The sequence below is a fragment of the Podarcis muralis genome, chromosome 8, assembly GCF_964188315.1.
Source record: "Podarcis muralis chromosome 8, rPodMur119.hap1.1, whole genome shotgun sequence".
Classification (NCBI taxonomy): Eukaryota; Metazoa; Chordata; class Lepidosauria; order Squamata; family Lacertidae; genus Podarcis; species Podarcis muralis.
In genome coordinates, this window is record NC_135662.1 from 26,095,380 (window position 1) to 26,167,468 (window position 72,089).

General features: G+C 43.4%; 1 protein-coding gene across 4 annotated transcripts; it reads left to right on the top strand.

Annotated features, from left to right (window-relative positions):
* Nucleotides 1-2,259: 2,259 nt before the first annotated feature.
* On the top strand, nt 2,260-48,393 carry TRIQK (triple QxxK/R motif containing). Of its 4 annotated transcripts, none has more exons than XM_028736532.2 (4): nt 2,260-2,361; nt 19,278-19,358; nt 36,717-36,802; nt 45,573-48,393. In XM_028736532.2, exons 2-4 carry the CDS (start codon nt 19,298-19,300, stop codon nt 45,684-45,686), a joined length of 261 nt encoding a protein of 86 aa, XP_028592365.1. In that variant the 5' UTR covers nt 2,260-2,361; nt 19,278-19,297; the 3' UTR covers nt 45,687-48,393. The 4 variants fall into 4 exon arrangements, with proteins under 4 accessions (XP_028592365.1, XP_028592366.1, XP_077788979.1 ...); XM_028736533.2 differs by lacking the exon at nt 2,260-2,361 and adding an exon at nt 2,455-2,660; XM_077932853.1 differs by lacking the exon at nt 2,260-2,361 and adding an exon at nt 2,756-2,821.
* Nucleotides 48,394-72,089: the final 23,696 nt, after the last annotated feature.

Below are 72,089 nucleotides of genomic sequence, written 5' to 3' on the forward strand. Positions count from 1 at the left end.
TGCTGCTCCCCCCTGGGAAAACCTGCTCTTTACCACTGAATCAGAGCAAACGTCAGTCAGTCGGGTTTTCCATGGACTGATGTTTGCTCTGATTCAGCTGCAGATAGGAGGTTTTCCTGGAGAAGCAAGCAGAAAACTTATCGGACCCATGCTTTCTAGGCATCAGGCAACAGAAGTGTGAATGAGCCCCCAAAACCTAGACAGCATCTTAAAAAGCAGAGACATCACCTTGCCGACAAAGGTCTGTATAGCTATGGTTTTCCCAGTAGTGATGTATGGAAGTGAGAGCTGGACCATAAAGAAGGCTGATCGCCAAAGAATTGATGCTTTTGAATTATGGTGCTGGAGGAGACTCTTGAGAGTCCCATGGACTGCAAGAAGAATAAACCTATCCATTCTTAAGGAAATCAGCCCTGAGTGCTCACTGGAAGGACAGATCCTGAAGCTGAGGCTCCAATACTTTGGCCACCTCATGAGAAGAGAAGACTCCCTGGAAAAGACCCTGATGTTGGGAAAGATGGAGGGCACAAGGAGAAGGGGACGACAGAGGACGAGATGGTTGGACAGTGTTCTCGAAGCTACGAATATGAGTGTGACCAAACTGCGGGAGGCAGTGGAAGACAGGAGTGCCTGGCGTGCTCTGGTCCGTGGGGTCACGAACAGTTGGACACAACTAAACGACTAAACAACAACAACAGGAATAATCTTGTATGGTGTTAAAAAAGAAAATTTTTGTTTCATGTATGCGTACTAATCAGCCATTGGAGAGTGCCTGTCTCCTAGTAATCACAAGTGAGCCCTCCAACAGAATGTGCATTGCATTCTCCCTTCTAAAAGGATCGTTCCTGTTCAGGGTTCCGCCTATTTCCTACAAACACAGTCATTCTCTTCCATTTTCCTTTTCCAATTATTACTCATTTCTTGTTTTCGTCTTCCCCCTCCATCCTTTTTGCATTGTGTTTATCAAGTCTGCAAACCCATGGGTAGCGACTGTGTTGCTTTTCATCTCTCAACAGTACAAAGAAAATTTTAGGTATACTCTGTATAATAATTATGATGATGCAGCCATCATTATATAGACAGCTGTGTGTGGAGATATTGCACAAAAACATACCATTTGTATCTCTACACAAAGATGCACTGTGTACCCCCTCATCGACATCTGTATCGGCAAGGACCAGACCACCCAGTGTCAGGGCTGGAGAACCATTTTTGCACCAAGGCATTTCCCCCCCTAGGAATGAGACGTAAATATTCACTGATATATGAGGGGAAATACATGGGGCACTTTGGGAAGGCTTCTGCGTGGTGGCTTCGGTCATCTGGTGAGGTTTTCCCGATGGTGCCACATGCTCCTGCAATTCAGTTTGTGGCTGCCCAGAGCAGGGTCTTTAGTGTAGTGGCACCTGCTACCTGGAATACCATATCCAATATACAATAATTAAAACTATACATTTAAAAATAATAATAAAAATTATTAAGTGGTTTTATTAATTACATGTTTATGATATTACATTGTTTCTAAATTACTATGTGCTGTGCAATATTTATTTTCATACCATATTGGCATCTTTTATATTAAGTAATTGATACATTTTTTAAAATAAACAGAACAAAAGCTCCCCCCACCCCGGGACTGTAGTGATCATAAAAACTCCAAAACACTGCTGGACACCACTTTATATTATAACGTTGATCATTATAACTTCCGAGGGTTAATGAAGGCTTAGCCCTGATTCTGGGCCAGGCTGTTTTCTACGCCCGTCAGCCTGCTCTCCCCCCCAAATTAATTTTTGCCGACTTCAATTTTTAAAAACAGATGTCTGGCAGATATAATAAAATTCTTCAAAATGTACAACAGAAGTGAAATCTTACTAGATATTTATGGGACATGACCCAAGCTGATCTATGTGAACGCCCCCCACCCCCCCGCAGCTTGAGCCCTGGGCAACTGCCTAACGATAGCCCGGGACCCTTTTCTGGCGCCGGCGAAGTGCCTCTGAGCATGAGCTGAGGGCCGTTTTTCTTACAACGCCGCCCACATATTTGGGGAAGGTTTCTCCAGGTCTTTGGACAAGAAATTAAGTTCTGTTGGGAGGCGAGGGGGTGCTTAGAAGAAAACGGTTCGCAGTTGAGCTGGAGTTGCATGTTTTATTTCTGTCCTCGTGATTTTATTTCTGTCCTCAACCTGCCCCGTTTCAGAGCAAAAGTCTGCCGTCTCCTCCATTGGGCTGGGTTGACACGGACGGGAGGGAGAGGCGGACCCGTCCCCGCCCGACGAGGAGGGGGGGGCGTCCCTCGGACACGGAGAACCCGCCATTAGAGGAGGAGGAGGAGGCGGAGCCGACACGTTCAGTGAAGGTATTGAGGCGCTGGCCGGTGTTTGGCGGGATCCGCGCGGGGTGGGGGGTGGGGAGGAGGGGACAGAACGGAGGGAGACTTGACGGCCGCGGCGCAGCCGGCCCCTCCCACACTCGAGCGCACGCGCCTGGCCAGCCCCCAGCTAACGGCCGACCTAGCAGGAATTCGCGCGCCCGCCAGGCTGGCGAAGGCCGGGGCTTGCTCAAGGGACGCTTTGCCCAGCTCGATTTCCTTGCCTACCATTGGCCACCGCGGAAGGGCTCGGCTTCGCGATTGGCTAGGCCCTGCTGCCAATCTTGGTTTGTTTCGAAGTCCACGCGTCCTTTTGTCTTCGGAGGGGAGGGCGTTGAAATGCGCCGCGGTGGCCATATTGCTTTAGGGTGGTGAGGTACCACGGGGGGGGGGGGGAGGTTAGAGTGGAGAGGAAGAAATCTCAGCTGAGGAGGAAGAGCGACTAGCTGTAAGCCAGGGAAACAAAAAGGGGAAAGATGAGGGGATGTGTGTTGTTAAACCTTGCCCTTCAGCATCATTTGTTAGGGTGCGCTTGTCGTCCCCACCCCCGCCGTTTAAAGTCATTACAGGTCCACTTAGCTGCTTCTTGGACACCTAGCGCAGGTCTCTTTTGTGAGATCCCGTGGCCCATCATGGACCTGCTTAAATCATCCCTGTTTAGTTGCAGGCTTGCATTTGACTCCAAGATTGTGGAGAGGGGAGGAAATGGGGACTGTATTTGGAGTGGAGGTTCTGGATCATAACTGTCAACGTTTTCCCTTTTTAAAGGGAAATTCCCTTATTCCGAATAGGATTCCTCGCAACAAAAGGGAAAAGCTATGCTCTGGATGACAGAGACGTGGGTGGCGCTGTGGGTCAAACCACAGAGCCTAGGACTTGCCAATCAGAAGGTTGGCGGTTCAAATCTCCGCGACAGGGTGAGCTCCCGTTGTTGGGTCCCTGCTCCTGCCAACCTAGCAGTTCGAAAGCACGTCAAAGTGCAAGTAGATAAATAGGTACCACTCCGGCAGGCAGGTAAACAGCGTTTCCGTGCGCTGCTCTGGTTCGCCAGAAGCGGCTTAGTCATGCTGGCCACATGACCTGGAAGCTGTATGCCAGCTCCCTCGGCCAATAAAGCGAGATGAGCGCCGCAACCCCAGAGTCGGTCACGAATGGACCTAATGGTCAGGGGTCCCTTTACCTTTATGCTCTGGATGATGATGGCTCCCTCCCTCCTGACCTAGAACCAGTGCTCCCCCCCCCCCCCAAAAAAAAGAATGTTTATGGGTACTCTCATTTTCCTACTCATATTGAAATACTGCCCCTCAATGAGGCCAAACTTAGATTCGCAAAATGTTTATGTGGATCCCATGAGTCCCCCCAGAAAAAAAGCACTGCCTAGAACCAGTTGGATCTTCCAGCCACGCTCATGTCACTCTGACAATGCAATTGACCTTCTGTAGACCTGCCAAGTCTTTTGGCATAGTTAGTGCTCATCTACCTCTCACAATTTGAGGGAATACTAAAAAAAAAAAATACAGCTGAGCTGGAGTGGGCTAATCTCTTCTGATTTGCCGCAGGGATGCACAGAGGTTCCACATACTTGCAGAAGATGCACATTGTCCACCCCACCTGATGGATCCCTGGAACCTAAGAGTGCTTTGCATTTATGTCCTCCTAAAAACTGTGGTTGGTGGTGTATAAAAAAGAAAGGCCAAGTTCCTCTCGGTGAATGACACTGACTAACCTTGTTTGTTTGTGTGTGTGTGTTTGGCAGCTTTTTCTCACTGCAGGGAAATTATTAGATTTCCTGAGGCTAAAAGGCTTCTTTCAGCCACAAGATTGTCATGGACCAAACTGGTCAAGCAAGTATCAGTGGTGAACCACAAGAAATAAACTATATCCTAGTGACTATTGTGCAGTATCATAGTCCATACAAGGTGCCACATCCCCCCCCCCCAACCTATCAACATGATGCCTCACAAAGTGGCACATTCACACTTCTCACCCACAACACTCAGTCCTCTGCCATCTCCGTTGCTTTCCTACCAAGTCAGACCACTGATCCATGTAGCTCAGTATTGCCAACACTAACTGGCAGTGACTGCAGGATTGTTGTTTTTAAGGCAGGAGTCCTTTGCAGCCATACCTGGAGATGGCATGAGTTGAATATGGAACTCTTTGCATGCAAAACATGTGTTTCACCACTGAGCCTTGCCCTGTGGCCTTTCTTCCTCATCCACTGGTACTAGCCAGTGCTGCTGCTGTCAGTCTGCATGGTGTTGGCTTGGCAAAACCTCCACACTCCTATTGTTGGGTGGTAGCCCTTGATGTTGGGACGTGGGTGGCGCTGTGGGTAAAACCTCAGCGCCTAGGACTTGCGGATCGTCAGGTCGCCGGTTCGAATCCCCGCGGCGGGGTGCGCTCCTGTTGCTCGGTCCCAGCGCCTGCCAACCTAGCAGTTTGAAAGCACCCCTGGGTGCAAGTAGATAAATAGGGACCGCTTACTAGCGGGAAGGTAAATGGCGTTTTCGTGTGCTGCTCTGGCTTGCCAGATGCAGCTTGTCATGCTGGCCACGTGACCCGGAAGTGTCTTCGGACAGCGCTGGCCCCCAGCCTCTTAAGCGAGGTGGGTGCACAACCCCAGAGTCGGACACGACTGGCCCGTATGGGCAGGGGTACCTTTACCTTTACCTAGCCCTTGATGTTGCTCCTGGGCCAAGCTGGTGGTTAGGTTGGTGGGCTGGGCAATGCATGGCTAAGGATGGAGCAGTGTGCAAGTTGGCTGCTAGAAGCAAAGTTCTAATGTGTGATAAGTAGTGCCACACCCATTCCTTCCCTAAGACATTTGTCCATGCACCTGGAAATGAATTTTTCATTGGATTAAAGTTAAAGTTTAATATTGTGCTGGTAGCTGGTCTGGCCATTAGAAAAACATGCAAACTTGTTTTTTTAAAAAAGCCAGCCTGCTGGTAGTCCTAGAAGATGCTGCTCCCACTCTGTGCAAATTGTGAACGTTCAGCTAGAAGTCAATGAAAATAAGAATTTAAAACCAAGAAGGCTTAACTTTATTACTCAGGATTAACACATGCAAAGGTAAAAAAAGATTGTGTAGTGTGATCCTAAGTAGGTTTACGTTCCATTGATTTCAGTGAAACTTACTGAATCAAACAATCCTCAGTATACTGTAAATAAGACTGCAGGCAGCTGTAGTGGGTTGCTTTTTAAAAACAACAACAGAGAATGAAGTCAAATATTAATATGCCTAAGCTGGTTTTGTTAACGTTACTTAAAATATAGGTCATAGGAAGCTGCCTTATACTGAGTCTCTCCATTGGTCCATCTAGTTGAGTGTTTTCTACACTGATTGGCGTGGCTCCCCAAGATACCAGGTGGGACATTCCCGGCCTTAACTGGAGATGCCGGGGATTGAACATGGGACTTTATGCATGCAAAGTAGATGCTCTACTGCTGAACTATAGCTTTACCCTGGGTTAAGGGCTGAGCATCATAGTGGCAATGAATTTCTAGGTTAAGGCAGCAATTTCTAAGAGGAGCCTTTCTCCACTTCTTTTCAGGTATGGGCATAAGCATACCACTCTGCATCCACCCCGATTTGTTTGTTTTAAGAAATACCTGGTTTGACCACACAAAGCATTTAGTTCGGCAGTATTATTATTGGCCAAGTTTATTTGCTCTTGTGCTCATTCTGTATGATCTGCCTACGTGGAACTCTCTGAGATTAACATTGCACAGAAAACTCAGGTCAGTAACTTCAAATATAAAAACAGTTAAAAATGAAGAGTAAGGCAATGGTGCAGATACAGTATACAGTCCATCTCTTGTTCAGTGGCAAAATATAATCTTTTTATTTTGAGATTTTTTTACTTTGACATTAATGAGAACGTGCAGTACTAAAAGCACTTTGAGTGAATTTTTAGGGGTGGATATTTTTCAGAATCTGTGAATGAATGCCCATTCAAATTGAACATACTATAAGAGTATCAAGCTGTACTGTTTTGAAATGCTTTTGTAGCTGTGGAGGTAAAATATGTTGTGTTAGCTGGATTCCATGTAGTGCTGTAGAGAATGTCATTGGAACTGATAACCATAGATTATGATAAATATGTGTCTATTCATTTCTGGGTTGTATGATGGAAATGCCCCAGGAGTCCGATGGTGGATTCAGTTACCAAACATTTAGTGTAGTGTTTTGGCTGTTCCTTGTTTCTCTTTACAAAGCCGATGATCTTGGCAAATTGTAAATAGAAACCTGAGCTGAAGCAATTTTTCAGCACATTAGCAGCAAATTTAGTGCTTATGAAGATGTGATAGCGAAAGCATTAGCTTTGACAAGGAAGGGGGATTGGTATGAAGTTTAGAAGTTTTGCATGAAGCTTTGCTATTTCATTTTAGCTCCAAGCAGTAACATTTGCCATTTTGCTCCTGGGTGTCCCAAGGAAAATATGCCAAGCTGTATGTGAGGTGGACCGGGAGGAGGCAATCATTAACTTTTACTGTTCTAGCTGCATCAGGATTTGAATACCTGCTTGTGCAATTTGTAGTACAGTAGATAGTTTCAACAGGGATCTTGGGTATGGTGATTGGTATAGGTGTTTGTTTGAGTTTAGATTTTATAAACAATGAATGAGACAATAACATTCATTGAACCAACTAGCCCTTAATGTTAGTGAGTTCTTTGGTGTTCAGAAGTAAAAGAAGCCACATCTCTATTCCTCACCTTTCTGTCTAGAATTATCTAGCGGAATAGGAAGAAGAAACATTGATACAAATCAGACCTTGCTTGAAGGAAAGCATTCTGTGAGGTCCCAGAAAAAAAGAGTGCAAACATTTAATAAATGCAAAGCATTTCTTCAGTATCATCTTGCCTCACTGGGGTCTTGCAGGATAAACAGAGAAGACAAAACAAAACAAATTACACCCTAGAACGACAACATAGAATTGTCGCTGATCTAAATGTTGTCATTCAGGACCAAACAATGCACTACATAGAAACACATGCAATGGTATGGGGGTTTTTTGGCCTAGAAGTTGCTTTGAGATGTGTGTCAATCTAAGAAGAGTCTTATTGAATCAGCCAAAGGCCTATCTAACCTAGCTTCCTATTTCCTACAGTAGAAAACCAGATACCTATGGAAAACCCACAGGCAGGACATGAGCACAGTAGTGATTATAAGCAGGGAAGTGAGGGCCTGTACTTGATTATTTCTGTACCCAATAGTGCCTTACTAAACAGCTCCCCCCTACCAAACTGGTACTCCCAGCAGGTGTTTGAAAACTTCAAGAATGGAGGGCTTTTGGGGTGGGGAAAGGGTTAATCATGCCCTGTTTTTCAGTCTCCAGTGCTTCCCTCGTGAAATGGCTTTTACAGCAAAATAAGAGCAATAGCTATTAGGCGATCATCACACACGTTTTCAGGCAGCATGTAGTTTGGCTATCATACATAAAATTAAAATGCTGTGTTTCTGCATCACTCTGGAGTGCAAACCAGTTTGTCTATAGTTAGGTTTGGCAGATCACAGTTTTAGTAACAAAACACTCTTGAGCTGTTGTGCCTGGAGTAAAGGATGTGTGTTGTTTTCTATAGGATTGTGATGTTTTGGAATAAGAGATAATCCTTCAGAATAAGGCACATCTGGCAGCCCAGTCTGTCGTCTGCAGCAAATCTATCAGCCTTGACTTGGAGAGCTGCCATGAGACTGTTGTGAACTGAAAAAGCATTCTGTGTACAGCTGTATTGGCACACCTGAGCTTCATCACCCCCCCCTTCACATCAGAATGATTTTCCCCAAACACAGCAGTGCGCAGGCTTCCACTAATTGACTCACAAGTGGCAAGTGCCTTTTCTTGTGACTCCCCCAACACCCACACCTGGCGCAAAGGTGCCCTCTACTAAGTTCTCCATGATGCGTTCTGAAGTTGATGGAAGGAGTTCTTTCTGGCATCTGCAAGAGCCCAACGATATAAGTACCCCTGCTCTAATTCCCTCTGAATTCTAATCAGTTTATAGAACAGTCAGGAATGGGTTGATGTCAGTTTCAGACTCCTGTATTGATTAGGAAGGAAAAAGTATTATAAATTTCACAGGTTCCAAATAGCTAAGTAGATTACTGTTTGGGATTTCCCCCTCTACGTCTTTTTTTAATACACATGTATCTTGGTTTATGATTAAGTTGTCCTGGTCAAAGAGTGCATTTTTTTGTTTTTAAGCAGAGATTGTATGGCCATCTGTCATGTATGATTTAGTTGAGATTCCTGCATTGCTGGTAGTTTGACCCTTGTGGTCCCTTCCAACTCTATAATTCTAAGATTCTTTGTTTCACTTTACTACCAGAAAAGGCATGAGAGCATGGGAACACTAGGAACAGGTTTAAAAGGTAAAGGTACCCCTGCCCGTATGGGCCAGTCTTGACAGACTCTAGGGTTGTGTGCCCATCTCACTCAAGAGGCCAGGGGCCAGCGCTGTCCGCAGACACTTCCAGGTCACGTGGCCAGCGTGACATCGCTGCTCTGGCGAGCCAGAGCCGCACACGGAAACGCCGTTTACCTTCCCGCTAGTAAGCGGTCCCTATTTATCTACTTGCACCCGGGGGTGCTTTCGAACTGCTAGGTTGGCAGGCGCTGGGACCGAACAACGGGAGCGCACCCCGCCGCGGGGATTCGAACCGCCGACCTTTCGATCGGCATGCCCTAGGCGCTAAGGCTTTTACCCACAGCGCCACCCGCGTCCCTTAGGAACAGGTTTATTTCCACGCAATAAAATCACACAGCATTCCTTGAAGGGTATTAGCTTATTAGATCAAGTGTTGGCAGCATAAGATCAGTGCGTCCAACAATGTCCCCACCTGAGCATCCATGATGGGGCTCCACATCTGTAGAATACTACTCATCCGTCATGGATGCTTTAGCTGTGATTCCTGCATTGCTGTGGGTTGGGCAAGCCGACTCTCGGGGTCCCTTCCAACTCTACGATTCTTTGATTCTACACATGGTCCCATTAATTCATGCCTTCAAATGGGCTTGGGGACTTAGGCGGATAATGGTGCTATGACTTTTTAAACTGTTTTATAGTTTAAACTATTTTCATGTTATGCTGGTCTGCTATTGGTGTTGATGATTTTATTGTGGGATTTCAGTGTTGTACAGTGTTTTGATTCTGATATAGGAAGCTGCCTTAAGAAGGAAACAAGCTCATCTTGCAGGGTGGCCATTTGGGTACACAAGTGTGAAAACTGTTCTGGTGCAAAAGCCTGAAGAGGTCAGATGAGGCCTTCTTCTGATTTAAATGGCAATCCATTACAGTGCTCTGCTGTGCTCATGGCAACGCCTACTAAACCACTCTTCTGCAGTTTAGTGAACAGGATGTCATATGAAACCTTGGGGAAAGTTTTATTGAAGTTAACTTCTCAATCCGTAAGGAAATCCCTTATCTGTCAAACACAAGTGGAAATGGATAACCACTTACCATGTGATTGGTGCTTAAAACATGCCACATGCTCTTTTTAGAAAGCTGCATGGGGGAAGGACTAACATGGGGGGCAGTCAGGAAGTCGGGCTTGTATATCTCATGAAGCTGTCGCCAGAACTCAAGCATCGTCTTGCCTATAGTCTAAAGTGGCAAAGTCTCCTGTCCTCGATGTCTTCCACCTCTTTCTGCATATGTAGACCATGCGCAGGGCAGGTGCAAAGTCACCATGAGTGACAAGGAAAGGGCTGTAGCTCATTGGCAGAGCATCTGCTTTGCATACAGAAGGTTCTGAGTTCAATGCTCATTTCCAGGTAGGCCTGGGAATGCCTCTTGTCTGAAATCCTATGTTACGATATAGAAGCAATGCGGCCGTGAGCAGCTGCTAGCATGAAAGCAAAACATAATGGGAATGTTGGGACTGTTCCGTGGGAAACAGAGGGACAGTCTATTCACAGTGCTGAGCACCGGATTTAGCTCAGAGTGTAACATGAGCTGTACAGGAAGTACAGGAGGTGGAGTTTGTCTCTCTGCTGTTGGAGTTTGAAGAGAGCAGACGTGTTTCTCTGTAACGCTGCAAAGACAGAAATAAAAGCATGTAAATACATTTCTGTCTATCTCTTTCCCCTGCCTGGGGAGAGCAGGGAAGAGTGGTGTGTGTGTTCTTCTCACGTTGAGGAGGATCACCGATCGCGACCTAGCCTGTATCCTGCTCGGAAATGCAGACAGGGAAGTCACCAGAGATCAAGCCGGGTGCCTGGAGAGTGGCCAGTTTCTCCTGATAAAGGCTTGATTTCCTAACATCCTAGACTACTGAGCCAATGCTCATTAATTCAGTAAGGAAACAGCTTCCTGTTTCTCTCCATGTAGTTAGAACTGTCACGGGAGGCTTTTAAAAATAACACCTAACTGGTAGTATGACGCCTTTGACTACCAATGGTGGTCAAAGAATGAACTGGATTGTTTTGGGCAACTTAATAATAATAATAATAATAATAATAATAATAATAATAATAATAATGCAAAGTTTTGTTAGCATTCCACAGCATTGGTTAACAAACCATAAATTTCAACACAACCCACCTACCTTCCTCTTTTGACTCATCCCCTGATGTTAAGCAAAACAATAAGCGAAAAAGAAATGAAAACAAAAGAAGGAACACTGAATATTGTGTGAGTGATGATATAATTTTAAAGCTGTGTTTGTTTAATTCATATGTAATTTTCCAACGTGGAATGAATGCCACGTGAAGAAAAAGACAAAGGGGTTGTGTGTGTGTGTATGTGAAGAAAAGTTATGCTGTTCCCAGTGTGTAGTATACAACAAATCACAACTCAAAAGAGCTACAAAAAGTTATCTTCTCTCCATTAAATAACTTGAATGATTACACACTTTCTTTTTGATGTTTTAAACATGGTGCGATGTGTGCACCTTGGCAGCCTTGATGACCCATAGACTGGAACCCTGCAAAAATCATTATGATAACGGAACTGCTTTAGAAGCCTCAGATGATTTCGAAAACATGTGATCGATGACCTTTATTGCTACGGCTTTTATTTCAGTTATTTCCCCTCCTGCATCAAAGGAAATAAAATTCAAAAGGGGTTTGTGAGTGTTAAGGATAAAAGAGGGAATTAAACCGTCTCCATATCATGTTTGCTGCTGATCTCCTTAATCACTAGGGCAGAAGAAATAATTACCTCTAGTAGCTTTTATTTTTTTATGTATATACATGGAAGTGTGCTGTATTTTTATATTGCCTAACAGTGGCAGATTCCTGAACTCTGCCAGTTTAACTTTTAATAATACTCAACATGGCACAGTTTCTGTATTTGTGCTCAGGCTGTTTACATAATATGATCATCCTGCTGGATCTTCTGTCGCCTGGTATTCTTTTCACCAAAGCTGGCTGCATGTACTCCATCCTGTAAAACCCTGAGGGGAGCAGAACATGCAGAAGAGCTGATATCCCTCCTACCCCCACAATAGAAATTTAAGTTGCAGTAAGAGAACATGCAGTCCTTGGGTTGTCCCAAGGTTAAGAGTTCCCACAGCATAGCGATCTTCAAAACTATTTTGTTTAACATGCAGCCTTGCCCAGCAGAAGGGGGAAAACGGCATTGCTAACAAGTGGTGAATAATCATTGCCTTTGTGACTGCTTGTAAGTTTTCCCATTTGGTTGGCCAAGGTGGGAAGCAGGATACCCGACGAGGTGGACCTTTACTTTGATCTAGCAAGACCCTTCCTACATTGCTATGAAAGCCAAAGGAACTGCAGGGTGTCCACAGAGCCCGTCACTCTGATCCTAAACAATTGCAGTGACATGTCTGGCAGCAATGCTGCGAGGCATGTTGTTCACAGATTTATACTGATGAAGCCTAAAGGTACATTCGCGTACACCTCCTGTAAGTCAATGCAAAACAGCAAAAAGAAAAAAGGAAAAAAGATCAATATGTTTGTATTAGCAAATATGCTTGTCACCCATCCTAGTAACCCTTGCAGTTCTTTGCTCCAACACAGGGATTTAGGAGTGGGTTGTTTAATGCCGAACAGTTGGGTAGACTGCTGTTTGCACATTTTTCTTACTTTTTTTGTACAGACAACAATTGGAAAACTAACTTTTTTTGTGAGGAAGGGGAATAAAATGGAATCGTCATAGAAGGAGCTTTTAATATTACTGAAGCCCCTCACAGCTGTCATTGCAATCCAGAATGCAAGGGTGGTAGATGAAGTAATCCACAGTGAGCACATGTGCATGCATAGCAAGTCTTTGGATCAAGCCCTTCCTATTTCAATGTAGCAGATGTTGAAAACTCTAATATTGCTTTGCAAAGAGGAAACGACAGCTAAATAACATTTATGAATGCATCAACCATGCTTTTCCTGTTAATGGAAAAAGCATAATGTTTGTGTTGTTGGCGTGCAAGCTGTGTGTGTATATGTGATTGATATATAATTACACACAAAACACGCACACACACATTCTCCCTATTTATAACATTGTGGATGTTACCAAGGGAAAAAAAATGTTGCTAAAATATTGTTTCTTCATTTTAGGCACTTTGTATCCTATTTTTTATTGATGCACTAGAACCTTATTAATTAAACTGTCTGGAAAAGGTTAGCTTTATTTACAGTCAGGATTATTTGGGAATGCACAGCATCTTGCATATGCTGTGCCTACTTCTCATAGTTAGTTGTTTGTATATGACTGTTTCTCCTCCTTCACAAAAAAGCAATGCTCAGGATGGTAGTCTACTGTGAGGCTTATCGCTGATTTCCACATCATTGAATAATGGGGATTATCTCTGATTCCCACAGCCTAAATGGCATTCACACAGCATTCACATAATGCTCCACGGCTACTGTCTATCTTTTATATGGAGTCGAGGAAGATGTCTTACACCAGGTCAGACTCTTTGTCCATTGTGACCTATATATAGCTTACTTGGATTGGCAGTGGCTCTGCAGGCTCTTGGAAAAACAAAGTCTTTCTCATCATCGGCCCTTTGTTCCTTAAAAGAAAGAAAACCGGAGACATTAAGAATTGAACTTGGTATCTTCTGTGCCCATGCTCTGTATGTAAGACGTGGTAGTTTCCCAGCAATATGTTCAAATTGCAACATGATATGCCTCACATTTCCCATTGTTGAGCTCCCACAGGCAGTCTTTTACCTATCTTACTGGTGTATTTAAATACACAGAGTTGGATACTCTACATGGACCACCAAACCCAACACTTTCCCTTGACAATGAAGTAAAAGCATAATAGTTGTGTCATGTGGTGTCAGGCTAAGACCCAGCTAGTCCAGCACTTGTTTGTTTTGAAAAGTGTCTTTCCAGATGTTTCTGGGGGTTCCACAACCAGGACATGATAATGTTTTCCAACCCCTGCTACCGCTGCTATTGTTGTTCATTATATTTGTATACCGCTCTTCATCCGAAGATCACAGGAGGGTTCACAGCATAAAAATACAAAATGAGAACACAAAATACATGATAAACCAAAACCCATCCAAATAACCCCCATCCCACAAACACATTTAGAAGGCCATAGAATGTTAATCAGCCAAAGATCTGGTTATAGAGAATCATGTTTGCCTGGCGCCTAATGATATGTAATGAAGGAGCCAGGCGAGCCTACCTGGAGAGAGCATTCCACAAACTGGGAGCCAGCACAGAAAAGGCACATTCTTGTGTTGCCATCCTCTGGACTTCTCGTGGTTGTGACACACAAAGAAAGGCCTCTGATTACTGCTGTTCATTTCTAGCACCTGATAATCAACAGGTCACTGCTTCTAAAAACGGATGGTACACTTAGTTAAAATGACCAGTAATCATGGTTAGATTCCCATAAATAGGTCTAATTTTTTTTTAAAGTTTGCTAAGCTATTGGCCACCATAATAGCTTGGAATAAGAATGATCTGGGTATGAATTTCATACATTATTTTTTCTATGCTGTTCTAGAGGTTAATTACACATAGATGATAGCCCAACCTTCTTTTGAAATGATCGGAAGAAAGAAACTCCATAGCTCACCAGGCAATTTATTCCCTTACTGATCTGCCATTGTGGTTAACTAAAATTGATCTTTCTGCAGAAGAGGGAACAATGGCTTGTTCTATTCCATGGGATAAGCTATTGTTCTCACCTTATTTCTGCATTAGCTGCTGGACCATAGTCTAAAAACTTAGCTCATTTGGTTAGCGCAAATTCTTAATTCATTTTCTATATAATGAAGGACTGCCTTCAAGATTTCATTATCTTTATGATCAAAAAATATTTGGTATTAATATTTAAGTATCTTCCACTATTGAGGAACCCAAATCTATTATAAAATATCTAGTCTAATTTTCATGAAATTTTGTGTGCCAGTAGATATTGCTATGTACACTGGAAGTCCCATTGGACCTTATTATTCTTATTAATCATTTATATGGGACCATAAATGTGTAAAGCACAGTGCCATGTAGTTTATAGCTTTTATATTCATTTTTATTATATTACTCATTCACTGTATATATCTATATATATGAATGGGAATGTGTGATCCCTGAGATAGTGAGGAACAAGGTGATAAATTTCCTTAAAATGTAAAAATAATGGGTACTTCATGAGTGGCAAGCTCAAATATATTCTCCTAGAGGCTGTGCATAAATTATATAACTTTTTCTAAAGTGAACCAAACTCTACCATTTACAATGGTAGGGAAAAAACAATCTGCTGTGCAAAATTAAAGGGTCTCATCATTTCTGGACGGACTTGCATCACTCACACCTGATTGGACATTAAGATTTCACCAAGACAGTCCCGGGCTATTGAAATGAGAATCCCAATAAGGTCAGAAATATATACTTGAAAAAGTACATAGGTCATGATTCAATGTATCCATGTCTAAGCTGGTTATAGAATTCACCATCTGACATATAGGTCCTTTAAAATAACCAGAGGGATTGAGCAGTGAATTATGCCCTGCCACATGTTGAGGAAAGCACTTGGCTTTAAAGGAGTGTGTGATGTTTCAGAGCATGATTCATGGGGAGCAAGTAAGAGACAGTGCAGTTTTCCTTTTGTACCTGCTGCAGATTCTGTTGCTACTACCATAGGCAAAATGGCGGGCAGGGGTGGGAGATAAATTACTTGGAAGGTTAAGCCTGGGCTGCGAGTCAGCTGTTACCACTGCTGCTATAGTGTTTAAATGACTATGGTCCAGGTACAGTGGTACCTTGGTTCTCAAATGCCCTGATACTCAAATGCCTTGGTTCCCAAACGCCAAAAACCTGGAAGTAAGTGTTCTGGTTTTCAAACGTTTTTTGGAAGCCAAATGTTTGATGCGGTTGTTGGCTATTGTTTCTGGGACGCCTGCACCAATCAGAAGCTGTGCCTTGGTTTCTGAACATTTTGGAAGTCAAACAAACTTCCGGAATGAATTAAGTTTGGCGCTTTTGTTTTGCTATATGTTTTGCTTTTTTGTTTTTGAGGCTTTTTCAGTTAATTTGTTTTTGTGACTGTGTGGAATTCAGTTCATCTACTGATTGATTGATTGATCCAAACAATGACTATCATCAGTGCAGTTAAGAAAAAGAATTAATTTTAATTTGTATCACCTACAATACTTATTTATTTTATAGTACAGTACATTGATTGTTGCTTTCGTTTTATGGCTCAATGGTCTCGTTAGATAGTAAAATTCATGTTAAATTGCTGTTTTAGAGGTTGTTTTTAAAAGTCTGGAATGGATTAATCCATTTTACATTACTTTCTATGGGAAAGCATGCCTTCATTTTGGAGCAGACTTCTGGAACGGATTAAGTTTGAGAACCAAGGTACCACTGTACTGGATTATAAGGGGAACAGGCTTTCACAGCCATGTGACTCATCTCCAGTTATGTCACCCCAGGAGAAGAAGAAGAGTTTGGATTTGATATCCCGCTTTATCACTACCCGAAGGAGTCTCAAAGCGGCTAACATTCTCCTGTCCCTTCCTCCCCCACAACAAATACTCTGTGAGGTGAGTGAGGCTGAGAGACTTCAAAGAAGTGTGACTAGCCCAAGGTCACCCAGCAGCTGCATGTAGAGGAGCGGGGAATCAAACCCCGTTCACCAGATTATGAGACTACCACTCTTAACCACTACACCACACCCAGGAGAAGCTTTTATGTGGGGAAAGCATTGGCAGGCGAGATTTAGTTATTTGTCATATTTGTAGCCTGCCTTTCTTCCAGTGAGCTCATACAGTGGTACCTCGGGTTACAGACGCTTCAGGTTACAGACTCCGCTAACCCAGAAATAGTACCTCGGGTTAAGAACTTTGCTTCAGGATGAGAACAGAAATCGTGCTGCGGTGGCGGGAGGCCCCCATTAGCTAAAGTGGTACTTCAGTTTAAGAACAGTTTCAGGTTAAAAACGGACTTCCAGAATGAATTAAGTTCTTAACCCAAGTTACCACTGTACATGGTTCCTTCTCTCCATTTTATCCTTGAAAAATAGTGACCTGCTCAAGGTCACCCAACAAGCTTCTTGGTTGAGTAGGGTTTTGATGCTGGGTCTCCCCAATTATAGTCTGACACTAGTGCCCCCGTGCTGATAACAGGACACTCAGGTTCAAGAACAGCACGTGAAGTTTTTCCTACATGACCCCACATCAATGTAAGAAAATCACATGTCTTCATGGGAAGACTGATCTCTGCCAGTCAGGGATCATGTAAGTGAGAGTGATAACAGAACACTATACAGCTAGTCAGATATAGCCATGTGACAACATCACCAAGCCTATTCAGAGGATACTTATGTTTCCTGAACTGACATTGCCATCACTCTGAATGGGCAAGCCTTTTCATTCCCTATACAGACCTTCAGGAAGCTTTTCATACCTGCATAAAGCTTTCACAAATAATGTTCCTATTATATTTTGACTCAGGCCTCCCTAAAGCTGCTTCTCAACTCTCCTTTGCTGGAAAAGAAAAAGAAAGATAATTATTGTTTCGGTTTCAATCACCATCTTTTTATTACTCTTTGGTAATAGTACAGCGGGGAAAGGATTGAACTCATTTCTTGTTTACTTAAAAAAACAACCCTCAGTGGTTTGCATCATTTTACGGAAACCATTTTAGTTTAATGAAAGGCTGACAGTTTTCTTTTCAAAGTATTTCATGAGGTGTAAAAAACTGATACAGTGAAAACCATTCCTGAGCAGGATTCATAAATAATGAATATATTTTCTTATTAATCCATATTTTAGTTTAACTTGGGCTCATAGCAAGTTAGTTCCTCAGGGAATGCAGGTTTTAGTTTTTGGTGTGGTTTTTTTCTACAAGGGAAGGTGATGAGCTATGGTCCCCTGGGAATTAAATTGTGAAAACAATCTCGGTTTCGTACATGCTAATATAGATCTGTTATTCCCTTTCCACATCTATTGCAAGACATTTTAAATTGTGGCTGATCTTTTATGCAAATAGCTGTCTTATTAGACATTGTGGCTGTATGTGCTAATGTCTCTCTGGGTTTCTTGGGAGTTTGCTATCTAACCATCAAAGCAGTCGAAATGAATGATGATTACTGCACAGCTTTGAAGAACAAAGAAAAGTCACAGCAATTTTAGAGGTCTTGGTTACTGCAAAATCAGTGACAGCTTGAACCACACAGACATCCAGGAGGGTCTCTGTGGCTCATATTAACTAGGCCAAACTTTTTTGTTTTGTTTTGTTTTTTTAAGGAACAAAATAGATATTATTTTTTCGCTTCATAGTTTACTGGCAGCTGCAAAAAGTGCAGTCTTTTTTCACTGCTGACATTTTGTTGCAAACCTTCCAAGGGTATTGAATTAGCAAAAGGCAAATAAAAAACCCTATTTCTTCAAGCAAATAAAGTAAGCTGCGAAGTGGATGTTGCACATAAAAGTTTGTGTATCATCAACTTTACTAGCCTTTGTTCCTGTTTTGTGTCATCTGGAATATGGCAGCATTGCAGATTCGACGGGGGAAAAAAAGACAAACACATAGGTCTCTATGTGAGGTGAGGTGTAGGATGGGTGGATGAGGAGGTTATCCTTATTGCCTTCATTTTATTACACGGGTCACATCTACATGATGAACCTGCGTCAGTTTCATACCACTTTAACTATTATAACTTCCCATAAAGAATCCAGGGAATTGTAATTTTGCGGGGATTCTAGCAGTTCTGTAGCCCCCCTCCCCTGACCGAACCACATTCTTAGGTTTTCCTGAGAAAAGGGGGAGGGAGAGACTGTTAAACCCGTTTTCATAGAACCGTAGGGTTGGATCATCTCGCCAAACTCCCTGCTATGCCAGACTCTTTTGCCCAACGTGGGACTCTAACCCACAGCCCTGAGATTAAGAGTCTCTACAATTCTACCAACTGAACTATCTTCCAGTATCCTTTTAAGCCTGTAGTGTGCATTTATAGAGATCTGATGATGAATAGCCACGTAGTCTATAAAGTTATTGCGAAGGACTGTGTCACATTTGTTGATGGGAAACGCGTTGGGTTAGATCAAGAATGGGGAATTTCAGGCACCGTGGGGGGAAATGTCAGCTTCTAAGCCTCTCTGATTGATCCTCTGGACTCTCCCCAGGCCAGATCCTCTCCCCAGCCACACCTACCTGCTGTCTCTCTCACACATCCTTTAGTGTTTTCCTCTAGGTGTGCCCCTGGACTCTGATAATGTCCCTTGCTTGCCTGATGGAGGACTGTGAGGGGTGTGTAGGAGCTAACGTACTGTACAAAGGTGAAATTTACATTAATTGCTCCACCCACCTGGAATCATAGAATTGTGTGTGCATCTGTGTAGTTATTTCTTGAGTCAATTATGAGATGTATTGGTATGCTGCCCTTCTGCTGCAAGGACAGCATTCAGGATGACTCACACCACTTACAACCATAGATATTGATAAACTCTTTCCCTCTTTCCTTACAGAGTTCTGGGACACATATAAAATGGGTAGAAAAGATTCTTCTTCTGCAAGAGCTCCTGTTGAGCAGCACAGAAAACAAATAGGTAAAACATTTCCCTTTTTACTTAATATATTTGTTTCTCTTTTTAGTTTTTGTGAGTGCTACATTCCTGTAGGAAGGATACTGAGTTCTAAAGCTGATTACTTTAACTGCCTTCTAACAACATGTTTTGAACGGATTCAACTTTCTAATGCATGTTGCTGGACTATCATTCTAGACTATTCGCCATTAGTCTCAAGCAGATGAGATTTGGAGACCACCAACATCTGGAGAGCCACAGGTTAACCACCCTTCTGTAATGGCTTCACTGGAGATGATGTACTCTCAGATTAACTCAACGTACTGGAGGCAAAGTGAAACTCAGTGTGATAACATGACTCTTTTGGTTAAAAGAAGAGTAGTTGGATATAGCACGTACCAAATTGATTAATGGTGAGGGTAGCTTGAACTGTGGGTTGTTTGAATATAGAGAATCTGTTGCATTGAGGCTGCATTCACACTAAGTCTGGACCTGTGATGAAGTGAACATGTGATTGCTTCACTGTGCATCCAATTCTCCACTTTCCCGTGTGGGCATTATCCTGCATTGCTACAGCACATTAGCCAGAGAATCATATGCTGCTGCTCTCGGTGGGCTGTACCGCATTAGACTGAAAGCTGTAAATTAGATTATCATATAAAAAATGTACCTGCACATTTAGAAATAGTTGCCGGGAAGAAGACGAGGCATTGTTTTGCATTTGTAGAGAAGCCATTGTATATGATTGAGCATTCACAGTGTGATTCCCCACTTGCAGTCGGAAATGGTGCGACCCAGCATGAGCCGAATCAGCACAGTGAGTTGTTCAGCAAAGGTGTGCTGGGATGTGGACTGGAACTGAAAAACAGAGGTTTGGGTGCAATTAATCACACATGTACTTCACTGCAGGCCCAAACTCTGACACTGTTTTTCCCCCATCTGCATCTGAATGAGAGTTGGCCTTCAGTCTGAAACCAAATAGCTTGCAGGCCATTCCAGAGGGTTGAATCCAGGGAACACAAGTTATTTGCCTTAGTTTGTTGCAGTGACGAGCATCAATTACTAGATATTCTTCTTCTGCCTAACTTGCCCTCACTTAAGGCAAGTCAAACTGAAAAAAGAAATAAGAATGAATGTTCTGATTCAGATGGGGGAAGACTTCTAGATCAGGGTAGATTTCATGTGGCTCATTGCTTTTCCTTCTCCTGTATGGACTGTAGAGCTTTGCTTCAATTTTCTATCAGGAGAATTAAAGTCTTTTTTTTAAAAAAAAATGGACACAAAACCTTCCTTTGTTCTCACATTATCTCTTTAGGTACCTCAGTTACCATAGGTTTCATCAGCTAGAGTTTATATGGCATGCACACACCACCACCTTGGCATTTTATGTGTGTGGATAGTAGACAGAAAGGCTTTCTGCACAACTACTCCAAATATCCAAACAGTATTTAGTCTCTGTGTATTAACTCCTGCAGGTACCTCTTCAGTTACAATAGTGGAATTAGGGATATGGTAGAGACTGCAGAGTTTTCATTCCCATTGCATCACCTCCAATTTGGAAGCTTTGTAGGGTGTTTCAGATTTCCGTGGAATTTACCAACAACTTCAGGTACTTTTCCTCCCACTTGGTTGTGCAACGGTTTGCACAATCAGCAGTCAGTTCTGGAAAATTCAACCCTGATTGCTCCTTATCGGGTTTGCATACAATACTTGCTTCCTGCCTCTGCAATGAATGCAAGGGGTTGCCAAATTAGCTCAAGCTAGTTAATTTCACCTGTGAAATGACTTCTCCGAACTCAAGCATGTCAGTTTCAAACTGTCTCTTTGCAGCCCTTGTAGAACTTTCCTGGGTTGTTACCTAGCCAGCTGCATCTATTTTTTCCTCTGTCTGAGCTGCATGCTCCAGAGCTTGCACACCAGCCACTGATTATTTTTATTTCCTTGTGGGAATTATATTGAATAGAATTAGACACCACAAAGCATTAGGATACTTTCCCGTGCTAACAGAACAGCAGTACTTGCAATGGAGATTGAATCAGGAGAATTCATGTGTCATCCCTAAGTAGAATATCGTGTTTGCACACAGTAGATTGGGGACAACCTGAAGCCCAAAATTCCCATGAGCATCAAGCCCTAGTTTTCTGGGCATCTGATGGCCGAGCTAAGGACTCAGATACCTTGTGGGGGGCATTTCTTAAGCTGAAATGCTGCTGTTGCAGTATTCATTACAATCTGAAATGGAGAAGAAATTTTTAGGGAAATAGGTGCTTGAATTGTCATTCTACGAAACATTACGAACAGTCCAGGTTCATATTCTGAAACAGGTAATTATAATGATAATTTATTTAATCATGAACTTCACTGACATAACTAACAGCAACACAAAAAAAGGTTAACACAATAGTAAGGTATTGCTGTGGAGCACAGTAAGGCAGACTTGCTGGTTCTTAGTAAAGATGGCTGAATAAGTACTTTTGCATTGGAGTTGTACAGCAGAGGGATTTGCAGCCATTAATAATTTGAATTCAGAAAACATAAAAAAGGCTTACCAAATTAGTTTAGACTTTGGGGGGTGTAAAGTTGTGAATCATCACAAAACACCACAAAAATAGTCTGTTAATTGCACAACACTTAAATGCACCACAAGGCATTCAGAATGGAACTGGTTGCCTGCTCTTACATTTTTGCACATATTAGATAATATCAAGGCATATTGTATGCTTGGGGAAAACCTTTGGATCAAAAGGGGGGATATATAGTATTAGTATCTCAATTTATCATTAATTGATGGGTTTTAGTAGTCACACCAAAGCAGAAAAACTATGTAAAGCCTATGCTGTCAGGTATTTATGTTAGGTAGCACAAATTCATATTCATTAACTACTGAGAATCAATTTACAGACAGCCAAGGCTTGTCTTTAATCCATTGTTTAAAGTCAGGGAAGTTCTCTCCATGAACTCTTCTTCATTACAACTGTTCTAGTTAAGCAAGTGTGTTATTTACTGGGATGCTGATTACGTTCTATGATATATTATTATTAATCTGAAAACCACCACCACCGTCACCACCAGTGTAATGGGGATGCAAAATGTGGACTGCAACTGCTCTGAATACATAAATAGCTTCCTTTCTTTAAAAAAGACCTTCTCCTGTTTAATTTAGAACACATATCCTCCTGAACAATCACTGTCATGTGGACTTTCTGCTTCTACCTTAGAAGAAGGAGAGAGGGATTGTGTCGACAGTGTTTTCTCCTCCCATTGGAGGTGGGCTGTCACATATTCCAACCAGCAGTAACTCCATGCTCCACTGGTAACATTCAGCTTCTCCAGAAAGATTAGATAAGAGCAGTGTGTACTTGGTCCCAACACCAATTAAGAGCATGACCCATGTAGGAAGCTGCCTTATACCAAATCAGATCATTGGTCCTACTAGCGCAGTATTGTTGACACTGATAGTCAGCGGTTCTCCAGAGTTTCAGAGAGGAGTCATTCTCAGCCCTTCCTTGAGAGGCAAGGGGTTGAACTTGATGCATTCTGCATGCAAGGCAACTGGTTTACCATTAATCTACATCCATTCCTTGTAGACATACATTACCAACATGTGGAAGAATTAGCCATGGAGCTCCTGCTCCCTCCCTTCCTTTGTGTACAGTTGTGCATGGAAGCAGCACACTGGGGCATTGTGAGGATTGGGGTGACATGAAAAAGAGGGTGCTTACTGCCCCTTCCTGATTCCTTCTGCTACCTCTGTGTTCAGTTTTGAAAAGTCGTAAAAGAGAAGAAGGGGCATGTCTTCCACAAACCTGGACTATATTCCTTGCATTGCAAATGAACACATCCGAAGTTCCGAGGTATTTCTGCCATGTGTGTTATTCTAGTTTATTTTAAAGAGAATGGATGCTATTTCCATCACAGCCAACTGTACAATTCAAAAGAATGGAAGAATACGATCATGAATTAAACAGGTTGTTTCCTTTTGTTGAAGTGAATAGGAAATTCATGCTGAGTGACTGTAGTAACTATTAACCTTTGTCATGCATCCCTTGAGCTCCCAGCACAAAACAGTAAAACCATCAAAGTGACACAGGTTAAAGAAGCAGAAATGTGCTTGTTTCCAGCACGGCACTTTTTAACAGTACAGTATTTTTAACCTGTCAAATAAATACCTGATTGTCACTGATGTATCTTACAGTCATATAAAACTTATGAACCACAATATATATACTTTCAGGGTTTTTTTTTGTTTTTTGTTTGTTTTTTAAGTGCCTGATGCCTCTTGCCAGTTTCCCACTCTCACATTGGCTGAAGCTGCTGTGATGTCACAAATGATCCCAACTGCTGTGGGGGAAGGACTAGTTTATAGAATGCTGGAAATCAGTAAAATTTGGAGAGAAAATGGAGCATTAGTTTGGCTTGGCATGTGTGCATCCTTCACGCATGTAATACAGACTTTGTACTGCATGGGGGTTAGAGAGATGGATTAGGGGCTTGAGGGATGATGTGGGACATTAAGAAGGCAGGGATATATAATCCTCACAAAAAGGTTATAGACAAATGGGGTGTGTTGTTGCTGGGAAGAAGTACTGAGTATGCACTACCTGCACCTTGCGGCTAGTAGTCGTACGACAAAACAATAAGAAAGTCAACATGTGACATTCATAGAGCACAATTCCAGTCTCAACACTGTAATAATAGATTCTTTATTGTGCCTTGGGATGAACAGCTAGGTGGAGGGTCTGTTTTCTCTATCTTGACTGTCATGATCACAAGCCTATTCTCCATGAATTCATCTGACTGGCTTTGAAGATTTTGAAAGCTGACCATTTTTTATTTTTTATTAATAAGGCTTTTGTGCATGTGCCCTGCCATGGCCTGTGTTTAATTCCAGAAAGTGAAATCGTTATGCATTTGTCTATAAATATTTAATACTAATTTTTTATAAATGAGAAATTGATTTTGAAGTCCGGTAATAGCAAGAGTCAATTTGAAAGAGGTTCTTTTGCAATTGTTTTCCATACTAGTAGTAAATATAATTTATGAGCCTTTTTATAACATGCCATCAGGGAGATGGCTCTTGCAATACATTATGATATTGAACCAATAATTACACTTAATACTTTTTCATATGTGTAGCACCTTGTATCCAACAAAGTCCAAATGCTTTACAAGGACTACTTGACTGTTTGATTACCTGGTTACATTTCAGAAAGTAGACAGTTGATGCAACTTGGATTAATTTTAATTGGGCGAGTCAGCTGGACTACTTTTGTCCTGGTTTTTTTTTCTTTTTAAAGACGGTGAGCCTGGTCCACCTAAATTGGGAGTTGCGAAGAGTAGGTATATACTCAGAAGTGTTCTCCCCAACTCTGAATTGGTTAGTTGTCACATGATGGTTTGAAGAAAGGTTTCTGGAATCACTGGTCTGAAAAGGCAAAGGAAGAACAGGCGGCCTTAAAGGAGTCTCCTCTCTTTCAGTTTCTGGCTTGTGCACTGCATGCAGTGGCATTCAGGAACTGGTTCCTTGGGGGATCTGGCTCAGGGGGTGCTGTCTCCAGGTTTTTTTTTAATTTAGGCTTCTCTGGCCCAAGGGATCCTGACTGACAGGCTCTGGATTGCCCCCACAGTTTGCACTGTCTCCTCAATTCAGCTGATTCCTTATTTGTCAAGAGTCTGGGCTGCTGAGGGACGTGGGTGGTGCTGTGGGTTAAACCACAGAGCCTAGGACTTGCTGATCAGAAGGTTGGCGGTTTGAATCCCTGTGACGGGGTGAGCTCCCGTTGCTCGGTCCCTGCTCCTGCCAACCTAGCAGTTTGAAAGCACGTCAAAGTGCAAGTAGATAAATAGGTACTTCTCTGGTGGGAAGGTAAACGCCGTTTCCGTGTGCTGCTCTGGTTCGCCAGAAGCGGCTTAGTCATGCTGGCCACATGACCCGGAAGTTGGTCACGACTGGACCTAATGGTCAGGGGTCCCTTTACCTTTACCTTTACCTTTACCAGGCTGCTGATCAGGGTTGGAGGTCATGGCAGCCTCTTTTCTGCGTTTTACGGCCGAGAAGAATTCTAGTGGATCTTTTACTCCTGCATTTATTATTTATTTCTAGAGCAACACAGTAGCTATCGGTGCTGCACGTGGTTCCAAAGAAAAGCTACAGATCCTAACCTCAAGCTTATGCTCTAGAAATGATAATAATCAACAAACACAGCAAATCAACAGAAAGGTAGAGGGGGGAGATGAGTTTGAGAATGCCAGAGTTGAAAAAGGTGAGTTTTTAATTGGTGTTTCTACACACATGAGTTAAAGGAGCCAGATGGCAGGAAGAAGTTCCAAATGTCAGGAAATAGCAGGAAAAAATGTATTTTGGGGGTTCATGGAAGAGGAAGAAAAGAGAGAAGGGATATGGAGAGAGGGAGGAGTTGGCAGAAGAGGAAGAAAGAGACTGAAGACCTCTGGAAGGCAATAGAAGTCTTAAAAGAATGCAAGAGGAGGGAAGAAGGGAGCCCAGTGTAGAGGAGTAACGTAACAATGAGCAGAATAGACAGAGACAAAACTCAAGACTGAAGATTTGAATGAAGAGGCAAAAAGAGGGTTGTAGCAGTCAATGCAAAAAAATCACGGAGAATGAACATGAGTTCATCATTCTGTTTTAAAACTCCAGTGTGGTACATGTAGAAACTGCAAAGAAGAGAGCCACAAGGCCCAGCAGTTGAGGGAAGGCGTGGGGAGCGGAGATGGAGAGGAAACAAAGACCAAACCAACAGCCTCCGAGTAAGATTGTCCTGAAACCAGCCTGCTTCAGAGTTGTCTCCCCAGCTCATTGACGCTGTGTCCTCTACACTCATATGGTGACATAGGTGCCCTAAGAGAGCACCCAAGGCTTAAAAACCTCTATCCCAGTGTGTGGTTGGGAAGGATCTCCCGATTACTTCTCAAAGTCACCGAGCACTTGATTGAAAAAGCCACAAATTCCACAAACTGCATGTTGATTTCTGCTTTTGTGGCCCACTGCAAGAGAACAGGAAGTTTTGAAACCATTGCAAGCAAATCCAGAGAGCCCGTCCTATATGGGTGAAGCAATGTTTTGTGCAGTTCAGAAGTACTTTGGAAGGTTAAGGACCAATAATAATTTTATAAGGGGTGTCGTAAAATCTCTTTGAAACAATCATTAAGCCTTCAAACAAGATTGCTTTTTAAAAGCTTAGTAAATAAAGCCAATGAAATTCGCCCCCATGTAAAATGGGAAACGTGTTAATGGGGAAGTTAATAAATACGAACTGAATTAAAATTGCAAGTGGGCAAGCTAAAAATGTCCTCATTATAAGCAAAAGGCTTAGGCAAGGTGTGGGTCCTCCTGTTACAATAGACAAAGATTGTTTCTCTCCTTTGATCCATTACTCCTTCACTATAGCATCTGTGCAGCTACTTCAAACAGAAATGGTGTGCAGGGAGACAGTTCCCAGTGGCTCCCTTGCAAGACTCTTTTCTCTGTTCTGACTGTGCAAGTGGCCACCTCAACAATATTGGAAAATGAACGCAAATAAAGTCAATGCACAGCCGAATTGCAAGCCCTGTCTTATAGCTAGTTAAAGTCTCAAGCTTCAAGATGAAATTGTAACCCACAAATGTTATGCATGCACTTGCAAAATGTCTGGACCACTTTTTGCATATTTGCAAGCAATGCAAGTCTGCTGAGACATTTCCCACTCTGCTTTGATCTTCCTGCAGAGAAAGGAGTTGCAGTCCTGTGCTTTGCACCACATCAAAGCCCTTTCCCCTCCCTGCTGAACAGCTGATGGTGAGGAGGGGACCCAGAAGACTTGATGAAATTTGGCTGCCATATCTGGCCTGTGGGTTGGGGTTCCCTACCTCTGCTCTAAAGTGTTCTATTTAAATCAGTTCGTCTGCTGTTGAGTTAAGTGGCTTGGGAATTCCAGTCCCCTTTCTTGACATCAACACGGATACCTTTGAATCTAGCTGGTTGCTAATATTTCCTGGTATAACTGTTGTTCATTATTTCATTTCACCTGAGGTCCAATGCTCCGGTTGCTCATAAATATGTACAGCCTCTACTCTTTAGTGTAAGCTGTTATTGATGTCATTCATCTTTTCGTTAAGACCTGTCAGGTGGCATTTATGTTGAAGCGAAGTAGTGTGGAATTACAAGTGCCCTGAAGACTTTGGAGTGCTAAAATTATGAGTGATTTGGGGAGATTATTCCTCACAAGTAAATTTAGTGGGAGATAATACCGCTGCATACAAGAAAAGATCTCTTTCCTGTCAATTCTGTTAAATGTTTCAGTTTTTGAATAAATCTTTGAAGAACATGTTGGGCTTTTTTGTCATTTCCCACACTATTTCCCACATCTAATATCTTCCTATCACGGTCAGTGCATTAACACATGCAATGCTGTGCTGCTCTTAGAATATACTTAATTAGCATGGCATGTGGAAATAATGATGATATAGCTGGAGAAGCATGTCCCTTCTAAAGTATCAATGCATCAGGCTGGCATATTTTATTAAAAAAAATAAAAAGAAAGACTACTGCTATAAGGTGGTCAACTTTAGTTGGGAAGTCAAATTTTCCCGCCAGTTGTTTCCTGAATAGCTCTGAGATGCAACCGTTCTGGGCTGAATATCTCAAAAGACCAAGCCCTTCCAGTTTATAGGAGCTGAGTTCCTCTCAGTTTCAACTTGTTCTGCTTTGTGTTTCAATCTTTATACTTGCATCCTTGTCATTTGAAACACATCCTTGTGGAGAAAGCTCCATGTTACATTCTTGTACCAACTGCGCACTCCACTCACATTTCTTCAGCTCAGTACTACAGAAATGCTATCTGAAATGTATTACAGCTTCTCTGCAGTCCAACTGAACGTGGATGACTGGACTATTGGTCCTAGGGCACCATGGCAAATCATTCCTTGCATGAAGTGATTTCCAGGGACCTCCCTTTGGAGAGCCGAAATGATGGAGCAGGCCCATGAACTAGAATGTAGCTTTGAAAGCAACACAAAAGTAAAATTGCTTTATCTTTAAAAGCTACGTGGATATGGAACATTGAATTACTTAGTGTCCCAATGCCAATAGCAGCTAACAAGATAAAATTTGCAATGCACATACTGGTGAAGATCATTGAGATTTCTGATGAAAAACCATTCCCTTAGTCTGATCAAGCTGGCTTGGACATGCCTTCAATGCTGCAGAAAGCATGCATATCTACTGCCTTGATTGGTTGCAGAGAGCCTCCCACCACCTTTCTGGCACTCAGTAAGTTTTACAAACGCTCTGGTCCACTATGCATATTTGTGGTTTGGGCGGCCTCCCTACAGAGGCTGGAAGCATATGAAGTCGCTCTTCATTTCCCACCTCCTTGTATCACTTCTGCCTCCCGTGTTCATTCAGCCTGCGTGAGATGGCTGCTTTATGGGTTTAAAATTGTAGCTTAACTTATACAAGCAGAATTCCGAGTCGAAACTGCAGGGAGAGTGGAAATAATTGAAGGTATAGATACTGGTATACTCAAGAAAGTCTTTTATTCAGGCTAAAGAAACCCTTGCTGATAGCATAAAATAAACTTATTCACTTTAATGCATCCTTCTTGTTGGCTTAAAGCTGAAATACAGTTGCTTGAAAATTAATTTACCTCTCATGAATGGCTGGCTGGATTATCTTTGTAGCATAAAATGTAATGATATGTCAACCCTGAGCTCAGAACACGTTGTGTCTATTGTAAAAAAAAGTTGTCCCTGAGCACTTAATGTTGTGTTAAATGATGATGTGTCCTTTGCAAATGTATTATTAGTGTCAAGCTGTTCCATCTCTCAAGATTGAAAAATGGCCAGTGATTTGAGCTACCATTAAACCTGAATAAAAAAAAAGAGAGAAGAGCTGTGGGGGGTTCCCATGCTCTCTCTTTTGAGTACTAACACTTTGACTATATTCAATATATATCAAAATGTTTCCGTTAGCTGAAGACTCCTAAAACATCTTTAATCGCAGCAATTGAAATGGTATTAAAGCAAACCTCTCTTCCTCTTCCCGCCCCCCCGCGTGTGCCAGGGGTGGGGAGAGCTCTCTATACCAGGGATGTTCATCGTAAGATGTTGCAGAAGACCGTTATGAATGCTGCTTATGTTGCAGTCAATTGGCTTGCTATTAACTTGAGCGATGATGAAATGGGAGCCCTTTTATTTGAAGCAGCACTTTTTTTACAATTGAAATTTTCAATTAATATTCTAAATATCCCAGCTCCCCGTGTGATAGAGCCTTTCGTATCACTTTGTATTAGTTGGAGGGAAATGAGCGCCCTTATTTCCTATTATGCAAAGGAGGGATTTATGGCGCGATAGCGAGCAAACCACTTAACGGCGTCTGGTTGCATGCATGGCCAAATGATTTCTGAAATGCTTTCACTACAAAATGTACATTTTCTACATTCCTACTACTTCCCGGACAACACCCTCGTTTTAATGCAAAGGTATCAGCGTTATTTATCGTGCCAGCTTGGGAATTAGATTGTGGCTCTTTTGCTGGCTGATTGAATGTAAAATAGCTTTCGCGCTTTCTTGCTTGACGGACGGCTGGAATTGGCAGGGCCGCGGCAGCACAGTTTAGCTTAGCCCAGGCTAGAGAAAGCAACAGACAGGGTTGCTGGAACAACACCTGTGAAGGCCCTGCAGCGTTTGAATTCCCCTTCCGTGTAGCTTAAATTTATCTCTTTCATACCACATGTTTAAATGGCTGTAATGGAGGATTAGAAAAGAGGGAGAAGTACGTGTGAGCTTGGCAGTGGGTGATATTGAATCCACTCAACACTTCCGTAATGCTGTCAATGTTTCCTTCCTCCTCTATCATTTTAAAATGTATGTCAAGGTTTAAGGATAGCTGATTCAAAATAAAGGACACTGTGGACATCTAATCTTTCTCTTCTAAGGTTTCAAGGTATTCTGCATGTGGGGGAATTTTTTAAAGTTCAGTTTCTGCTCCTGATGCAGAGATATGCCATCAAGCTTCTGTCTGTGTCTATAAGGCTATAGGATGGGGGACCTGTCATCTCTTATCATTAGCCATGCTGGCTGGGCATTGGAGTCCAACATCTGGAGAGTCATAGATTGTCCACCCCTACTATACAGGTGTCTTTTGAAAGTCCTGATAAGTGGGAAGGTGGCCAGCCACACCTGGACTGGGAAGTGGGTTGCTGTAGATTCTAGTAACAAGGATATTTGAGTTCAGTGTTTTTCATGCTGCATTTCCTTGCATTTCAGTGCCATTTATTATTGTGATGGTACTGAACTATGGGAAAGATATAATGTTTTTGTTTTAGTTATTATTGTGGTACCAGCACAAAAATATTCAGGGCAGCAGTTTCTTGGCAGTTACAAATTGGAGAGAAAGCGCTGAAAGGGATTTTAAATCTGTAATGTTGATTTCTTTTACTATCTGTCAGTTTTTGTCATGCAGTAAATAACTCATTTTCAAATAATTTGCCTGTGTAATTAAATTTAGATTGCACACTTCTCCTTTCAAATATTTTGACTCTTCCTTGTCTGCCATTCAATTGTGGCATAATTGGTGCGGTCTATATAAATGGGCAATAAATTTATGGACTTTTGTTTGAAGATCAGGCAGTGAATAGAACTTGGTAATCGTCCCAGGAGGAATTATGATTGAACATGTTTGCGAGAGTTAAAGAACGGAATTTACTTTTGTTTTTGAATTAAAGACAATTAAAGATTTGCAGGCACCCATGAAAGACAATGAATCGAGGAACAAGTTAGAAGCAAGTCCATTTGCAGGTGAAAAGAAACGCCTTTGAATCAGAACCAGCTGTATTTTCTATGAAAGAATGTGCTTGCTTGATAGCATAATGTGCTTCTAAGCAGCTTACGCTTCACAGTATTCAGAAAATCGGAGTGCATTAATTTTTAAAGTTGCAAATGCAGGCGAAGAGCAACACTGCCTCATGATGATAATGAGGGTGGATATTGGAAAGTCGGTGGGTGGGTGGGGGTGGGACATAGAAGGAGCTTCTGAAATGTGAACATTCATAAAACAATAGCCAGGCATACAAATGATAATGAGCTTGGACAGCAAAACAAACAAAGGGCAAAGATGAAGACCCCATTATTAACTAAAAAGAAGCCCTATACTCTTAGTTGGTTAAGCCCAGTAGTAAACTTGCTGAAACGCTTGCATATTTCAAGGTTCAAATATTGATATCCCCGCAGCGTTGTTAGCTAGAGTTTGGCAAAAATGAATTCACCTGCTACCGAGAACCGGCACTAATGGGAGTTGTAGCTGTACTAATGGGAGTAAGTGTAATACCCTTAGGCAGTAAAGTATTGGGAGTGGACTCCAGGTAGACACAGAATTATAGAATGGTAGAGCTGGAGGAGACCACAAGGGTCATCTAGCCCAACCCCTTGCAATGCAGGAATCTTTTGCCCAACATGGGGCTCGAACGCACAACCCTGAGATTAAGAGTCTCACGTTCTACCGATGGTCATTCTGAGATATTCTCAAGCAGCCTTCCATAACCTGGAGCCCTCTGGTTCTTTTAGGCTCCAGCTCCCATCATCTGTGACACTTAACCATGCCAGATGATGCTGATGAGAGTTAAAGTCCCACGCAGGACATAAAAGTGCATGCAGTAGTTTCCAGGTTAAATCCCTGGCATTGGTCCATCTTTGGATGCGAAGAAGAAAGGAACGCAGTCTTCGCAGCCCCGCGAGATGTGGGAAATCTGTTAGGGAGGAAAGTGTTCATAGTAAACTTAAAGATTCTGTAAATCCGGGGTGTCCCACTCAAAGCGGGGTGGTTGCGCCATATGCACCAACAGGTCTCACTGCAAAACAGGGATAAGTATACATATGTACCACGAACAGCAGCCAGCACCCCTTTCACGCCACCTTACGCTCTGAAAATGTCCTCCACTATAATTGATGCTAGTTTAAATTAACGTGAATTTACATTCCAGCTAGCAACAGTCAAAGGTGTTTGCATTGCTTATATAAACTAGATATTTCAGGTGGCAACTTCTGGGGCGCATATGCCATTTTTGCAGTACAGGTGGTTCTTGGGATTTTTTTTTGGGGGGGGGGGAGTTCAGCTGTTTAAAGAGGTGTTTTTAAAAAGTCCAATACTAAAATGTGGTTTTCATTACCAAGGACTTAACAGATGTCCTTTGTAAATTTTTACACACAGTTGATTCAGACTTGTATTCTCTGGTATGTACTTTCTCTTCTGGCTATAGCATTTAGCAAGGAGAGAGGTAAATTAATCACAGATGCTTTGTTTTGGAGACTTACCAGCTGTAGAGTCATTATTAAAATAGATTGTTTGCAATAAAGAGAGTTTCAGTTGTTAATATCGACTTCAATTTCAGCCTGCAAATATTGTCACTGTTAACTTGCAGCGAGGTAAGTTTTAGGGAAACAGTCATATAGATCATCGAATTCAATTCATTTGAAATCTTAAAGCCACTTTCTCAGACGCAGTCCTATTTCTGCTCATGGTTCTCCTCTGGAATGGGTAGTTGCTAGAATATAATCTTGAAGAGGATCGATAAACTTTCTTTGTTGAGAAATAACTAGTTATTCTTAGGGCATAATGATGCAAAAATATTAATAATCCATTATTGCCTCTACCTTTGATGCACTCTGATGTGCACTTAATCTATGTCATCTTTACTATGACACAGGTCACATGCCACTCCACTTTAACTGCACTTACAGTCATGGGTTTGGTGGAATTTACATGGTTGCAGAAATGGTAAGGTAAAGGTAAAGGGACCCCTGACCATTAGGTCCAGTCGTGGCCGACTCTGGGGTTGCGCCGCTTATCTCGCTTTATTGGCCGAGGCAGCCAGTGTACATCTACCGGGTCATGTGGCCAGCATGACTAAGCCGCTTCTGGCGAACCAGAGCAGCGTACGGAAACGCCGGTTACCTTTCCGCCAGAGCGGTACCTATTTATCTACTTGCACTTTGACATGCTTTTGAACTGCTAGGTTGGCAGGAGCAGGGACCGAGCAACAGGAGCTCACCCTGTCGTGGGGATTCAAAGCGGCAACCTTCTGATTGGCAAGTCCTAGGCTCTGTGGTTTAACCCACAGCGCCACCCGCGTCCCTCGCGGAAATGGTACCTGCATACAATTGCTCTGCACCACACATTTGCCTCATTGAGACGGCAAGGATGCCTGGCTCTCTATGTTTATGCTTAGTGGGCAAGGGGGATGCTCGGTCCATTCCCAAAACTGGTCAAAGCCAAAATTGGCTCTGCCCATCCACTGCACTTTGTAGTTGGCTACATGGCAAAGCCAGATGAAGTGAATGGTAAAAGTTATTCAGGCAACCTAGGCATAAAATTAGATATGGTTTCCAAGACAGGACAATCAGGTGGTCACTTCACCATCTAGCTAGTTGTAGCGCACATTGGTCTAAAGCCAGAGTGAATTGTTGGTTATGTATATTAGTTCATTGTCCATAAAACCCACAAGGTAAATTAGATCCTAAACCCAGGGGAAAGGGAAGATGAACGAATTCCCTTCTAACATTTTATCAACATCTATATCATCTATATACTTGAGCTCTTCTGCTTTTCACCCATTGCATCTTGCACCGCTGTACTTCCAGAATATCTACAGTAAGGTTGTACTCAAATTTACTCTGAGGAAATGCCAAGCACATAGGATAGCTCATCTACACCATTCCCTCTTCTTTCCCAAAGCTGCACCTATTTAATTTTGGCTGATCTCTAGAAACAGCAGGTCTCTGTGATGTAAATGTCTTAGTTGTCCACCTTTCATTTTCAGTGTAGACATGAGGGTATATTTCAGACTTTCTGAGATCTTGAAGTGAAACAATTATTTTCCCCTTGTTTTCTTCTTAAAGTCTTATAAATCTGTGTTCAAAGCCCCATGTGAATAAATGTCTGCAGTTTGTTCACAAGTAAAAGTTTTTAGCAGCTGCATGTCTTAGTTGAAATTGGCTCCAAACAGTATTACAGGTTCAGATATATTTTTAAGCCAAGTTTCACCCTGGAGTGAATTTTTACGAGCATATAAACTCAGTCAATTCATAATGGAAATTCTGACAGGTCCTTTACTGTTGCATAGCACATGGTAATATCATAATGACTGGCGGGGAGCTCTAGTCATGTAAACTCTTTCCCCCTTATTCCACGATGACCATACTTTCCTCTGAGAAAAGAACAATTTTTCCCATGCATTAGACTTTAAAATCTCCACCACTCCTCTGGTATAGTACAGATTACCAGAGAAATCCATCTTAGTCTTCTCAGTAAGGAAAATGTTTCCCCTAATCGTAGATTTTTAATTTTTTTAAGGACTGGGAGTCGCTTAAAGACAACAACAATAACAACTTGCACCTCCAATGACCAGAGAGAAAACATAAGCCCTGTTTATGTGTTACTCACATGTAGGGCATGTGTTTGTGCAGCGAGGGGTGAGGCCATGGTTTTATTCCTGCTCCCAGTGTCATAAGGACATAAGAGGAGTCTGCTGGATTCACTCAATGGCCCATCTAGTTCAGCATCCTGTTCTCACAGTGGCCAGCCAGATGCCTGTGGCGAACCCTCAAGCGAGATCCAAGTGCAAGAGCACTCTCCCCTCCTGTGGTTTCCAGCAGCCGGTATTGAAGTTGTCCAGCCCTCTTTTATGGCCATCCAAGTTGGTGACCTCCTGGGGGAGTTCCATAGTTCACCTATGCATTGTCCCATCTCCTCCCCATCCCCTGCCGAAGCAACCATATGTTGGGCACAGTTGTAGGACAAGAAAGCTCTTGCACAGGAAGAGTAGGAGCACAGTGCAACTGGGAGACCAAAGCATCATCCAGGTATTTCCCTGAACGCACACTGGGATTGGGGTGTGGCACACATCTTTTGTAGATTCATCCGCATTCTGCCCCAAGTCATCTGTAAGCATGTACAACTGGAGGGGAAAGGCAAGGAGCATCAACTCAGTTGCCTCGGTTGGGCAAAGAGAATAAGTTCCTTCTTTGCCCTCTCACCGAAAATGGTGGTGGGGCTTCATTTGCCCTCAGTGACATCATCCTATAGCCATGTCTAATTAGCTATATGGCTAGATGGCTACATGGCTTTATAATGTTCACCACATGCTCCCTGATGGTCACACCACACATAGCTGCTCCCCCTTCCAGCAAAGAAAGCTGGGAAGTGTAGTTTCCCCTTCATAGAGCTATAATTATCAGCACCCTTACAGTTCCCAGGATTCTAGATTCAGGTAGGTAGCCATGTTGGTCTAACGCAGTAGAAATATATAAATAAAATTTTAAAAATTGTCCAATAGCACCTTAGAGACCAACTAAGTTTGTTCTTGGTATGAACTTTTGTGTGCATGCACACTTCTTCAGATACACTGTTTCAGTGTATTTGAAGAAGTGTGCATGCACATGAAAGCTCATACCGAGAACAAACTTAGTTGGTCCCTAAGTTCCCAGGATTCTTTGGGGTAGTCGTGCTTTAAATCTAAGGTGTGGATCTGCCCACAAGAGTGAAAAAGCCATTTTGAGGTTGGTTGGTCTGTTTTGGCACTCAGGCCACAGCAGAGTAGGAAAACTAAAAAGGCAGTAAAAATGTGCGTAAGTATGGAAGGTAAGTTTCCCCCCACCCTTCCTGAAACAGTAACTTTAGCAGCAGAAACCAAACCTCTCAAGCATAGGCCTAGCAGTAGTCTTGAATGCATTTGCTTAAGATCAGAGCCCTTAATGACTACAAGGCTGCAAAGTATAGCTTTCAGCTAATCTAACACTGATCGGCCAGCTAGCCGCCATAATGCAGTCTTGTGACATGAGGCATGAAAAGGGATACTGTGAAAACAATTTCAACATGGTCAAAACCTGTTATTACTAGGCAGGAAGTGCTTTTTATTTTTTCTAGAACTGAATTTGGGTGTAGGCCTAATAACCTTCCAATTTACAAGCGGAGTGGTTACGAACTCTTGAAAATTGTCTCGGAAAAAGTAAGAGTTTTATCTTATGCCTAATTAACCCCACAACCCATGCAAATACTATGCACAATTGTTCTCAATTGCGTCAAACTTTTCTCATCATGGCCTTTCCCTTTTTAATTTTCTACATTGGATGTGGCATGATGTGGCGTAGCATCAGTCTTTTAGGCTGCCCATTTGTAAATAATAAATTGCTCAAATTATACTGTCATATGTATTCCCTATTAGAGCAAACATTTCAAAGTTTGTCACTCTACAAGTAGCTCTAACATACAGTGGTCTTTCTTGCTTTGTAAAGGAAAATTTGGATATGCTGCAAACATTAAAATAATTGTCCCTCATTTACCATGGAGTGTTTTCAGTAACTGTTTTTTCTCTCTCCCCCCGTCAATAGGAAAACAAGATTACAAGAAAACCAGGCCAATGTTAAAAGCAACAAGATTAAAAGCAGAGGCCAAGAAAACTGCGCCAGGCATGAAGGTATATCTAACTGATAGCTTACACCAACATCCTAGAGATGTTGAGTTTCTTTTCCCCATAGATGTCCTGTGTGAATATTGATCTTTGAAAGATATTGTTTATGACACTTCAAAACCCTAAGTGGAATGCCAGGATCTAAAATATTCATGACTGATTTCTTTTGCGTTAACCTACAGCCAAGCAGGAACAACTGAAACTCGGAGGCTGCAATCTGACACGGCTCTGCTTAGGAATCAGTCCCATTTTGTTATTTATGAATTAAGCTTCAGTTTACCTATTTTTAAGATCTCTTGCCCCTACGCCACCATAAAGTCCCAGGGCGAGTTGCAACGATGAAATATGCAAATGTAAAACCATTCCAATTATAAAACAAGGAAAGCCATTCCAAAGGCAACAGATAGGTATAGATTCAACAAAAGAGGTGGGTCCCACCAAACAAAATACCTTCACTGTCAAAGGCCAGGGCGAAGGGGTCTCTCTTCAGCATACAGTGAAATCTGTGCAGTGAAGATGCTACTTAGGGTCTGCTACGAAAAACCCCTTCAGTGATGCCATCCTCTCCTTGTCTATGCAGGGTGCATAGAATAAAGCAGCAAAGTAATTTTGATAGGCAGCATTTTATTTTTTTTAAAGCTTCTTGTCAACTACTGTGTGTCATGGAACAATTTTTTAAAACAACTCCCATAGGCAGACAGTGAATGTTTTACAGCATAGAATAATAGACTTGGAGAACTGGAAGGGACCATGAGGATCATCTAGTCCAACCCCCTGCAATGCAGGAATCTTTTGCACAATGTGGGGCTCAAACCCATGACTCTGAGGTGAAGACTCTCATGCTCTACCAAATGAGCTATCCCAGTTTGGCTCATATCTATTCAACAGTAAGTCCCAGCAGGCCATAATCCCAAAGAACCGTGCGTAGGATTGTAGCCCTCATTATTATTGCACATCAGTGCTTTCTTTGGTTAAAAACCCCACAATGTACTGGTACCCATGCTTTGATAAAAGTGGGGGTCAGCACAAAATGGCTTCTGCAAGGCAGCAAAATATGTGGTGCCAGAACTCCTAACTAGTGAGTGAGTACCAGAAGCTCCATCTTCTGAACCACATTGAGGGACCCTGATGCAGCGTTCTGACCTCACGTGTGTGATGTTGCACAATGTACTGACGCCACATGAGCTACATTGCGTGATGTCCTAATGTCCCTCTGTGTCCAGTTTTTACAATGGGAAGGACTATCCCCCTCAAAAAACCATAGAGGGGGCCAGTAGTGCCTCAGCCCCCTGGAGCCGGCATGTATGGCAAGTACTGTCACCTACACACACACACACACACACACACACAACCCTGACTGTTGACCATGGTGGAATTTTTTGTATAGATGTAACTGTAAATGGTTACAGTTTTGTCATAAATACATACAGTGGTACCTCGGGTTAAGTACTTAATTCGTTCTGGAGGTCCGTTCTTAACCTGAAACTGTTCTTAACCAGAAGCACCACTACTGCTGCCGCGCTGCCAGAGCACAATTTCTGTTCTCATCCTGAAGCAAAGTTCTTAACCCGAGGTAATATTTCTGGGTTAGCTGAGTCTGTAACCTGAAACGTATGTAACCTGAAGCGTATGTAACCCGAGGTACCACTGTATAACTGATATCCAGCGTACAGTTTTCATCTTTCTGTCCAGCATGGAAAACGATTGCCTTCTCTTATGACCCAGCAAGGAAGCTGGTGGACTCAATTATTTTGGAACTTCTGTTTTTAAAGCTTAAAGAAAGGAAGGAGAACAAGTGAAGGTAATAAATAATAATATGAAGGATATTTATAATATTTTCACACCCACACATGACCCTGTCGTAGAGTTTGGCTAAACATATGTAGTTTGTTTAAATTGCTTCCAATACTTTCCTCTCGATTTATTTTTGGTTCAAAATAAATTAACATAAAATCAGCTTAGCAACCCATGCTGAGGGAAGGATGCAGATCAGGAAAAATAGATGCAAAAATGAGCTATTCCTAATGAGAAGAATGTCAGTAATGTTCAAAGAAGTACATTTCCTTGTTTCTGGCAGATGAGAAATCAATTCCCCCCTCCCCAAGTTATAGCTTACAGCAAATGGCAAGGTATTACTACCATGCTGTAACAGCTGTTGAGCCGCCAGATGATGTATTTGGTTGTCTTCCAAAATTTGCTATTATAATCACGAAACAGTGGTTTCTTTTCGCTCTCTGATAGCTGATCTCGATCAAGCATTGCCACGCAATGTGGTCTGCTTTCACAACATTGTCTCCTCAGTTAGTGCAGTGTGTCAGGTTTTAATGGGGAAAAAATAGATTGCCGTTTTTGTTGTTTGCTTAAAAGGCAGATTATTAACCTATCACGTTATGCAATTTTCTCTGTCCCTTTCTGATTTAATTTTACCTTTCTGATTTAATTTCACATCGTAGAAGGGGCCACAAGGGTAATCTAGTTCAACCCCCTGCAATGCAGAAATCTTTTGTCGAATATGGGGCTTGAACCCACAACCCTGAGATTAAGAGTCTCATGATCCACCAACTGAGCTATCCGGACAAGTGGCCTCACAGCATAGAGTTGAGGATAGCCTCAAACAATGCATATATTGGAGGCTTGAATTCATTTGTTCATCCTTTAGATTTGTATAGCGCTTTTCCACACAAAAAAATCATGCTCAAAGTGGTTTACAAAACAACAACAACACAGGAACACATTTCAAATGCTACAAAAACAATTTCATAATAACACAGCCAAGTAACATAGTAACAGTTTCATACTAACATAGCCAAACAATAGCATAGTAGCAATTTCATAATTACAAAGCAGAACAATAGCAAATATAACGTAAAAAAACATATAAAGAATTCCCAGCAGAGCTGCTGGGAAAGAACTATTTTTCAGCTTCAGTTGCCATCTGTAAAATAGGTGTGCCTTACCCTGGCTGGATGATAGTAGTTAAAGAAGATAAAGATTGTGCAGTATGTGGCATGTGAAAAGTACTATGCAAATTGATAATGAGAGTAAAAGGAAATCTTGTAGAAGTAGAATTATACTTCAGTGTTGTGTTTTCAGTGTTGAAGCATAGGGTTGAGTCACATATGCACACTCCTCACACGATTTCTGGACACTTGATTGTACAACTTGGTTGGCAACTGAATGAGAAGCAAGCTTCTTGAGGTATTGATGTAAAGTCAAACCATTGTTTAGTGTTGCATGAGGAAGCCATTTCCTTATGTCTCCCTGCCCTCATGTCCTCAGGTTCAGTTAGTTGTGTCCAGATGAGAGCAAAATATAAGTTACCTTCTGCCAACCTAGCAGTTTGAAAGCATACCAGTGCAAGTAGAGAAATAGGTACCACTGTGGTGGGAAGGTAAACGGTGTTTCCGTGCACTCTGGCTTAAGTCACGGTGTCCCGTTGCACCAAAAGCGGTTCAGTCATGCTGGCCACAAGACCCGGAAAACTGTCTACAGATGAACGCTGGCTCCCTGGGCCTGAAAAGCGAGTTGAGCGCTGCACCCCATAGTCACCTTTGAGTGGACTTAACCACCCATGGGTTCTTTACCTTTACCTATAAGTTACCTTGACATCAAAACCTGGAAAATAATGGTTTATACTTGCCCTCTAAACCAGAATTGCAAAGCATGGCTTGGTTATGTTTTAGCTCTTGGGAGTATAAGGAAGGAAAAACAGCTTATTAGTTTGGATATTGTAGCAAAGTATGGTTTGTGTTAAAGAGGAAATAACTGGATATGAGTAACTGAAAAGAGGAGGAAGTAGAAGGAGGGCGGATGTAAGCCTGTAGCATGTTCTTGGTTCTTGAAACTTCGCTTTGGGAGACTGGGAATGTTGCATTTGAACGAATTTGCTGTGATATGAAAGTCTAGCCAATGGGTTAATCCAAACAGTCTCTAAATTCAGCAGTCCCTTGTATCTTAAATTCAACTCCCACAATGCACGTTAGCTCATACAACCTGTGCAAGGACCTGGGTATCCTTGCACCTAAATACAGTGGTACCTCGGGTTAAGAACTTAATTTGTTCTGGAGGACTGTTCTTAACCTGAAACTGTTCTTAACCAGAAGCACCACTTTAGCTAATGGGGCCTCCTGTTGCCGCTGCACTGCCGTTGCACAATTTCTGTTCTCATCCTGAAGCAAAGATCTTAACCCGAGGTAATATTTCTGGGTTAGCGAGTCTGTAACCTGAAGCATATGTAACCTGAAGCTTATGTAACCCGAGGTATAATAATAATAATAATAATAATAATAATAATAATAATTGTTTATACCCAGCCCATCTGGCTGGGTTTCCCCAGCCACTCTGAGCGGCTTACACCACATAAAAAATGGTAAAACGTCAGACATTAAAAATCTCCCGATACAGGGTTGCCTCCAGATGTCTTCAAAAAGTCAGATAGTTGTTTATTTCCTTGACATCTGATGGGAGGGTGTTCCACAAGGCAGGCACCACTACCGAGAAGGCCCTCTGCCTGGTTCCCTGTAACCTCACTTCTTGCAGGGAGGGAACCGCCAGAAGGTCCTCGGAGCTGGACCTCCGTGTCTGGGCTGAAAAATGGTGTGAAATCGAATGCCTGCGACCTAAATGCCAGTTTCAGGGTTTTGCATTCTCTGCCAGCATGCCAGTACAATATTTCCATGGGCTATATTTATAAGCAAGCTGTGGTAACATATACACAATTTGCATTCATTTTCCTATCTATACTGAAGGAAATAGCCATACTGAAGATTCATCACATTTGAGGCAGCAGTAAGTTGGAGCAGTAGGAACTGGACATATTAAAAATAAGGTAGAATATTTAGGAGCTTAATACAAAGTTTTTTAGATTGGGGGGCACAGAAGATCAATTCAGCTTAGAACGACATTTTGATTTCATGGAGTTTCAGAAACACCAATTTAATTAAACATTATTCTTAAAATAATAATAATCTTGATTATTGCTTATTTTTCTATTATTTACCCAGGTAGACAGGTTGAGTTTTCACCAGGGATGCATTTTGCACAAACTTTGCTCTTTTAAAAAAATATATGGTTCCCCCTTACTTCAAAATGGGCCCTAAACTTTTCTAAACCAACCCCAGTAGGGTACTTTTAATTTCAAAACTGGCATGCTAATTAGTCTATCCTGTCACATTTTGATTGCCTATCATTTTTATGCTGGATTGAAAGTAACAAACTTTCATTTAGTCATTGCCATTTAATACTTTTTTAATTTCCCCAATGAGTGATTTTTATCTTTTGTTGATAATGTCAACACAGTAACTTGTGGGCAATAAATATCCAGTGTTTTTGACTCTGTGTTGCTGAAGCAGGATGACTGTGGTAGACTGCAGGATTTATGTGCTTTCCTATGTCTATTAAAACCTCTCCATGCGTAAATAGTTTTCCTGTTAAAAGAAAGGCATCAGGCCAATGGCCTGTCAAGTCCAGATGTCTGTGGGAAGCCCACAAGCAGAAACTGAGTGCAGCAGCACCCTCCTCACTTCTGATTCCAAGCAAACTGGCATTCAGAGGCTTACTGCCTCCAGCAGCGAAGGTAGAACACACCCATCTCTTCTAACTCCCATTTCCCTCTGCTCCTTGGTCTTCCTTCCAAAAAAAGTTTAAGCAAAGGGATCTGCCCTATCTGCAAAGACAGATGCAAAGGATTCATCCAGCTACTCTGCAAACTCCTTATGCTGAAAATCAGAAACGATTTTCTGCTACCCAACAAAAATTTAAGAGTCACTATCCTTACTGTGATTTTTTTTCAGTTCTATCATAAAGGTAAAGGGACCCCTGACCATTAGGTCCATTCATGGCCGACTCTGGGGTTGCGGCGCTCATCTCGCTTTATTGGCCAAGGGAGCCAGCGTACACCTTCCAGGTCACGTGGCCAGCATGACTAAGCCGCTTCTAGTGAACCAGAGCAGCGCACGGAAATGCCGTTTACCTTCCCGCTGAAGTGGTACCTATTTATCTACTTGCACTTTGATGTGCTTTCGAACTACTAGGTTGGCAGGAGCAGGGACCGAGCAATGGGAGCTCACCCCGTTGCGGGGATTCAAACCGCCAACCTTCTGATCAGCAAGCCCTAGGCTCTGTGGTTAAACCCACAGCGCCACCCACGTCTCTTACAGTTCTATCATACAGTTCTATCATACTTTCCCCTTAAAAACAAGCAGTGCTTGTTACATAGGGTAGCATCTAATGGTGATTGTCAGCTGCCAGAAGGGAATTTGTCAGCAGAAAAATGAGGGAAGCCATTTTTGGCAAAAACTTCGTTCCTCCTGCAATGACCTGCATGCCCCGCCTCACTAAGTGTGTTCTGGATTATCCTCTAACCTTCTGCAGTATAGCAGATCCTCCCCTTTTTTTGACAAAGTAAAGAGAAGGGGACTCTTCTCTATTGCCCCTAATTATCAGATTGCAGGCAAGAAGAAGCTGAGGAGGAGAGCAAGCAATGATAGAAGAAATCAGAAGACTACGAACGACCCAGAGAGTGGGGAACCACCTGAGGTCATCTTGCCCAGGACTCCCTTAAGCAGTATTGCTGGGCCCAGATAGCACAACTGTAGTAGATACAAGAAAATGAATGAATTCTGCCTTATATGACCATTGCATTTTGACATAGAGAAGACTTGTGCCTGCAGTCCCCCATCTCTTGCTTTCTTTTTTATTCCCATCTCTTTCTGAAAACAAATTATACATAGGTCTTTTCTGTGAAATTCCGTTAGATAAAACCAAGAGAAGATCCCAAAGTTTAGACTAACCTGACGATCCTTATAATTATGGGTTGGGAACAAAAGCACGCCAACAGTTTTTTAAATGGCGTTGTTGTTGTTTCAAACCTGTGAGTCGCATTATTTGTGTGGAAAAGGAAATTTGTGCTACCTGCAGAATGACAATCCACTGAGAAATCTTCGCCCGAAGAAGCGATAATATTTGAAAAGTGTATGCGGTGGCATATACTGAATTATGGATATGAAATACTGATAAAATATAAAGCGGATTCATGTAAATGCAAATGAAGTGTGTTCCAGAGGAGTTTGCGATGGGGGAGAGAATTGACAGAGGAACGTTAACTCTTTCTCGGGATGACACTGTTTTGCTTTCTCTCTGACGCGAGTACTTTCAGAAGTGCTTGCAGAGAGAGAACTTGCATGCTACGTGAAAATCATTAAATCCAGCTCGGAGATATAAAGTAGGCTCGAGTTACACAATGTGCAAACACATGTGTGTGAGAGAGGCCTTAATTATGTATGCCGTTCAAATGAGGAAGACGCCCTCCCAAAGGCCTCATTTATGCATGTCAACCCTAGAGCTAGTCCTCGTTGTGTCAGGTCACAGCCTTCCAGCATTAGATGAAGCTGCCTGGTGAAATGGCTCTTAGCTTTAAATAGTCTTTTCAGAAGGTGGAAGAGCCCTGGTCTTTGTCCACCTGCCCCACGTTCTTCCTGCAGTAAGTTTGAGACACGGGCTATAATTTAGAGAGCTGTAAAGCTCATTTTACAGAATAAGTTCCAAGTGCCTGGGGGGTTTCCTTAACATTTTTTTTTTAATCAGTATGGTAGGTTGCTTCCCAGCTCCCAGAAAAGATAGTGAACTTTCAAAGTTCACACATATTCACTTGGATACCTTTAAAGTACTCTGTGAATTCTGTCCCTCTTCAGAGTCCTGGGCAAAACGCTTGCTAAGCCTGTTATACAGTAATCTTTCTTCTTTAGCCACATGGTCACCAGATTCAGTTCTGATAACCAGACTAGAAGCGACATTAAATACACTTTTAAAAAAACGTGCAGTTAAAAAAAAAGGGGGGGGGATTTGAAGAAGATTAGGACCACAGAGGGTGAAGAGAGAGAAATGAAGCCTTTGCTTCTGCTGTGATTCCAGTGAAAAGCCCCAGCCCCACCCCAGTGATTGGTCCTATTGGCCTTAATAGAAGTTGTTGGCCAAAGCAGTAGCTTGAGGGGTGGGGATTGTCATCAGATTTGTGGCAGGGGGAAAGGGATTGAATTCCTCACCTACAAAAATCCCGTGCTGTTCTTCATCCCCATAGCTATTTACACTAATAAAGATGTGTGTGTTAAACATAAGAAATGCATTAATATCACATTTGCTTTAGCCCCTACTGTTAAAGCATGTTAACCACCAAATCACAGAATTGTAGAGTTGGAAGGGACCCCATCCATGACAGATGGCCATCCAACTTCTGCTGAAAAACCTCCAAGGAAGGCGAGTGCAGGGAGACTTGTTCCACTCTTGCTGTCAGAAAGTTATTCCTGACGTTTAGTCGGAATCTCCTTTCTTGTAGCTTGATGCCTCCAGAGCGGGAGAAAACAAGCTTACTCCATCTTCCATGTGAAAGCCCTTTAGAAATTTGAAGATCATGAGGAAGGTTAGGTTTGCTCATGTGGTAAAACAAACCAACAAACCAAAAGTGGCCTTCAGTTTAGATTATATCATTATTTGGTCAGGGTGTTTGTTCACGGTTATTGTTTTTTAAAGTGTATTTTGACATTGGTTAAGTAAACTGTGTAGCTCATTGCTGTGGGGCCTTGCATGAGGAGGGTCATCAGACTGTGCTTGAGTAAATTACAGGGTAAGTTTCCTACCATGATAATTTACAATGTGTTGAGTAAATTGCATACAGTGTTAATGTATTTATGAATGAAAAATGTCATTTGTTCTTAATTAAACTGAAATGATGACTTGTCTAACTTTTTTTCTTTCAACCCCGATCTTATCATTGCTACAGGAAGTCAGCCTCATCCTTGGAGCTATATTGGTATTTCTGGTAGCATGTTACGCTTTCTTTTATCTTAACCTGTCCGAAGAGGTTGACCTTGAACTGGATCAAGATGAAAACTAGCAGATGTCTTTTTTGCAAGCTTTTTTTCCTAGAAAAGATGATGATGAAGAACAAGCCGTCTCTTCACAGAGGTGGCCATAACTTGAACAAGTTCCTGCACTTTGGAAACTTTTGAAATATTGTAGCAAGGCTTACTAATGATGAAGCCCACTGACCAAACCTCTGTTATTCAACCTGGCTTCGTCAATGATATAGAGCCTTTTCTTAGTTTGTTTCATAATTTGAGCTGGAAAATATTTGATTCCGGAATACAATTTCCTACATTTATGAGCATTACTATGTTGGAGGGCAGACTCTGATTTCCCTGGACTCATCTTGGAATTAATTTGTTATTTTCAAAGGATGACAAACCGAAACCAAACAGGATGGAACTGGATGAAGTTACATTGTCTGTGCTGTCTGTGGGCATGCTTCCATTATTAAGAATGTTAAGTTGCATTAAAGGCAGTAGGAAAGTTTCAAGCATATGTTTAATTCTTAGACTAATACCAGCGAGAATTTAAATGTGCTTAACTGTAGCTGGATCATACCCAGTAATTAGTAAGAGCAAGTATTAGTATGCCAAGGTTTACTTTGACTTTGCGAGCAAAAAGTGTAGACAAGCTGGAGAAGAGGGATTCGACCACACCAGCACAGTCTTCTCCGTATCAATGCATCAAGTGTACCCTCTTGCACCATTGGCCACGATGCTGCAAAAACACACATAGGTTGCATTGATTTCAGTGAGAGAGTAAAACGTGCTTAAATCCCATTCAGAATAAGGAGATTGTAAAATGCTGAATGTTGGCTGGAAGATGGTCATTGTTATTAACTGCAAAACAGCCCAATGCCAAGATCCAGAGCTCAAAAGAGTCCAGAGGATGCTAACCAGGACAGCACAATTTATGGACAATTCACGAATAGGTAAGGCCTATTGAGTTCAATTGGACTTGTTCCCAGATAGGTGTGTATAGGATTGCAGCCTAGGTTGGTTGCAACCTCTGCAAGTGTCGATATCAAACAAGCAGTCTTAATTCATGGGGATTTTTAAAAACTAATTTGCAAAGATCACCTTGAGTTAACCACCTCGCGTTTCCATTTGCAATGAAAGCAGATTTTAACCGAGAAAATAATTAAAGGTAATTTATGGTATTGGCCTACAAGTTGATATACTTGGATTTATTTCCTAACAGCAAATTAAACTGTGCTCAAGTATAGCCATCAGTGAGAGAACCAAGAACCAGACGAGAGAAGTGTAATCAAATATTTTAAGATTGGAGCTAATGGAAACAGACGGGTCACTACACTGCTCTTCCCTCTCCCAATGGGACCTACGTCTACCATCAAAGCATTTTCTGCTGTGGCTTTCAATGGATGTTTGTATAGAATATGGAGAGCCTCGACTCAGTAAAAGCTACTTGGAGTCAACTCTGATCAAACTCTACGATCCAAAGCTTCCAAATTATCAAGAGTTGCCAGAAGAAACACATCCCAAATAAGCATGCTTTAATAATTTGTAATTGTAGCACATCTATACATAGAATCACACGGCAAACCTCTCTGTTTAGAAGAACCCTTCTATTCCTTTTTTAAAAAAATATTTTTTGGTGCAAGTTTATTTTCAGTGTCACCCTGGCTCCTTTGTGCATATATATCAGCAGTCATCTTTTTCATTCATTGCCAACTGTTCAAGGCACATGTGTTCTGTCAGAAATGGCACCTGGATGACAGAAGCTCAAGCATTCACATATGCCTCTGAAGCAGAGTTCCTTGCCTCTTGGGCTATCTTAACGAATGTAAATAGAAAGTTCAGTCGATGTTGATTTTAATTAGCGCATTGCTTCATTAATATAAAGTTGAAATTCTGTTTTAATTATACCATTGCTGCTCCTGCAATATCAACATGGAAGATACATGGTTGCTGGTTGTTTTTTAAAAAATCTCTTTGGCAATTAGGCAGTCATTTTTCATAAGTTCAAATAACGGTTAACAAACCTTTTCCATACAAATTCCCAGTAAATTTGAAACATCCTGGCTCCTTAATACTTTCTTGTATGATACAATTCTAAATATAATGTATAAGGGTTTCCCCACCTAACCTCAGTTCTAAGGAAAAATAGATAATACAAAAAATGCATCTGAGTATATGATAAGGTCTGCAATTTTTTTTTTTTTTACTTTTGATGAATTTGTGCAGATTTGATGGTTGGGAAATTTATGATGCTGTTCACATGGTTCGTTCATTTTAATGGGGCATCAGAGAAGCCCTAGTGCTGATTAGGATATGGAAGCTTAGTGGAGAATTGTTTGGTATGTTTATTGAAGCCTTGAAATTCATTTTAACATCCTGATCATAAAGCTACTCTGCTCAGTCTGTGGACCAAATCATAGGTGTTTCTTTCGCTGTTGTTTGTCATAAAGATTTTGAAAGTCAGCTATTATAATGCATCCAAGTTGAAAGACACAACATGAAAACATTCCAAAAACAGGAAACATAATGCAGATCAATCCAAACTGAAAAATTGGTCACTTTACATGTAAAGTTTTACTTCTTTTGGCAGGATAATTCAGGTTTTTTATGACTAAAGAAATGATAATATGATACTTGACTGAAATTGGAAAAAAAGAGAGAGGTAGTGTTGGAATTGCTTCCTGGCATTTTTTTGTAGTGAATTCTGCTTGTAATTGTGAGAATGAAATTGGCAAATGAATAAACTGGCTATGATTATTTGTGTACTTTCCCCTCTCAACGGAACAATAAACAAACCGGGGTCTGGTTCATGCAACATAGAGAACTGGCACCATCATTGCACTTTGGCACCCAGCATGCATGATTTCTCCCGTCTGTGGAGGAAGAATTATGAGATCAAGTGTGCACAGTGCACTAGTGATGCTCTCTGTATGGTGGAGGCAGTGTTGTCTCTTGAGTTGGCACCCCTTTCTCTATGGTCCTTCCTTTTCCTCTCCAATGCACCACTGCCCACTCACTTTTCGGCACACCAGCCTGACAGTGAGCCCAAGGGAAATGGATGTTGCTTCTCTATCTCCTCCCTTTTGTCATTGCTTGCATGCCAGAGAGGGCAGGTGAACAGGCAGGACTAGCATAAGGAGGAAGAGAGCAGAACCAAGCAGTTTCAGAGCATAATAGTTCTCCAAGGGGTGTGGGCCATGACAAATGCCTAGCAATTCCCACCCCTGGCACCAGCTTTCTTTGGAATGGGAGTGGAGGGGTGTTTGCTTGTTCCTTTACCCAGTGTTTTTTTTCTTAAAAAATGTTTAGGGGTAAGGGGTGTTTGCTTGTTCCTTTACCCAGTGTTTTTTTTCTTAAAAAATGTTTAGGGGTACTCTCATTTTGACTCAAGAAAATCACCATCTTACAGTTCAAATCAGGAAAAATAAATACAGCAAATGGACAAAAGTACAAAGGTTCACAAAATGTTTAGGGGTCTGCGCCCCCCAGAAAAAAGCATGGCCTTTACCACATACCACTGGTCTGTTAAGTTGTGTGAACTGTACTTAAATCAGAAAAAAAGAATATTGTGAATGCATATCCTTTTTATGTGACCATTTAACTTAACCTCAGTGTGCCATGTTTTATATAATAACATATAGATTTAAAATGTTTCCAAGAAGGGGAAAAGGAACTTTATATGGCATGTCAATGCCCTTAACCAGTACCATTCTCTGCTAATGTTTACTGAATCCCAAATTTGTGGAGAGACAGCCAAAACGTTAGGTTCCAGTGTCTCTCAAACAGATGCCTCAGCATTATTTTGTAGCTTGTTTGGATGAATAAACATGCACAACTGTGAAATGTTACATTGTAGGAGCCTTTTTATTTTTTTAAAATGGGCCAATCTGTTTACTGTCCCCAGTAGAGACAACAGTATCAGTTATTGCCAGTTTGGGCGGCACTGCAATTACCAGTACCAGACAAGGACCTGGGAGCTGAAATAGCCTGTAAATAAGGTTACCAGTTGTTGTTTTTTAAATGAATCCGGGAACACTTTTCAACTTCAGTCAGAATGGATGGATTTTGTCAGGGGACTGATTTGTAAATCCAGGGACTGTCCCCGGGAAACGGGGACATCTGGTAACCTTACCGTAAAACTTGTAACTTTCGGGACTATTGTATAATTGTATTCAGTTTGTTTTGCATGTTAAATCAAAGACAAACATGTAATTATTAAAAGACTGTCCTATTTTTCCCCTCTCTGTGTTTACCCCATGCACCCTAAATAATTTTTAACTTGGTGAAATTGTGGAGGTGAATTCATGTATCAACATTCCACTTTACTCCCCCCCAAATAGGGATTGCTAGGGCTTCAATCCGAAGGACGCATATCAGGAAGAAAGTTGAACTGAACTTGGTGGAACATACCTCTAGTAAACATGCTTGGAGGGTCAAAGTGTTTAGACTACAGTGGTGCCTCGCAAGACGGAAATAATCCGTTCCGCGAGTCTCTTCGTCTAGCGGTTTTTTCGTCTTGCGAAGCAACCCTATTAGCGGATTAGCGCTATTAGCGGTTTAGCGGCTATTAAAGGCTTAGCGGCTAAGCGGCTAAAAGGCTATTAGCGGCTTAGCGGCTATTAAAGGCTTAGCGGCTTAGCGGCTAAAAGGCTTTTAGCGGCTTAGCGGCTTAGAAAAAGGGGGGAAAGCGAAAAAAATCGCAAGACTCGCAAGACGTTTCCGTCTTGCGAAGCAAGCCCATAGGGAAAATCGTCTTGCAAAGTGCATCGAAAAACGGAAAACCCTTTCGTCTAGTGGGTTTTTCGTCTTGCGAGGCATTCGTCTTGTGGGGCACCACTGTATATATCAGCCAACAGCCAGTTATGGTTGGATCTACAGATATCTGGAAAAGAACTTAGGAAGGGAAACTTGCATTTTGGTTTTAGACAGAAGCTTTGTAAATAAGTCCAGAAGTTTCTTGACCACAAAATAATAGATAAACTATTTCACCTATTTGAATTTGACTCTATTAAGTCATTTGTAACATACAGTACCTGTAGTGTTAAAAGGGAGGGGACATAGGACACTGCCTTCCACTGAGTCAGCTCATTGGTCCATATAGTCAGTATTGCCTGTATTGATTGGCAGAGGTTCTCCAGGGTTTCAGGCAGAAGTCTCTCAACCCTGCTCTCAACTGAATCTGGGTCATTCTGCATGCAGTACAGATGTTCTACCATGGATCTCTGGCCCTTCCCCCAGAAAAGAGACACCCCTGCTAATTTTCAAATGGTCCCTAGCATCTCACCTGAGGTTAATGAATGATCCACTGAGTGATTGTTTACACATCTCTGAATATTAGCATTTGGGATGTTTATTTCCTGGACAATTTGAAGTGGTGCCTCTCTCACTGAATGGAGGATAAACCTTTTAATGTAATTGTAAGTGTTATTCCTAAGACCTTAATGGGTCAAGAGCTTGTGACTTCATCTCAGCATTTCTGGGGGGCAGCGGCGGTCAGCACCCACACTTTGAGAAATCACATGTGTTAACAAATACTGGCAAGGCCTGCCAAACTCTGCCCCCAACTGATACAACAATACTCCCCAAAGAGAGTGCATTCTCCTGGTACTTCGAGAAACCCTTTTCCGGGACCACTGTTGCAACCAAGTATTTCTTTGGAAACATTTAATGAGCTCTTAACAGACATTATGGAGCCCAATAAGGAAATGGATTTATTCATTTATGGATTCAAGCAATGAAACAGTGGTTAATAGACATGCTAGAGCTGAGTTTCTCAAGCCATTTATCCTGGAGTACTCTTTATCCCAGAGTACATTTATCCTGGAGTACCCTGTACTCTACAGTGTGACAGCTGCACATTGAGTTTCCATGTTTACAAAATTGATTTCTTCATGAATTCTGAAGCCAAACACTCAGTTTACCACGGCATCTCTTTGCAGCGCAATAGGGGACCTGCTGGAAGTTGCACTTAAATTAGTGTGCCTTGCTTTCCTGGAGTAAGCTCTCGATGACAAATAGATTGTCAGATTGAGATACACCTCTATAGATCAGCTTTCTGAAGGCATTAGCTCCTGAAATGACACCGGGCAGAGGCAAAAAAACAACATCCAATTATAAGGAAATCTTCTCAGGATAGGTTGCCAACATTTTGGGTTCATTATTAGATTTAATAATGCTACGAAAGAGCCCTGGAACTCTCGACTTTTATTTATCGCAACTCGGTGGCATTTGAGGAAGAGGCGATGCGGCACAAAGGTAAAGAATTGCCAGAGAAGAGCAGCTTGAGAATGGCTAAGATTAATGAACAGATAAAGACACATATGATTGCCTGCCTTTCCAGAACAAGCAGCTACCAGCTCATTAAGCCGGTGAGAACTCTTGAGACAGTTGTTACAAACAGCCTTGCTTTGAGCAGGAAATAGTGGCATTTCAGTTCACATTTATAAAGGCTTCTGGCATGACAGCAAGGGAAAAGCCTTAAAGGATGGCACATTTCTGCCAGAATGTGTGTGCTTGAAGGTGAGCCTAAGGAATGGTTGTCTCAAATGCCTTTTCTAGCAAACTTGTTCCAAAAATCACCATAACAACATAATTTTGTATATATAGTAACCAATTACAAACAGATTCCACAGTAAATTATCCGTATCAGATAAACGCACAATCCCTCCCAACAATTTATTACAGTACTTTTTTTAAAAAAAGTATGTATTTTGTTATTACCTTCCTATACTGTAGTTAAAATCACTTAACCCCCTTGATTAACGTTTAACTCATTTACACTCTTTAGCATGAACAAAGAGTAGTGCAGCTGATGTGTTTTCTTGAGGCAATGTTGGTGTCAGCTTTTAGACTACTGAACTTTTCGCAAGCAGAGCAGAAATGTGCATAACTCTCAGGCATGTGAGTAGTGAGGTGGGTGACCTGAAGGATTTGGAGGAAGAGTGTGATACAGATGTGAGAGATTCAAAAATAGATGCATGCATATAAATTTGTCTTGAGGGCATACACAGTGAGGCCATAACTTAAGATGGGATGAGAAGTCTGGATTCCTTAGGTCTGGTCATCTTTCCACTGTACTAATGTGGGTCTTTTTCAGTAAAAGGCGAAAGATTTATACGATCTGAAGAGAGACCAGAGTGGGTCTTTTTCTGTGGGAATGATATGCATCGCATGCATGTATATACTTGGAACATTCGGGGCCAAACAAGATGACATGTGCTAGTAACATGGAAAACGCCACATGATCAGGTTTTACTGCCTTGCAACTCCTCTGCAGCAAAGTGAAAATTGACCTTGCAATTGGCTTACGCTGAAGCTGGCAGGGTGAATGGAACTGGTTGCAGCTGCTGACAAAGAGAACCAGTCAAATGAAACAGGAGCAGGAGACACAGAGACTGAGTATAATAGCCCACAAGCACCTGCATCTCTGTGGGAATATCCAGGTTGCCTGCATCTAAGGAATTTGGATTCTGCTCTGTTACTGCATCAAGGAGCGTGAACGCTCTAGGGTTCGTTGAAGCTGTGTATATTCCATGGATATGTAGAAGCACAGGATTTGTTACACAGCACAGTATCCACCAACTGGAGAAACTCGGTGACTTAAAACTGGGCTGTACCTGGAGAAACTCAGAAGTCACTAGGGCAACTGAGCAGGTAGGTTGGACTGGCATGTGGAGCTACTTTCCTCCCATGTCTAGCCGAAGAACAAATTACGCAAACAATAAAAATATGCAAGTTTGCATTCATGTTGGTTGCAAAATTACATTTCCCTTGGCAAATAACACGGAATTTATTCTTTAGTAGGTAGCTCTGAAGGTCAAACTCTACAAACAGAACTTTGGGGTTATATCAAGCTAAGTCATTCTCTGAGTGGATCTATTAAAATCAAAGGACTTCCCCATCTGTACTACACATTTAAAGCAGTATCACACCACTTTAAACAGTCAGTGCTTCCCCCAAAGAATCATAGAATCATAGAGTTGGAATAGACCACAAGGGCCATCGAGTCCAACCCCCTGCCAAGCAGGAAACACCATCAGAGCACTCCTGACATATAGTTGTCAAGCCTCTGCTTAAAGACCTCCAAAGAAGGAGACTCCACCACACTCCTTGGCAGCAAATTCCACTGTCGAACAGCTCTTACTGTCAGGAAGTTCTTCCTAATGTTTAGGTGGAATCTTCTTTCTTGTAGTTTGGATCCATTGCTCCGTGTCCGCTTCTCTGGAGCAGCAGAAAACAACCTTTCTCCCTCCTCTATATGACATCCTTTTATATATTTGAACATGGCTATCATATCACCCCTTAACCTCCTCTTCTCCAGGCTAAACATGCCCAGCTCCCCTAGCCGTTCCTCATAAGGCATCTTTCCAGGCCTTTGACCATTTTGGTTGCCCTCCTCTGGACACGTTCCAGTTTGTCAGTGTCCTTCTTGAACTGTGGTGCCCAGAACTGGACACAGTACTCCAGGTGAGGTCTGACCAGAGCAGAATACAGTGGCACTATTACTTCCCTTGATCTAGATGCTATTGATCTAGATCAAGGGAAGTAATATTGATGCAGCCCAGAATTGCATTGGCTTTTTTAGCTGCCGTGTCACACTGTTGGCTCATGTCAAGTTTGTGGTCAACCAAGACTCCTAGATCCTTTTCACATGTACTGCTCTCAAGCCAGGTGTCATGGGAATCATGGGAGCTGCATTTTGTTATGGGTGCTGAGAGTTCTTAGTAGACCTCTTTTCCCGCCACAGTCCTACAATTTGTAAAGCTTTTTGAGAAGGAGGATTGATTTTTTAAAATTGGTTTTTTAAAATAATAAAATACGTTTTTATTGGGAATGGTAGCTCTGTGATGATTAAGTTAAGCCCACTGGGTCTACTCAGAGCAGGACATAGAGGCAAATCTATATTATCTAGAATGGCCTGCGCTTTTGTTGCTTGGTATAAATAACCCATTTTCCAGACTCATTCGAGTTGCTGAGAAACGAGAAACTAAATGTTACTGCCACACACACACATTTCCTTGCATGGATGGCTGGTGGGCACCTAAAGGAAAACTCCAAAGGTGAGGATTACATACGTTTTCACTTAAATTGTTCTGTAACGTAAATGTAAACTCTACATTGGCAAACACGTTCATCTGATTTCTCTCCTTCCTGTTCCTCCTTGTTAGCACTCACACCTGTTACAAATAGTGAGAGAGCTGCTGAATGCTGAAAGGCACTCAAGATGTAAATTGGAAACCACTGGAATTAGAAAACAAAAAAGTGTTTTGTTCCTGGGGTGGGCATCCAGTTCAGAGATCACCATGCCCACGTCATCTGCCATATATATATAGCACAACTAAATGCAGTACAGCCATTTAGCATTTAGCACAACTAAATGCAGTACAGCCATCTTCTCAGAAAAACTCTTCACAAAGTTCAAGAGGTCAAGACACAAAGGCTTTAGCAACTAATCCATACCTAATGACCCACCTAAGTGGTACTCAGGATATCACTCAAGAAATCACTCAAGATATCCCTCAAGCAATTAAGGAACAAAAGAAGAAAAGGCACACTAGCCTGGGAACTTCCTCTCTGCCCAGAACATTGGAGGCTATACACCACACCCCTCAACAGTATTTATAGGAACTCAAACACTGAGATCCTGCTCTGTTCCAGTAACAAGAAGCCGAAAGCACCAGCCTGAAGATGACGAGTGAGACCTCGTCGAAACGTCGCCTAGACACCCCAACTTTTACACGGGAAGACACCCGAGGACACCAAAACCTGCATTCCTATACCCGTGAAAATCTACGAAAGCATATATATATATATATATATACAGAGAGAGAGAGAGAGAGAGATCACTTATTTGCTTACTCCATTTTGAGGCTCAAGTTCTCTGGCCGATCAATGAAATACAGAAAAACAACGAAACATTCTCAATACAAATGACCAAAAAACACCCCTCAGAACCAAGGATTAAACACTACCAAAAACAAAAGAGATGAGCATAAAATGAAAATATATAGGGTTGTATTCAACTAACTTGCAAACCCATTGAAATTAATGACCATGACTAACTTTCCAAGGTATCTACTCTGAGTAAAAGTTACTTGAGTCCAACTTAGTGTGTGTGTGTGTGTGTGTGTGTGCGCGCGTGTGTGTGCGTGCGTGCGCATATACTACATACATAGTAAGGCAGGATAAATGCAAATAAAGAAGAGAGGGAGACTAATCCCCAAATCTGTGCTGCTAGAGGGGGTTAGGATCCAGTGGCCAAACCCATCTGCTGGAGGTAGAGGGAATTCCATCATCATGGAGGCATTCACTGAAGCCAGGCAGTTGAGAAGCTATCACCGGCAATGTCCCCATTGTCAAAAGCCAGTGTAGGTTCCCAAAGGTGGCAATTGCAGGATGGAAGCAGACTACAGCCAGTTATGGATCTGCTGAATCCTAAGATGTTCCATTCCCTGGCGTGGAGTTCAGTTTGGGTCCCTCAGCTATACAGACCAGAGTTACCACAACAGCAATGTCCCTGCTGCTGACATGAGCAGTAGGTCCTGGGATACTATGGATCTGAGCCACAGCTCCCTAGCTGTGGTTTGGATTTCGCTGTCCATAAATCAACCAGAGTGCCTGGATTAACTGGCACCTGGAGATCTGATTCTTTTTTCTGGACTATATACTGGCTCTGCATTAGGACCCTAGCTTCTGGGCCTTAGCAATGGCATCATCACCAATGTCTATGGGTGTCAGTCCTTGCCTTGGCAGTGAATAATGCTCTCCCAGATGTATCTCCTCCACATTGAATTACTTACTGTAAGTGGAGGGTTGGTGGTGGTGGGGTTCACTGTGAAGTCCATCTGTGCAGGATATGATTGTTGCAAGCCAGGGCTTGGAGGCATCACCGTTGCCTAATATGGGCCAAGGTGAGATCTGATTTTCTTTCTTAAAAAAATAAATAAATTAGTGATTTATCATAAACATGCACAAACTAACATAACCATACAATAACAGAACTATATGCAAATCATATTCAGTATATATATAAAAAACAAATTACAGAGATGCAGTCACATATAGCCAAGGTTTTAAGATGAATGTATACAGACCAACTGCAATGAGGGCTTTTGGAGGAGTACTTGCATGACTCTCCCTGTTTATGTAATCAAAAAATGGAGACCAGCCTGGGTCAAAACTATGCATTTTGGCTTCACCCCAGATTCCACGTCTGTGTCTGACCAGACCAGACCTGATTTTCAATAAATCTAGGGAGAGATGGATATCTAAAATACAGGGTCTGATTGTGCATGTTTCAGTTTGATGCCATCTGCACAAAAGACAATTTCAGAAGAAGATGCAAACCCTGCCAAAATCAGTACCTTAAAAAGAATTAATAAAACCGCCAGTGAGAAACAAAATGTAATAATCATTGCTCAACACTGCTACATCTCACTCTGCGTTGGAAAATCTTCTCTCTCCCCCCATCCCAACCACCTTCTGTTATTTTAAAATACAAGGGCATCTGTAACTAGGTAGTGACAGAAGCAGCTTAATCCCAGAATAACAAAGTTCCTACGTCTCATTTCTCAGATGCTTCAAAAGAAAATGTGCTACAGGCAACTCCCAGTTTATGTGGGGGTTGGGTTCCAAGGCACAGCATGTTTAAGTGAAACCGTGTATATTTGAAGCACTGTTGAAAAAGCCTGCAAACACCTCATTTCGCCTCTGCGCCAGCCCATTCAGCCCCTTTTTGTAACATTTTTAGGTCACTTCCGGGCTCGGTGCAATACCTGCGTGTGCAGTTGCCCCCATATCAGGCATGCTTAAAATGGTTGCTGCCTGTACATAAATGCAAATTATAATATTGGCAGCTAGGAACTGGGGCAAATAAGACAGACCTGCAATGGAATAAATTAATAAAGGTGTATCAGATGCTTGCTCTTGTTCTCTGTTGCAGTTTGTAAGAAGAGGCATTCAAAAATATTTATGTGAATTGAACAAGCAAGTAGGATATATATATATATATATATATATATATATATATATATATATATATACATACCCCAACAGTTTCAAGCATGATTTTCACATTACAGCTTTATTATCCTGGCAGGTTTTTGAATTCATTTATGGAACATCATTACATCTGCTGTATAGAGCACTCCAAGGAATTGTTACAGGTGTGCCCTACCTGTTGCTTATGATGTCTGGACTGGTATTGCTAAGATAATAGATAGAAAAACATTCTTGGTTTGAAAGCATTTACCACCAGTTTAACTAAATGTGCCAGCCGAAACCAGGTGAATAATGTTCTTTAAAAATTGCCTGGGGCAAATATTGTTATATAATTAGCACATAGCATCATTTCACAATTGATTGAAATGGATGCAGAATTTGATTTATTTTCTTCCACTCTGTGTAAGGTTGGGGGGGGGGGACCAAAACGAAATTTTGCATCAATTTCCTAGGGTGCTATATCCCAACCAAGTGCCCCGGACAAAATCCCTATTTAGGTTTCTCCCTGTGAATCGAGAAACAGATAAAGAAAAGCCCCACCTCCTCCAGCTCATCATTCCTACACATTTTAGAGCCCTCCATGAATCTGAGGGTTCTTCACATTTAGAACCCTTCACATTTAGAACCCTTCACAATTAGGGTTTTGTATTGTGGAGGGAGCCTCTATAAGTAGTAACGGCTCCCTACTTCAGACCTTCACCCTCAAAATTTTGGAAGGCTCTAAACAGCGTGACAATGATGTGTCACAGGGGACAGGAATTGGCAATATGCCATACTTTTCTGTCTATAAGACACCCCCATGTATAAGATGCCCCCTATTTTTGGAGACTCAAATTTAAGAAAACGGGGGGAGATGGCACAGAGTTGTTGAACTTTTTTGGGGGGGGGATTACACAGGGTTGTTGAGGGATTGCCAAAAATTGCTCACCCGCACGCGTCACAAAATCCGCCTCCCGCCTGTCCCATCGCTGGCAGAAGCTGCTAATTGCCCGCCCAACTGCCAAAGCATCGGCCAATCAACACCACCCATTGACACAGCAACCAATAACACGCACAGTAGCCATTGACAGCTGCAACAGCAACTAATCAAATGCCCACCACTTTTTATAATGATTTTTAAAGAAAAAACATAGTATTATACATGGAAAAGTAAGATACCTTTACTTCTCCTTGTGTCTTTATAAACAATGCAATTGTACCCTCGAATAGGGCTAATGAGGGCTTGCCTGCGTATATTATCCAATTTACATAACTCTGTTTGCCTTAGTTGGTTATGCTGACTATGTGTGGGTGGTAGCTGGTTGATGGAGGACCCTGGGTGGGAGGCAGGGAAAAGTTGGTCTCCCAGAGTGAGAGGCTGGGAGAAGAAATGGAAGATCCCAAGTGAGAGCTGGGAAGGCCTACTACCATCTGTGGGCAATAAGATTTCAGAAAGGACTCCATATTCAACTTATCCTTTTTGCATTTCTTTGTAGCTTTTAAAATTTAGTTTAGTTTTCTATACTGCATTGCATTATGAAAAACTTTAGTAAAAATCTTATATAACAGATTGAGAAATATATTCACAGGTTAATGCAGAAACAAGCAGGGACAGATGAATGAGTGAACACATGCAAAAGTGGCACGGACAAGAACTAGTGTGAGACAGTGTGCGGTCAGTGGACTAGGCTAGTCCCCTAAATGTTCCCCTGTAAAATAAATAAATAAATAAATAAATAAATAAATAAATAAATAAATAAATAAATAAAATCATTTATCATCTGGCTGGGTTTCCCCAGCTCCTCTGGGCAGCTTCCAACAGAATATTAAAAATATGATAAAACATCAAACATTAAAAACTTTCCTAAACAGAACTGACTTCAGATGTCTTCTAAAAGTCAGATAGTTGTTTATTTCCTTGACATCTGATAGGAGGGCATTCCGCAGGGTGGGTGCCACTACTAAGAAGGCCCTCTGTCTTAGAGTATTACAGTATTAAAGCCTGGCACCTCCTTCCCAAAGCCTAACTGTTCCCCTATGAAAAAGAATCACTGCATGCCACTGGTGTGATTCGTGCACCCCAGCACTGAGCGGGTGGAGAGATAAGATGCAATCTCTCTCCCACTCTCTAATGGACATACTGTTGTTTTCCATGTATAACACGCCCCCTATTTGGGGGGACTCCAAATTAGAAATTGCCCAGAGTTGTGGAGCTTTGGGGGGGAGGATTGCCCAGAGTTCTTGAGCTTTTGAAAGGGGGGTGGTTGCTGAAAATCTCTCACCCGCCAGTCACTTACGTGCAATTTTCTAAGAAAAAAACACCTTGTCTTATACACAGAATAGTACAGTACATACTGGTAGGTGATTGTAGAAAAGTTGTAGTCTCTGATCTGGCCCTCTTCTCCGTAGCACAACGGACCTGCAAGTTAACTTTTGTTCTTGCCTATTTAATCTTAACAAATATTTGCAATGCATTATTATTATTGCATTCTGCTATCTTAACTTTGGTTTCATTGGTCACTTGTTATTCTGCTGTTTAGAAGGTGGGCTGGTCTTCGTGCCTTTGACAGCCCAGATTGATAAGCTTATGTCTACCTTGTCCCTGCCCCTGGATTGTGAGGGAAATGAGGGAGAGGTCCTTCCTCGGTTATTTTCCCCACATGCACACATTTCAGGGAAATAGCTTGCCCTTAATTAACATTCCACTCATGTACCCAGTTCTTAAGTTGCGGAAATGGCTTTAGCAAGAGGAAGCCTATACTTAGGAGAGTTTTCCCTGGATGGCTCTTTCTAAAGCAGCACTACAGGAATGCAAACACACAAGAGGTTTTGAGAACAACAAGGTCATAGAAACAATAACTATCACAAATGACTGCTAATAATGTATATTTTTCCTCTTTAACTACCATCCACACTGCTGTCCCACTTCTGAATAATACAGCTGTGAAGGTAATTAATTAATGTAGGAATGGGGTTTAATAATAGCACAAGCTCTCTCATTGGTTGCTGGCACCAGCTACCATGCTGATAACAGGTCCCTGCCATTGTTGTCACCTCACTAGAAAATTAGCATTTAATTAACTTAGGGAGCTGTGGAATCATTTTGATGCAAGACTTATTTGTATCTTTCAAAATCCAATGCTCCTTTTTAAAGCAGGATAATCCAGATGTGCAGGCTAGTGGGCTGCAAAAAACAAAACAAAACAAAACCCACAGAGCAACAACTCTGGGAGCTGGCTGGGCAGCTGCAATGGTTACCCTGGGTTTAGGAGAAATCAGAATGATTAAAAACCCTGCTCACAGATTGCTTCTGATATGTGCACAATGGAATAAACAGATCTTCCGCTGGTATTTTATTCTCAGTTTTAAAAGTTTATTTCTGATCTACGCTACACCCTACCTCAGGAGCACCAGATGGGTAATGGTTTAATGCAGACATAAAAATGAGATGGTTTTCTGCCCTAAAGACTCACAACTGAGAAATACCTGAAGTTACTGGAGCACATCTTTGAATTTGAATGTCTATTGCCTGAATCTTTTGTAGAGTTAACTCTTCTGCATGAAAGCTCTTTCTTGGTTGTGGTGCTCTTTCTTGCCTGGGAACTTCCTCTCGGCCCAGAACATTGGAGGCTATACACCACACCCCTCAACAGTATTTATAGGAACTCAAACACTGAGATCCTGCTCTGTTCCAGTAACAAGAAGCCGAAAGCACCAGCCTGAAGATGACGAGTGAGACCTCGTCGAAACGTCGCCTAGACACCCCAACTTTTACACGGGAAGACACCCGAGGACGCCAAAACCTGCATATATATATATATATTTATATTTAAGGCAGGTGAATATCCTTAGGACATGCTATACAGGGCCTGGTGGATCAGCCCATAAGTTTATCTCATTCAGCATTCTCTTTCTGACTGTAGCCAGCTTAACGCCTTGGGGAAGCCCACAAGCAAGCAAAAGCTATTCCTCATTGTTTACACCAGTGTGGTGTAGTGGTTAAGAGCGGTAGATTTGTAATCTGGTGAACCGGGTTTGATTCCCCGCTCCTCCACATGCAGCTGCTGGGTGACTTTGGGCTAGTCACACTTCTCTGAAGTCTCTCAGCCACACTCACTTCACAGAGTGTTTGTTGTGGGGGAGGAAGGGAAAGGAGAAGGTTAGCCGCTTTGAGACTCCTTTGGGTAGTGATAAAGCGGGATATCAAATCCAAACTCTTCTTCAGCTTTAGGGCAGCAGCTGAAGAAGGAACAAAAAGGGTTTTCTTGTGTGAGTTTCTTGTGGCTGTTTAGCTGCTCTCTCTGGGCAAAGGTCAGAGGGGGCAGGGCTTCTGTTGAGGTAGGTGATTAGCTGTGGGAGGAGCTTATCAGAGCTTTAGGGCAGCAGCTGAAGAAGGAACAAAAAGGGTTTTTGTTATGTAGTGTAGTTTCACCCTGGGCCAACAGGGGGATACTGTATATAGTTTTCACTCAGGTCTGTAGATAGTTTTCACTCAGGTCCGCGGCAGTTATTTTAGGCGGGAACTCTGGGCTGTTGTGGTTACAATGTGACAGCCGGCTGCCTATAAATACAGGCCGGCTGAGCTGTTCACTGTCAGTTCTATTCCAGCTTACCATAATAAAGAGCTACTTGAAGAGATCGCTGTGCCGGCTGCTATGTCAACCCACGACTTAACACTGGCGACGAAGGTGGGATGGATGGACATCAGAGCACAGCCAGATGCGGCCAGCCTCTGAACTGAGCTGAATCACTGAGCTGAATCACAGAGCGAAATCACTGAGCGAAATCACTGGGCAGAACCAGTTCAGAGCTGACTGTTCTGGCTAGAGCACTGTGTTCCATCCATCGCCCTTCACGCCGGCATCGGAATCATGGCTTCACTTGTGCCTCTACCGCCGTTTGCGCCAGCCTCTGAATCATGGGACTCCTACCTCGCTCGGTTCGACTGCTACCTCCAAGCCAACGAACTGACAGCAGTATCACAGGATCGGAAGCGGGGCCTATTCCTCAGCCTCTGTGGGCCTGAGGTGTTTGAGACTGCCCGAGCGTTGGTTGCGCCGGAAGCAGTCCAGGCAACACCATGGGACACGATCCAAGAGAAGCTCCGCAACCACTACGCACCAAAGCCGTCCAAGATTGCTGCCCGCCATGCGTTCTACCACAGGAACCAGGCAGAGGGGGAGTCAATCAACAACTACACCACCGCCCTGCGACAGGCTGCAATGCACTGTGAGTTCCGAGACTTAGACGATGCCCTGATGGATCGAATCGTCTGCGGGGTCCGGGACATCCATCTGCAACGGCGTCTCCTAGCCAAGCCAGACCTCACGCTACAGAAAGCCATTGAGGAGGCTGTGGCCTCAGAAGCTGCTGAACGCTCCGCTCAGGAGATCCGCAAGTCCAGCAGCCTGCGTCTTGCTAGGGAGCCCGTTCCGGTGCATCATGAAGAGGCCAGCAGTGAGGAGGCATCCTCCAGTGAAGACGATGATGTGCACCAGACAAAGCGGGAGCACAGGAAGTTCCAACAGAAGTCCAAGGGCCAACCGGAATGTGCTGGCTGCGGAGGCAACCATTCCCGTGCCAAGTGTCGATTCAGAGACGCCATCTGTAGGAGGTGTTCCAGAAGGGGCCACATCGCTAAGGTCTGCCGATCGGCTCCGTCTGACACCCCCCCTTCATCGACTCGCAAGTCCAAGTCTTCACTCCAGTCTGCCAAGGAAAGTTGTTTCGCTCTCACCAACTGCCGCTGCCCGTCTGGAACCACGATTGGCCAAACCGACTCGCCTACGAGACGCAAGCTGAACGTCACGGTGCTCATTGAAGGAGCTCCATGTGACATGGAGATCGACACCGGGTCTGCCCTGTCCATCGTGTCATGGAGCACCATCAAAAGACTGGTACCCAGAGTGTCCAAAAGGCAACTCGACTCTCACCGCGTACACCTGAGAGACTACCAGGGAAACGACGTTCCCGTGGTAGGCGTTGGCCGGTTCCGGATCGCCTTCAAGGATTTTTCGGGCCTGCTCCGGTTGGTGGTGGTCGAAGGTCAGCGGCCAAGCCTCCTAGGGCTAGACTGGTTTGATGCCCTCGGCCTGGAAGTCACCGGCATCAACTGCATCTCTAACGCAGAGACTGAGGGTCTGGTCAAAGACTTTGCCGAGGTTTTTGACGGCACCTTGGGCCAATATACAGGTACGCCCATCTCCTTTAGCCTGGATCCACAAGTCGCCCCCATCAAGCTAAAGCCACGCCGGGTTCCCTTTGCTCTCAAGGCTAAGGTGGACGAACAACTGGATAAACTGATCGCTCAAGAAGTTTTGGAGCCGGTTGACCACGCAAAGTGGGAAACCCCCATCGTCACGCCTGTCAAGCCAGATGGGTCGGTGAGAATCTGCGCTGACTACAAGTGCACGATCAACAAGGCACTTCAGCAGCACGCTTATCCGGTTCCTGTTGTCCAACACCTGCTGCATTCCCTGGGTGAGGGTAAGGTCTTCGCTAAGCTGGACCTTGCCCAAGCCTATCAACAACTGCCAGTCGATGATGCCACTGCTGAAGCCCAGACGATCGTCACCCACCGGGGGGCATTCCGTTGCCGCCGGTTGCAGTTCGGGGTGAGTGTGGCTCCTGGCATCTTCCAAAGCCTTATGGAGCGTCTCCTGCAAGGGCTTCCGGGCGTGGTACCATATTTTGATGACGTCTTGGTGTCTGCAGACTCACACCAGCAGCTGTTCGAGCGCCTCCGTGCCGTGCTGACCAGGTTCAAGGAGGCCGGGCTCAAGGTAAAAAGGGAGAAGTGCCAGATCGCCGTTCCACAGGTAGAGTTCCTGGGCTATCTTATCGATGCCTCCGGTCTTCATCCAACCACAGCCAAGATCCGCGCTATCCAGCAGGCCCCCACTCCAAAGAACAAAACGGAGTTGCAGGCGTTCCTGGGGCTGCTGAACTTTTATAACATGTTCCTGCCCCACAAAGCCACAGTGGCTGAGCCTCTTCACCGACTCCTTAGCACTAAGACGCCTTGGGCCTGGGGTCATCGGGAGACGGCGGCCTTCAACGCGGTCAAGGCTCTCCTTTCTTCGGACAGTGTGCTGGTACAGTACAGTGAATCCAGGCCGCTGGTCCTTGCCTGCGACGCCTCACCTTTTGGCATCGGTGCTGTCCTTAGTCACCGTTTTCCAGATGGAAGAGAAGCACCGCTCGCCTACTTTTCCAGGACACTATCTCCGACGGAACGGAATTACAGCCAGCTCGACAAGGAGGCATTGGCACTTGTGGCTGGAGTGAAGAGGTTCCATGAATACCTCTATGGCAGGACTTTTGACCTAATCACTGACCACAAGCCACTCCTGGGCTTCCTCGCCGGTGATCGTCCAACTCCACCGGTCCTCTCACCACGCATGCTGCGATGGACTGTTTTCCTGGCTGCCTACCACTACCGGCTCATCCATCGCCCGGGGAAATCGATGGGCCATGCCGACGCCCTCAGCCGTTGCCCTCTTCCAGCATTTGTGGAAGACCCGGCTCCAGCTTCATCGCTCCTTCTGATTGAGGATCTTCCGGAAGCGCCTGTATCAGCTGCCACTGTGGCCTCCGCATCTGCCCAGGATCGCACCATCAGCCGGGTGCTCAACTGGGTGTGGAGGGGGTGGCCACAAGGGCCCTTTGCATCGGAGTTCCAGCCCTTCGCAACCAGACAACATGAACTCTCAGCTCATCGCGGCTGTCTGCTGTGGGGAGACCGCGTCGTGATTCCCCAGGGACTCCGTCAGCGCGTCCTGGAGGCTCTGCACGTTGGCCACCCGGGAATTGTCAAAATGAAGGCGTTGGCTCGGTGTTACGTCTGGTGGCCTAATATGGACGATGCCATCACTGCCTGGGTGTCTGCCTGTCAAGCGTGCCAGGAGTCGAGGCCTGCACCACCGGCAGCTAAGGGACACACCTGGGAGACGCCAAAGACACCCTGGTCGAGGGTGCACATCGATCTGGCTGGCCCTTTTCACGGCCGGACTTTTATGGTAGTGGTGGATGCCTATTCCAAATGGCTGGAGGTCGCCCTGATGCCCTCCACCACTACCGAAGCTGTCATCCGGGTGCTGCGAGGCCTGTTTGCAACGCATGGGTGTCCTGATGTCCTTGTCTCTGACAACGGACCGCAGTTCACGTCAGGCACGTTTGAGCGGTATCTTTTGGGACTGGGCATCCGCCATGCCCTAACGGCACCCTTTCATCCATCCAGCAACGGGCAAGCGGAAAGAATGGTGCGCTCGACAAAAGAGGCACTGGCGCGCCTGGACCGGGGAGACTGGCATGAGCGGGTCGCCGAATACTTGTTCGCGCAACACATCACCCCTCATGCGGCCACAGGGAGGAGTCCTGCGGAACTGCTTATGGGCCGCCGCCTCAGGTCACCGCTCGACCGGCTACACCCAGACTTTGCCGTGGCTGAACCCCCAGGCTGTGCCAACGCACCACGGTCATTTGTCCCAGGAAACCAGGTCTTTGCCCGGAACTATGTGGGGGACATCCCTTGGGTGCCAGCCACAGTAGTGGGAGTCACTGGACCTCGCTCGTACCAGGTGGCACTCGAAGACGGGCGCTTGTGGCGACGGCACATAGACCAACTTAGGCGCAGGGTTGGGGACTTGGACACTACCGAGGTGCCCCCAACTGCGCTTGCGGCTCCAGAAGAGACACGTACAGATGGCGAGGCCCCACCTACACCTCCCTCGCAAACTGCCAGCGTGGAGCCGAACCAAGCCGTCTCAGAACAGACTCAGACCACTCCACTTGCGGAGGCTCCACTCACAGCAGCGGATCCAGGGGAGTTGGTTCCAACGCCACCTAGGGTCGCACCACAGCCTCAGCGAGAACTGTGTGGCCCTCCGGACTTGGCTACCAGTCCCCGGCGGTCTGGCAGAGTTTCCAAGCGCCCAACTCATTTAAAGGACTATGTTGTTGGACAGGTATCACTGTTGGTCTAAGTAGGGGAAACGTAACCGATATGCTTTTGTGCCTAATTGAACCATTACGCGTAGTGCTGTATATAAGGAAACCATTACGATTGTAACTAACGCCTTATCTCGGTGGGGAGGGGTGTTATGTAGTGTAGTTTCACCCTGGGCCAACAGGGGGATACTGTATATAGTTTTCACTCAGGTCTGTAGATAGTTTTCACTCAGGTCCGCGGCAGTTATTTTAGGCGGGAACTCTGGGCTGTTGTGGTTACAATGTGACAGCCGGCTGCCTATAAATACAGGCCGGCTGAGCTGTTCACTGTCAGTTCTATTCCAGCTTACCATAATAAAGAGCTACTTGAAGAGATCGCTGTGCCGGCTGCTATGTCAACCCACGACTTAACAGTTTTCTTGTGTGAGTTTCTTGTGGCTGATTAGCTGCTCTCTCTGGGCAAAGGTCAGAGGGGGCAGGGCTTCTGTTGAGGTAGGTGATTAGCTGTGGGAGGAGCTTATCAGAGCTTTAGGGCAGCAGCTGAAGAAGGAACAAAAAGGGTTTTCTTGTGTGAGTTTCTTGTGGCTGTTTAGCTGCTCTCTCTGGGCAAAGGTCAGAGGGGGCAGGGCTTCTGTTGAGGTAGGTGATTAGCTGTGGGAGGAGCTTATCAGAGCTTTAGGGCAGCAGCTGAAGAAGGAACAAAAAGGGTTTTCTTGTGTGAGTTTCTTGTGGCTGTTTAGCTGCTCTCTCTGGGCAAAGGTCAGAGGGGGCAGGGCTTCTGTTGAGGTGGGTGATTAGCTGTGGGAGGAGCTTATCAGAGCTTTAGGGCAGCGCCGCGCGCCGCTAGGCGCGCGCAGTTTGATCCATATTTTAGATTTAGGGGAGCCAGTCTCAAACATTTGTTGGGGGGAGACCTAGGTTTTTTGGGAGGAATTTATTTGTCCTGTCTCCACACTTTTTATGATAGAGGACCACTGTAGTCACCCCCAACGACACGTTCCCAAGATGGAGGGTGAGGGAACAGCTGCAGTCGCCTGTGGTTCCTGCGCAATGTTTGCCATCTTGCCAAAGGTTGCAGGCAGCTTTACCTGCAGCAATTGCATGTTGATTGCCCTCTTAAAAGACAAAGTCCAGCAACTGGAGGAACGTGTAGCTACGCTCCAAAGAATTAGAGAGCTGGAACTCTTCTTGGAAGCAACAGAGCACACCGTCTCCACCAAGGAAGAGACAGGGGACTCCCCTGAGAAGGTGGCTAGTTCACCAACACAGGAGCCAGATATATGGAGAAACGTGACTCAAAGAAGTAGGAGGCCCAGGGCTTGCTCTGATTGTTTAGAAATACGCAATCGCTTTGAGGTCCTTTCCCCTAGCATGGAAGACGAAGAGCAGACTCCATTTGAGGATCTCTCCCTCATTACAGTCGATCAGGTATATGAAGACGAGGAGCAAAGGCAGTCCTCTGGGAATGTCCAGGCGACCTTGGAACCGACAGCTCACAGAAGAACCCCGACCAGACCTAAGAGGAGGCGTGTAGTGGTGATAGGGGATTCCCTACTGAGGGGAACAGAAGCAGTGATCTGTGGGCCTGACAAGATGTCTCGGGAAGTGTGCTGTCTCCCCGGGGCTAAGATCCAAGATGTAACTGAACGACTGCAAGGAATCATAAAACCCACTGACAAATACCCCTTCCTCTTGGTTCATGTGGGAACCAATGACACTGCAAGCAATAGCCTCCAGAAGATCAAAAGAGATTACGAGGCTCTGGGCAGGAAATTGAAGCAATTAAATGCACAAATTGTCATCTCATCTGTCCTCCCAGTTGAACGACGTGGCCCAGGGAGAGAGGGAAAAATAGTGGAAGTGAACAACTGGCTTCGCAAATGGTGCAAACAGGAACGGTTTGGATTCTTAGATCACGGACTGCAGTTTCTTGAAGATGGACTTCTGGCAAGCGATGGGCTGCACCTCACAACGGTTGGGAGGAATGTTTTTGCAAAAAATCTCAGAAACCTCATCAGGAGGGCTTTAAACTGACTAATGTGGGGGAGGGAGACAGTGCTCCTGAAGGTAAGAGTCTATCAATTGATGAAGATGATCATCCAAATGTCATAGACCGAATGGAGCAAAGAGCATGCAGACCTAGTGGTGGGAGGAGAAAATCCTTAAATAAGAGACACGGGGGAATGATTAATGGACTTCAATGTCTGTACACTAATGCGCAAAGCATGGGAAATAAACAAGATGAGCTTGAGCTCCTGGTACAGCAAACTAAATATGACATAATAGGAATCACTGAAACCTGGTGGGATAAATCCCACGATTGGAATGTAATAATGGAGGGATACAATCTATTTCAAAGAAACAGACCAGACAAGAAAGGAGGAGGAGTGGCGTTATATGTCAGGGATGTGTATACCTGTGAAGAGATCCAAGATTTAGAACCTCAAAGCCAAAGTGAGAGCATTTGGGTCAAAATTAAGGGAGAGAAGAATAACAGTGACCTCATTGTGGGAGTTTACTATAGATCCCCAAGCCAAACGGAGGACATAGATGATGCCTTCCTGGAACAGATGACCAAGCATGCAAAAGGAAGGGAGATAGTAGTAATGGGGGACTTCAATTACCCGGATATTTGTTGGATGTCAAACTCAGCCAAGAGCATAAGGTCAAACAGATTCCTCACTGCCCTTGCAGACAACTTCATTGTCCAGAAAGTGGGAGAAGCAACAAGAGGAACAGCCATTTTAGATCTGGTCCTAACCAATGTTGATGACCTGGTTAGTGGGGTAGAAGTGGAAGGATCATTAGGCGCAAGTGATCATGCTCTTCTGAAGTTTACTATACAGCGGAAAGGAGCAGCCAAGCATACTAGGACTCAATTTCTCGACTTTAAGAAAGCCGACTTCATAAAACTTAGGGAAGTGCTGGGTGAGATCCCATGGACAGTAATACTAAAAGGAAAGGGAGTTCAAGATGGCTGGGGGTTTGTTAAGAGGGAGATAGTAAAAGCACAACTTCAGGCAATACCAATGAGACGGAAACATGGAAGGTGCCTAAAGAAGCCAGGGTGGCTATCTAAAGAACTTTTAACTGAGTTAAGATTAAAAAAGGATGTGTACAAAAAATGGAAAAGGGGGGAAACCACCAAAGAGGAATTCAAACAAATAGCCAGCACGTGTAGACACAAAGTCAGAAAAGCTAAAGCACAAAATGAACTCAGGCTTGCTAGAGAGGTTAAAAGCAACAAAAAAGGCTTTTATGGGTATGTTCGTAGCAAAAGGAAGAACAAAGAAACCGTGGGGTCACTCAGAGGAGAAGATGGTGAAATGCAAACAGGGGACACAGAAAGGGCTGAACTCCTCAATGCCTTCTTTGCCTCAGTCTTCTCCGATAAAGAAAACAATGCCCGACCTGAAGAATTTGGAGCAAATGATTCAGCAGAGGAAACACAGCCCAGAATAACTAAGGAGATAGTACAAGAATACTTGGCTAGTCTAGATGTATTCAAGTCTCCAGGGCCAGATGAACTGCATCCAAGAGTATTAAAAGAACTGGCAGATGTGATTTCAGAACCACTGGCAGTCATCTTTGAGAATTCCTGGAGAACAGGCGAAGTCCCGGCAGACTGGAGGAGGGCAAATGTTGTCCCTATTTTCAAAAAGGGGAAAAGAGAGGACCCAAATAATTACCGCCCAGTCAGTCTGACATCAATACCAGGGAAGATTCTGGAGCAGATCATTAAGCAAACAGTCTGTGAGCACCTAGAAAGGAATGCTGTGATCACCAATAGTCAGCATGGATTTCTGAAAAATAAGTCATGTCAGACTAACCTGATCTCGTTTTTTGACAGAATTACAAGCCTGGTAGATGAAGGGAATGCAGTGGATGTAGTCTACCTTGATTTCAGCAAGGCATTTGACAAGGTGCCCCATGATATTCTTGTAAAGAAGCTGGTAAAATGCGGTCTTGACTATGCTACCACTCAGTGGATTTGTAACTGGCTGACTGACTGAACCCAAAGGGTGCTCATCAATGGTTCCTCTTCATCCTGGAGAAGAGTGACTAGTGGGGTGCCACAGGGTTCTGTCTTGGGCCCGGTCTTATTCAACATCTTTATCAACGACTTGGATGATGGACTCAAGGGCATCCTGATCAAATTTGCAGATGACACCAAACTGGGAGGGGTGGCTAACACCCCAGAGGACAGGATCACACTTCAAAACGACCTTGACAGATTAGAGAACTGGGCCAAAACAAACAAGATGAATTTTAACAGGGAGAAATGTAAAGTATTGCACTTGGGCAAAAAAAATGAGAGGCACAAATACAAGATGGGTGACACCTGGCTTGAGAGCAGTACATGTGAAAAGGATCTAGGAGTCTTGGTTGACCACAAACTTGACATGAGCCAACAGTGTGACGCGGCAGCTAAAAAAGCCAATGCAATTCTGGGCCTCATCAATAGGAGTATAGCATCTAGATCAAGGGAAGTAATAGTGCCACTGTATTCTGCTCTGGTCAGACCTCACCTGGAGTACTGTGTCCAGTTCTGGGCACCACAGTTCAAGAAGGACACTGACAAACTGGAACGTGTCCAGAGGAGGGCAACCAAAATGGTCAAAGGCCTGGAAATGATGCCTTATGAGGAACGGCTAAGGGAGCTGGGCATGTTTAGCCTGGAGAAGAGGAGGTTAAGGGGTGATATGATAGCCATGTTCAAATATATAAAAGGATGTCACATAGAGGAGGGAGAAAGGCTGTTTTCTGCTGCTCCAGAGAAGCGGACACGGAGCAATGGATCCAAACTACAAGAAAGAAGATTCCACCTAAACATTAGGAAGAACTTCCTGACAGTAAGAGCTGTTCGACAGTGGAATTTGCTGCCAAGGAGTGTGGTGGAGTCTCCTTCTTTGGAGGTCTTTAAGCAGAGGCTTGACAACCACATGTCAGGAGTGCTCTGATGGTGTTTCCTGCTTGGCAGGGGGTTGGACTCGATGGCCCTTGTGGTCTCTTCCAACTCTATGATTCTATGATTCTATGATTCTATGATTCTATGATTCTATGATTCTTCTTCTCTCCAACTGGTGCATTGCCTTTGATGCCTAGTCTCAGGGTACAGGAACCTAAGAAAGTCCTATTGAAACCTAAGAAAGTCTGGGTCTTGTCAATGCCTGGGAACCACATGCTGATACACTTCCAGATTCATTTCAAGGTTCTGATGTTTCTGTTACTGTTGGCTTCCTTCTGTCTTGGGCGACAATGGAGGAGTGAAGTCAAACTCTTAGAAGGTCTCAGCACCTGCTGTGGCTGTAGACCCTGACACAGGAGAGGCATGTTTTGTTGCAGCTGCTGCAGATGTACCAAGGCGTTTCTTCTTTCTGCACTCCTCCTCTGGTCACTACTGTGGATGCATGTCCTGACTGCCTGTCTCCAGGCACTGTGGTCTGCAAGGGATTCCCAAATGGTAGGGTTGATGTTGCCAGCCTTCTGCATCTTTGTAGCGCAGAGTTGGTTATTGTAGGAGG

Bases quoted from the DNA above. Each gene is read 5' to 3' on its own strand.
- TRIQK (XM_028736532.2), top strand. From the start codon at position 19,298: ATGGGTAGAAAAGATTCTTCTTCTGCAAGAGCTCCTGTTGAGCAGCAC. The intron at 19,359-36,716 runs GTAAAACATTTC...CCCCGTCAATAG, and splicing joins GCAGCACAGAAAACAAATAG to GAAAACAAGATTACAAGAAA. The intron at 36,803-45,572 runs GTATATCTAACT...TCATTGCTACAG, and splicing joins AAACTGCGCCAGGCATGAAG to GAAGTCAGCCTCATCCTTGG.